Here is a 72089-nt window from a genome sequence, read left to right as displayed (position 1 = left end):
TCTTGCCATCTGAATGAGCAATGCATGTTCCATTCTACACACAGAAGGAAACAAATCATTTCAAACACATTTTACTTTTTTAATATTATAATTTAACAAAGCAGTCCTAAACAACAAAACGTGCCCACCTGATACCATGCATATTCACAGTCTCCGGCGTTTGGGATGTTCATAGGAATCGGGTAAGTGAATCCCTCAGTCGTGCGCAGGCTCTCACATGAGATTTCCTGCTTGGCAGGACATTCTGGTAAATAAAAGATAACATTTAATAACACTATATTTTGAGAGGTAGACAGAGCTGGGTTGATTACTTACAAACTGTAATCCGGTACTCATTTCAAATTACATGACAAAAAATTGTAGTTACGAATGTAATCCATTACATTACACATTTTAGCTAATATTATCAGACTACTTTTAAATTACTTTTGACCTAACTCGTTTATCACATTGATTAAAATACGATAATCTCGTGCCATGTTGACATTAAAATACAAAGAGTAAGAAGTTATATTCCATTTATTGTTATTAACAGTGTGAAGTGCATACAACATATTACATCAAGGCTTCCAAAACTGGTGCATGTGAAGGACCTGCAGGGGGTTTAGGCTATGAGTTTAATGAAAAGCTAATGATTAATTAAATCATCAAAAGTTAAATTAAAAGTAATATTTAAATCAATCAAAATATATATATAAAAAAACGTACTTAAAAATTGAAATATTTTATTTGTTTACCTGCATGGGCATCTGACCATTAGCCAATGTCAAAGAACCAATGACCATGCAAATATGATACTTAATTATTAAAATCAGGTTCTTAAAGCTGAAATATTTTTGTAAATCAGTGGTCAAATGTTATGTGACCGCTGGCTAATGGCTGATCTTTTTGTGAATGTCCACAAAACTGGAAGACTTTCTTAAAAAAAAAAGAATTGGGATGAATCAACAAATTATGAATAATTAATTGCTATTGTGTAAATAATATGTGATCATGTAATCCATAAAAAAGTAGTCTGATTAATCTAATTACAAGTACTTAATTTTTGGAATCTGATTACGTAATTCAGATTACATGTCATCAGTTACTACCCATATCTGGAGGTCACTGATGCCAAAATGCCATCTCACTCGCTGTCACGTTTTGCAACAATGTGTTTTTCATTCTAAAAATTATAACATTGTAATGGATAATGGATAGATACGTTAAGAGAATTCACCACGCTTACCGGTGAGTACAAACAACGTTTTTAAAATGCTACTGATTTTGTACGATAGCTCTCCGGCTTGGTAGAAGAAGAAAAAATAGTCTTACCTTCCTTTTTTTCAGAAGCCTGACTATATCCCGTAGATGCAATGATAGCAAACAAAACTGAAAATAGCGTTACTCTCATGGGTGTCTTGCTCCTAGCCATTCCTGCACAGCAACTGAACGAATGAGGAAATGAGCGGTCCAAGAGGAGGTGATTATACTGAATGAATGAAGGCGCGGCGTGATACGTGGGCGAAGTAAGGGTGTGTCACATGTACTGACATACTGACATACAGAGAACAGCGTATTGCAATGCAATTCTTACCTGGGTAGCTTCTGCATGATGATTCACTTGTGTATATATAATTTATATAATATGCATAGTGTGTAGAAGTCGTCAACGCTCTTCTGATTCTCATAGATGAAGAGTTTCAAACTTTTTGTGGTGATTAATAACAAAAACTGTGCTGGGAGACCAGCTAAAACCAGTTACTTCCAGCTTAAACCAGCTAAGACCAGCCAACCAGCCTAGGCTGGTTTTAGCTGTTTTTTTCAGCCGGGTGTGCCAACTTTTTTTGGACAATGCTATGCTACTGACTTTTTGAGGAACTTTTCTATTCCAACATGACTGTGCCCTGGGCCCATGCAGTGGATGAGACAGTTGGATGAGATTGGTTTGACAGAACTTCACCTTCACGCCTACACAGAGCCCTGACCTCATTGAACACATTTGAGATAAACTGAAATGGAGATTGTGAGGCTTCTTATCCAAGTGCCTGGTCTCACAATAACTCTACTGAATGAATGGGCAAAAATGTCCACATAAACACTCCGAAATCGTGTAAAACTTTCCCTGAGAAGTACTGAGAAACTCCATTTGAAAGTGAGGAATTTCCCTCATAAGCAGGCAGCAATATGCAAGCATAGAGTCCACACACACACACACACACACACACACACTGGATTTCTTTTTTTTATGGAAATAGAAGGGAGTTGACCTGTTTGGAAGAAATCACAGCCAGAACCATGGTCAAGAAAACTACTGGTATAGACAAGATAGTAGGGGTGTGACGAGACACTTATCCCACGAGACGAGACACGAGACTGGGTTCACGAGAACGAGTAGAGATTTTTAAACTTTTTAAATGAAATCCTCAATGATGAAATATATAGGGAAAAATAGTATTTTATTCAACTGAAAAACACAAAATGCATGTGCATTTTGATATGAACTTGTACTTTATGAAATTAAACATCTATTTTAATGAATTATATGCTGTAATAAACATGTAAACTAAAGCTCCATGATTCTGGATAAATTAAAAATCACAATTTTTTTAAAATTAATTAGAGATCACGATTCTCTCATAATTAATAAAAAAAGACTAAAAATCTTAACAAAATAACGTAATTTACTATTGGTTCTGACAAAATGTTTATTGCTTATGTCTTTTTAAAAAATTCAAAAAAAAAAAAAAAAGTCAAATGTCTCAATTAATAAACACTTGTAACACTATTGCAATTTCCTGAATAAATGATTCAATGATGAATACCTTTTTAAACAGTGCAGTTGTCGCCACCTCCTGCCGGAAGAGGGTAAGCGTTACAATACACGTATGTCTGTATTCAAGTGTTACTTTCGTTTTAATCGCTACTGTAGACAATAAATGTTTATACCCAAACTATAAACTTTTATCCTAGTACTTCTGTTATTAACACATAGTGTAAAATATAAAAAGGTCTTTACAACATATTCTCCTGGTTTCACAGTCAAGGCTTAAGCCTAGTCCCAAACTAAAATGTACGTCTGAGCTGTTTCAACTGAAAGAAACTTGCACTGATTGATCTTGAAATATAACAGTGTCCTTGTTCTGTCTCAAGATGCACACCAGCAATGTTTTTTTTTTCTAAAGCATGTTGATAAAAATTACTTTAATGTCCTAATTGAACTATGGTCTAATCCTGGCTTAGTCTAAGCCCTGTCTGTGAAACCAGCCCATTATGTTTTGTTCTATATTGTGTTGAACCAATCAACATAAAATTAGTGTTAAAAATGTAACACTTGCACAAGTAGGCTATAACACTAACACCGCATAGTGTGGATATACAGGTGCATCTCAATAAATTAGAATGTCACGGGAAAGTTCATTTATTTCAGTAATTTACCTCAAATTGTGAAACTTGTGTATTAAATAAATTCAATGCACACAGACTGAAGTAGTTTAAGTCTTTGGTTCTTTTAATTGTTGATCTGGCTCACATTTAACAAAACCCCGCAATCCACCATCTCAACAAATTAGAATATGGTGACAAGCCAATCAGCTAATCAACTCAAAACACCTGCAAAGGTTTCCTGAGCCTTCAAAATGGTCACTCAGTTTGGATCACAAGGCTACACAATCACTGTGAAGACTGCTGATCTGACAGTTGTCCAGAAGACAATCACTGACACCCTTAAAGGAGAGTAAGCCACAAACATTCATTGCCAAAGAAGCTGGCTGTGGAAGTGTTGAGTGGAAGGAAAAAGTGTGGAAGAAAAAGATGCACAGCCAACCGAGAGAACCACAGCCTTGAGAGGCTTGTCCAGCAAAAATCAATTCAAGAATTTGGGTGAACTTCACAAGGAATGGACTGAGGCTGTGGTCAAGGCATCACCACACACAGACATGTCAAGGAATTTGGCTAGAGTTGTCGTATTTCTCTACAAACAACATCAGAAGCATCTTACCTGATAAGGAGAGGAAGAAATGGACTGTTGCCCAGTGGTCCAAAGTCCTCTTTTCAGATGAGAGCAAATTTTGTATTTCATTTGGAAACCAAGGTCCTAGAGTCCGGAGGAAGGGTGAAGCTCATAGCCCAAGTTGCTTGAAGTGTTAAGTTTCCACAGTCTGTGATGATTTAGGGTGCAATGTCATCTGCTGGTGTTGGTCAACTGTCTTTTTTGAAAACCAAAATCACTGCACCCGTTTACCAAGAAATTTTAGAGCACTTCATGCTTCCTTCTGCTGACCAGCTTTTTAAAGATGCTGATTTCATTTTTCAGCAGGATTTGGCATCTGCCCACCTTGCAAAAAGCACCAAAAGTTGTTTAAATGACCATGGTGTTGGTATGCTTGACTGGCCAGCAAACTAACTAAATGTCAGCCAAATCCTCATAATTAAAAGAACCAAAGACTTAAACTACTTCAGTCTGTGTGCATTGAATTTATTTAATACACAAGTTTCACAATTTGAGTTGAATTACTGAAATAAACTGTTCCACGACATTCTAATTTATTGAGATGCGCCTGTATATAGACACTTTGTTGATGTTAGATTTGATTGTGTTAATTTAAGACTGGTTAATTTAACACAATTTCAGTAATTTCTGTGTAAGGTTGTAACTTAAGCAAATTGACAAATTTGATTGATGTTTGATGTAAAATTGATGTAAGCTGCTAATAATCATCAAACACTCATATTAACAGTTCATCAAAAAAATCAGTATGCACATTACTAGCATTTTGGCTGCTTATTATCAGTACATATAAACACATATTAATGCATTATTCTTAATATGTTCTTAGATTTTATAAAAAAATACATTAATTTGTGTTCTGAAGATGAACAAAGGTTTCATGGGTTTGTAACATAAGGGTGAGTAATTAATGACAGCATTTTTCTAATTTTTGACAAAACTGTCAGTGGTGCCACAAAATAATAATAATAATAATAATAATAAAAAAAAAATTAGAATTAGACACAATATCACACCCTCAGAACTCTTATGCTAGAGGGCCCCAGGGGCCCACAAACGACCTCAGTACACTGTCTCTGGTCAAAACATCCAACCTCATGTTACTAGTGTGGCTGAGTCAATGAGGTAAACGGTTGCTAAGTGCTCGACAAATGTGGTTTCAATGATGTCGCTATTGCTAGGGGGAGGGTCGGGGTGTACTGTAGATAGACACCCGGGGCTGTCCAAGAATACGCGTAAACACGGAAGGACGCGGTTAGTAGGCTAAGAACCAGGAAGCCGAAATGTCAGTATAGCTAATAGCCTTAGAGATGTCAAGAAGCGCAGCTTTTATCGGTAAGTTCTTTAATTACTACTAATTTGTTTTACATTTCTATGCATTAATTTCTATTTGCAGTTCTGCTTAAACCACAAAATAACAATTTGGCGGATTTGAACAGCGGTGGTTAGATCGTAGATAGTGAAATCAATCAATCGACGGTGTCTACAAATAGTTATTGTAATATAAACTTAAAGTCACACTGTGAAATACAAAGTCACAATTCACAACAGTGTCTTTATCAGTTTACTCTGAGGTGAAAACAGTCCGCTAGTTTCACTGATTTGGCCACTTAGCATTAACTGTTTATAACCTAACATCAGGATAAAATTTAACTCTTTTCCTGAAAGTTGCGTTTTGCGTTGTATTCAATATATTTTTCGGTCTTAAGATCTTTACCGTGAGTCGAATGACTTTCTTGGAAATTCCCCTCTAGAAAGAACCTGGCACAGGAAGACAGACCCTGGTGAAATATAGTAGCCTATCGTCAACATTGTAGCTTTGCAGACACTTTATTAGAAGACTAATGAACTTAAAGGAAAGAACTTTGATTTGATTAAGAGACCCCCTTTTCCTCCATAATTAAAAAAAAGTCTGAAGTATGGGTATATTTGTTCCAATAGCCAAAAATACACTGTTTCAAAATGATCGATTTTTCTTTTATGCCAAAAATCATTATGATACTATGTAAAGATCATGTTCCATGAAGATATTTTGTTAAGTTCCCGTGGTAAATATATCAAAGCTTAATTTTTGATGAGTGATATGCGTTTAGCTTCATTTTGACAACTTTAAAGGCGATTTTGACAGTATTTAGATTTTTTTGCACTCTCAGATTCCAGATTTTCAAATAGTTGTATCTCAGCTATGAATCAATGAAAATCACATTTATTCAGCTTTCAGATTATGTATAAATTCCAAAAAAAAATGTATAAAATGTCATGTCAATTGACCCTTATGACTGGTTTTGTGGTCTAGGGTCCAAGGTTGCACTTCTTTAGATTAATCTTTCAAATACAAAAGTCTGAAAGAATTTGTACTAGGGGGAAAAAAATAAGCAGTATATACAAAACTGACTGCACTTTTAAATTAACAACCGTATAAAGAAAAAGCTACTGTATTGCTATTTTAGAACATGTTAAAGTCCAACATGGATTCCAGCACATATTCTGTACATTGCACACATCAAGGGAAAACAGTTACTAATGCTTCCGGAAGTCATTTTTTTGTAAATCAGAGAAAGTGTTATGTTGTCATTCAGGAAAATTATGCTATTTATTTTTCTTTTGTTAGTAGTTACATTTGCAAACAGAATCATCCAGAGCTGTTTAAAGATGTCTCTGTCTTGTTGTATCACGTTTGAAGTCATGACAAAAAAAAAAAAAAAAAAAAAAAACAAGGTGATGTTTTCTTTCTCTCTCTAAAATGGCTGTAAAGATTCTAAAATGGATGTCGTCTACTGTGTGTTGCATCAGACCAGGGTAAATTCTTGTGGCTTGAAAGAGGTGGAAGAGTGACTTTTGTTAAGCTTCAGACAGTGAAGGAGAGATAAAAGTGTGCTGTGAGAAAAGTTATTAGTAAAGCATACAGTCTCCTCACACTTGATCTGAGATATCTTCTTCTAAATCTAAACTTTAGAAGGGATGTGTCCTGTCTACATGCCTGGGTAAACAAACATTAAAAGGCAAATGGGTTTTCCCATACCCCATCAACTTAATAACAGGAAAAGATAATACAAGCAGAGTCACACATTAAGTCAAACAGAACTCAATACTGCTGTTCAGATTAAAAGCCACTTAATATACTACTAAGTTTCCTGCTTTCACATCCTCAGGAAATCTATCAAATGTATTGTGTCAGTATACAAATCTTTTTATATCTACTTAATGAGTAATAATATCCCTGAGTAATAATGTGGCCTGCAGTCTGGGCTTGTGTATGTACACTATTGTACTCTTGACTTGTATATCAATCATCTGAATTTAACCCTAATTAACTGCAGTTTGCCTAACGATTATATCTAAAGCTCATTTGCGCAATCAGGAGGAAACAAAAATGTGTCTACTGTTTTTTAAGCACAAGTAAAATGAACCTCAGTGGTAGATTACAAAAGAAAAAGGAAAACAAGTGCGGTTTGAGCGTAAATTAAAGATTAGTCATGGCTGGATACGATTGCCTAAATCTTTCTTTATCTCATATTAAAGCATGTGTAAATATGACTAGCATGATAAGCTGCGGTTGACAAAGTGTTGCTCTTTATGAAAGATCTATGACTGTGGTCAACACTCAGGCTGTAATTTAACACTTATCCTTATAATACAGTGATAATACAGTGTGTCTGTGTGTTTGTCTTGTACGTCAAAGAACCGAGAGATCTGTCTCTTTAGACGAGGATGTTTCAAACAAAACTTCCAGAGAAACTGTTACAAAAAAAACTTTTGTTGTGAAAACTATAATATTTTTATATTTTATATTAAATAATATTTTCCAGATACTGCATAATTATTACATTTATTTCCTTTGGCTTTAATACAATGATAGCATAAATTGTATTTTTTTTATTATTATTACTTTTATTTATTTATTTTTTTCAATAGCACCGTTTTCTTACACAATGTATGAATCTTAAAACATATAGAAAAAGTAGGGTCTTTGCAGGATCCCCCATGACATTTGAGGGGTCTTTGACATCAAAACAAGTTTGAAATCCCAAGTTTTAGACTATGATCTGGAAGGCATTTCTCAGTTCATGCACTCTCATTTGACCTTTGCAAGGCATTAGCTTCTCTGTTTATACTAATGTTTTTGTGCTTGTCTCTTTCAGTTGTGGCCGTACTGTTATGCATCGTACTGTCAGCAGCAGCATCTGTCCTGCAGTGCACAGGCGAGAGACACCATGATGGGCAGTTCTACTTCAACATGTCGTATGACTTTCAAGAGGATGTCAATGACTGCGAGACCCAATGGGTCATCAATGTAAATATTTTACATATTAAAAAAATACAGTGGCAAGAATAAGGTTGTGAAATCTTCTGTATTCCTGCATTGATTACTCATAAAATGTGGTCTGGTCTTCATATAAGTTACAATGTAAATCAAACACAAATAGCTGTATTTTTTAACATTTAATTGAAGACACTGATCATTTGCAAGACTGACTGCATAAAAATCTTTTCCACAAGATAACTTGAGTTAGATTAGGTGATCACATTGGAAGTCTGAGTTGCTCAGGTGCCCCGGCCTTTAAATAATAAAAGGTTTATAAACTTATTCTTGCCATTGTAAATGTACAGACTGATGAGTTGCTCTAACTGTCGAGTCTTTACTGATTTACCTTTTAGTAAATACAGTCTATTAAAGGTGTAGTTCACCCAAAAATGAAAATTCCCCCATAATTTAGTCACCCTCAAGGCATCCTCGGTGTATACAACTTCCTTTTTTTTTTTTAGACAAATGTAATTGGAGTTTTATTATAAATTGTTCTGGCTTCTCCAAGCTTTATAATGGCAATGGGCAAGTGTTTCTCTTCAACTGTCCAAAACAAGTCCAATAAAGTGCATCCATCCATTATAAAAAGTGTCTCACATGACTGTTGTGGGGAGGGGTGGGAGCGTTAAAGGCCTGGTGTGAATTGATGCGTTTTTGTAATAAATGTATCCATATTTAAAATGTAATAATCACTTTTCTAACAGTTGTAGACGGAAGCTGCTCTGGGCAGATGGCGTAGGACGTTGACATGCACATGCGTCGTTTAGAGCAAAACAATAGTGAGGAATTAGAAGTACAAAGCAAGGATTTGTAAAGAAAAATGTTGGATTTCGATATACACTATATTGGCAAAAATACTGGGACACCCCCTTCTAATAAACAGGTTTGACTACTTAATTTTCATGAATACAGATCATAATGTTTAAGCATATTAAGGGGATTGTGTGCTTTTAATTTTATAGCAACGGTTTGAACAGGACTGTTTTCTATTCTAACATGACAATGCCTCTGTGTATAAGGCAAGGTTCAAAAAGAAATGTTTGATTCAGTCATTGTGTGGAAGAACTTGACTGGTCTACAGAAAGCAAGGTCCTAATCCCAGCTCAACACCTCTGGTGTGACTTTAAATGTAGAGCTTGAGCAAAAAACTCATCACCAAACACCAATGATTTGTACATATGGGTACATTCATTTTAGACACTTCCAAAACTGTTGCAACAGAGAAGGAAATACAATTTTAAATGCATGAGTTATGTATCCTTGTTGCCACAGTTTTTGCCTATTTCTATTCTAAAGAAGGAGGTGTCCCAGTACTTTTGTCCATGTAGTGTATGTACATATCATTGTGGTGATGAGTTTTTGCCCCAAGGCTTGCATTTAATTTCACACCAGAGTTGTTCAGATGGGATTAGGAATTTGCTATTTTGCAGACCAGTCAAGTTTTTCCACACTGACTGAATCAATCATTTTCAAAGCTGGTCCTGTCAAAGCTGTTGCTATAAAATAAGAAGCACATAATCCCCTAAAATATCATTATATTCTTAAACATTAAGATTTGTTCTCATGGAAATACTAAAGTAGTCAAACCTGTTCAGTAGAAGGGGGTTTTCCAATACTTCTGGCAATATAGTGTATGCCAAGTGGAGACTACAGGGGGACTTTATTCACCCCCTGGAGCCGTGTGAGGCACTTTTTATTATGGATGGATGCGCTTTATTGGGCTAGTTTTCTTGTTTTTTGTTGAAGAGAACACCTGCCTATTGCCATTTATCGAGCTTGGAGGAGCCAGAACAATATTGTATTTGACTGAAAGAAGGAAGTCATATACACCTAGAATGCATTGAGGGTAAGTAAATAAGGGGCTAATTTAAATTTTTGGGTGAACTAACCCTTTAATACATAAATCCAGCGATTAAATCTCAAACTGTTTGTCTGACTATAGGGTTGTTAGCCTAAACCTAAATATGACATGGTGTTATAAACAATACATGTATACATATGCTTATTCTTAACTCAGCCATCCCACCATTCTTTAATACTTTCTCTCTCTCTCTCTCTCTCTCTCTCTCTCTCTCTCTCTCTCCCTCTCCCCTGATCAGGGAAAAGTGGCAGGGATTTCTGATGCTGATGGAAAAACAAAGTTCATGGCCCCTCTTATAATGGCAACAGCAAAGTCTGCCGTTGTACATACCTGCCATGAAAAACTTGAATGCCTGCTTATCTGCCCCTCTGCCAGTGTAAGTGTAATACTGTTTTTGTGTTTTAGACTTATGGCCATCAATTAATTTAAAGGATTAGTTCACTACCAGAACAAAAATTGACAGATAATTTACTCACCCCCCTGTCATTCAAGACGTCTTTCTTTCTTCAGTAGTACAGAAATTAAGTTTTTAGAGAAACATTTCAGGAATTTTTTTGGACTTCTAAAATTCAGCTTCAAAGAGGCATTTGTGGTATTTATAAAGTGTATAAATATGAATTTAAATATGAATCGTTTCGCTAGATAAGACCCTTATTCCTTGGCTGGGATTGTGTAGAGTCCTTTGAAACTGCAATTTGGACTTTCAACCCATTAGGTCCCATTAAAGTCCACTATATAGAGAAAATCCCTGGAATGTTTTCCTCAAAAACCTTAATTTATTTTCGACTGAAGAAAGAAAGACATGAACATCTTGGATGACAAGGGTGAGTAAATTATCTGTAAATGTTTGTTCTGAAGTGAACTAATCCTTTAATGGAATAACATAACTAACATTGCTTTGTGCCCATAAGCTTTCATTATGGAGTTTTTATTTATTTTGCAGATCATCAAAAAGGAACAATGCTCTTGTAAGTAACTGACCTGCTTTTACTGACTGACACAACACAATTTTTCTAAACATACTTTTTTATCTTATAAAAAACTGTTTAATCTTCTGTACACCAAGTTTAGCACATAGTAATAACAAGTGACTAAAAATAGAAGACTTTTATTGCCTTAATAAAGTGAAATAACATTGTTTTGCAGGTGATATGACTTCTCCGACTACACTTCCTGAAGGTAAGGCAACAGCTTATACTGTAGCATGAACTTGTATCCAACTATTAACAAAACCTTTATTCAGCAGTTTCTTCTCTTTTGTGACAGTCTTCGTCACACATTCAGGAGAGTATACTAAGATGAACGAAAATCTTGCGGGTTTGGAACGACATGAGGGTAAATAATGAGATAATTGTCTTTTTTGAGTGAATTAACCCTTTAAAAACTTAAAGTCCATTTGAATTGATTGGTTTAATACAAGTCTTCTGAAAAGAATTGTTTGCTTTATATGATGAATATATTTAATTATTAACGATCTGAATAGTCTGTTATTCACATATAAACTGTGTTTACAGCATTAAATTTTGTTCACAGAAACTCAAACATGCTTGCTTAACATGCAAGAAACTATTAGGTCAATTCTTTCGTGTTGCATCAGCACATTTCAGCTCTGTAAGAACCAAGGGTTTTGTCCTCATTCGTCAAGCAAGTATGGTTGAGCTTTATGTTCACTGATGAAAGTTTATATCAGAAGACTTGGATTCAAATGGATATATGTTACAATCTTTTTGAAGCATCTGAGTTTTGGATGAATTGACATTTAGTTGAGGATACAGAAATCACATTTGTTAGAAAATATCTTCAGTTGTGTTCTGAAGATAAGTTAATTTCTTATGGGTTGGAAATTACATAAGGGTGAGTAAAATAGAATTTTCATTTGGAGGTAGACAAACTGTCATGATTACGTAGCTTACAGTGATTCATAGTGGATCAGCATTAACTGCTGAGCTCTTCTGACACATATTTTCCATGTTAAGAGCTTGTGTGTAGTGTAGTTGTTTTCCATAAATTCACTTCTATTAATTTCACTTTTAGTTTATACTGAAGCATGTATCATTAGTTATTCAGATATGTTTTAAGTTTTTTTACTTCTAGATCCTAACAACTATACTACAGGTTCTCTACAGAGATTTCAGAAGTTTTTTTTTTTTTTCAGAAAGTTTTTTTTTTGTAATATTTAATGTTGTTTTTTTAAATATCACCTTTTATGTTCCACTGAAGAAAGTCATACAGGTTTGGAATTACATGAGGATTTGTCTTGTTAAATGAGTGCTTTTATTTCCTCATACCTCTCAGTTGTGTTTTTTTTTTTTTTTTTCCAGTGGGTTTTCCTAGCTGGATTGTTGGTGCAGTGATTGGAGTGAGTGTATTACTGATTCTCTTGGTCTGTGTGATTGTCGCCATTGTGATTTACAAGAAAAAAAAATCAAGGTGAGGTCCTCTGAAAAAATCTGAAAATTTAGTCATATACACTGTTTCTAAGCAGTAGCATGATGAACAAGCTAAATGCACAGCTCTGTATAATATTTGTCTTTTAATATTGGTATAACTATATATGACTCTGTGCTTATAGGTCAGGATATGATCCAAGTCCTAATGAAGAGACTGTTTAATCCTGGTATGTATCATTGGTATTTCATAAAATACTGCTGTTATGATGTGTCATAGTTAAAATCATAATCTTTGATCTTATCTTTTGAAACATACTACATTAGATTAGACAGTCAATCACAATACAGACAGTGGTAACCACAGCTATAAAAAGCTTTCCCTTTTTATTTTACAGCATGAGAAACTGCATGATTGCACCTGGGCGTTCATTTTCAGTAATTTATTAGGAGCTTTACTCTTATCTTTTTTTAATTGCAAGGTCACAACCATGTCTTGAACATTAACGGGGATGGGAAAACTTAATTTTTGCATCTACATAAGCGTGTACATAAATCACAGAAATTATAACCTATATTTTCAATTCTGAACAGTCAAATTTGGTCATTTCTGAAGAGGCACTTGTCCCCCTCAATGTCTACGGTGGTTATGGCCCCGTTATATAGCATTAGCTGTATTATTCTGCTCTATTTAGTATGTCTAGGCTTTATAGCTTGTATTTTTGTTTGTTTAAATTAAAAAATGAAATGGAAAAAAACTAAATTAAGTTATATGAGGAAATAATGATATTATTGAGTTTTATATTCTAGAACTATATATTTAATATAAAATACTAAATATATTTATACATAAATACTATGTGTTCTCCTATGATGATCACTAATTAAAACTGTATTGAAAATATTGCATATACATACATAATGTGTCTGTTATGCAAACAGACACATTATGTATGTGTATATATAAATATTAAACTGAATTATATTAGAAATTGTTTAATTTACAATGTGCATTTAACTATACAACTGTATTATTGATATGTCTATCACTGGTCCAGTCAGTCTGTGGGAAAGAACTTGGTGGATTTCAAAGCACTATAGTGAGCATAAATGTGTGTGAACATAAAAGTAACTGTATGACTGGGGCAAGTATTTCCTATATATGTTCATGTATTTCCTTATGGTGTGCCTCAGGGCTCTGTCCTGGGACCCCTTCTTTTCATTATTTATCTTCTTCCTCTTGGCAATATCTTAAACATGGCATTCTGTTCCACTGCTATGCAGATGACTCCCAACTCTACCTCTCTAGCAAACCTAATTCCAATTTCCCTCCTTCTACCCTAACTGTTTTCCTCTAATTTCCTCAAATTAAACAGTGACAAAATGGAATTTCTTCTAATTGGCACTAAATCAACCTTATCCAAGACTAAAAGTTTTTCTCTTTCAATTGATGATTCTTCTGTTTGTCCTTCTCCTCAGGTTAAGAGTTTAGGTGTCATCCTGGACAGTGCACTGTTTTTCCAATCACATATTAACAATATCACCCGGTCCGCTTATTTTCATTTACGTAATATTATCCGTCTTCGCCCTTCTCTACTACTGCTATTCTTGTTCACAGTGTTTCTCTTTGGTCTTCCCCACAAATCCCTCTATAAGCTTCAATTGCTTCAAAACTCAGCAGCCCGCATTATTGCCAGAATCCCCTCTTTTCACCACATCACCCCTGTTTTGCAGCAGCTTCATTGGCTTCTGGTTAAGTTTCGGATTGATTTCAAGATTCTCTTGTTCACCTTTTAAGGCTTTTCATAATCTGGCTCCTTTGTACCTATCTGATCTTCTCCACATCCATACTCCTCTACGTTCTCTTCGATCTGCTTCCTCTCTTCATCTTACTGTCCTTTGTGCTCGCCTCTCCACTACGGGGAGCAGGGCATTTTGTTGTTCTGCTCCCAGGCTCTGGAGTTCACTGCCACCTGACTTCAGAAATATTAATTCTTTCTCTCTCTTCAAATCCAGACTCAAGTCCTATTTGTTTACAATTGCATTTCCCACCTAAACTGTCATTGTTTACTTTAACTTTTCTTTCTGTTGTTCATTGTATATGTTTTTTTTTCTCTTTCTCTCTCCCTCTATTGTATTGTTTGTAACTTATTGAGCGGTGTCCTTGAGTGTTGAGAAAGGCGCCTATAAATAAAATGTATTATTATTATTATTATTATTATTATTATTATTATTATAAAGGGCTGCGGAAGCCAAATAAAATGAAATGCTGTGCCAGTCCGTGCACACATCTGATATATTACTAGTAAAATCCACTCAGGACCTGCCAATGTTTTATATCTGGTAAATCCATGAAAGGGGTGTGAGCCTGAATCAAAATGCTCCCTATGTGCTATGGCATTTCCTAAAAAGTTCTTTCCTCCCTGTACTGTAGCCAGTCATTTATATTGATACAGTATCCTTTGTGGGAAAGGAAAATGGCTGTATAAAGCATTATGTGTGACATAAATGATGTTTGCTTAGCTATTGTATTGCACAGTATCACTATTCTCTTTGTAAGGACTTTGCCCCCTTTGCCTAGGTGCAAAACCTTTGGGGGAATGCTGTTAATAAAATGCTGTCCAAGTCCATTTGAGGGTGTATCTGATTTATTTTTCACACCTCAGACACTTTATCAGTCACAGAAGACGAGAGCTGCACTGTGAAAGTGTTTGCCCATAACTCGCTAACCCTTAATATTTCAAGTGTGTAACTCATTATGCTATCAACACTGTGCTCACACACATGGTGAGGTCTGTCTGGCATTGAAGTGGTCTTTGAGGTCTCAAACTCATTCATCACCCTGTCAACACAGAACTCAGTGCCAATCAGGTAACCATATCTTAACATTCCGTTTGTTACATTTTCTTCATAAAAAATAGCACTCAGCATGTTGATGCATTAAGTTTAGAGAAATTAAATTTTTGCAACATTTATTAAAATAGTTAAATCAGACTGTTTATGGCCTGATATTTAGTAAACTCTTAAATGTATTAGAGCTGGCTTAAAGAACCAGTTCCAATTTCATTGGCTAGTTGTTTTTTTTTAGAAATGTGCACAGGTGTTTTTGCTGGGAAACTGTTGATCAGCTGATCAACCTCCTGGAAAACAGTTGTGTTTACATGTTGCCAGCAGCAACAAAAGATCAACTCATTGTAAAAGTTGTTTAGGGATGTAGTAATACTCATGACCCCACATGTATGCTTTATGTATTGTTTATGCAAGGAATCTCAGCGATATTTACACCATTACATTTTTACATAAATACCTTCAGTACTGAAACCAGGTATTCTCTTAACACACCTCATATTTGTTCAAACAAGTAATACAGATAAACATCACTACCGGTCCTGGGAATTTCCAAAGTACATGTGATTTCAGCTCAACTCAGTTCAGTTCACAGCTGTAGGTTCTCTACCTAAGAATTAAACATCAATCATTTGCTGGTGCAGCCAATCATGTGGCAGTAAGATCACCTCACTTCAGAACAGGAAATGAATCATTTGGCCCTGTGATGCAGGGATAAACTGTAATAACCTTGCTGCAGAACAGCTAGTATTCAAGCATCCAATGTTTAAAAAAAAAAAAGTAGAAAAATTGGCATTACATAGAAATAAAAATTGACCAACAGCTGCTTAGCATGCTCAGTTAATATTATCATAAATAATCATTGTTATAGATAGAGTTAGGGGAATGTATTATGTTCAATGAAAGCAACTTAAATTAGGCTGATGCTTATATTTGCCATAATTTGAGTTTATTCAAAAAAGTCTTAAAGCTGGTTGCCTTTGAGTTTTCTCAACTTGTATTAGCAACCTAATGATAATTATTAAAAAAAAAAACATGTTATGCATTTAGATAGTACTTCTTAATTGAGCGTTCAATTGAGTAGATATATTGTGTGCAATGACCTTCTAAGAACACAGAGACATGGCAGGATGTTGAATACTTGAATACACTATAAGTCAAGTAATGTTCAATAAAACTGACTTACCAATCTGGTGTCCATTTTTTTTATCAAGTACAGTCCACATTTTTCTTTATCCAAACAGCATAGTAATCCACAGCTGGGAAAAAAAATATATATATATAGATGTTTTTCTTCATTTTTTGCAGCTCCACGTATAGTTGCATAACCTTAACTGTTGACGGTTCCAAATCCCACTCTCCAGTAAATCACCAGGTGCATTCCTGGAAATAAAGTGTCAATGAATAGCATTAGAATTACTATAGCCTAATATTCGCTGACCTTAGTTTAGTTTTTAACAACACACAAGTATTATCACTCTTGATCACTTGTTTGGACATTACTCTTGTAAATAAAGGTACCAGGAAGAAGCGACAATTGAAAGAGTCAGTGAAAGATGTTTAAAGAACCATTTTCTTTTATTCCAAAGACTGTTGTACACAGGGTGTGGCACCATCTGTAAGTGTAATTATTCACACAGCTATTTGGCCTTGATTTTTCTCAAGTCACAAGAACTGCACATACAAACTCAATACCTCAGCATACAAAAACAGAAAGGTGATTCTGTGCTAGGCCACATTAGTTGTGTGTTTATTGTATCCAAAACCAATTAACAGTTTATTTCAGAGGTTTTTACATTATGCCTGAGCTCCCCTCAGCATCCCAGAGAATGACAAAATAAGTATGAATGTTTGGTTAAGACATTTTGTTGGTCAGGATGTCCATAAAAGTGCAAATCCTTCTCTGTGTTCTTCTTCTGGTACCTTCCCCCACTAGTGAAAGGTACTTTCTAAGATTATAGTGACAGCCGTAAAAAAAAAATCCCTGTTTATGAATTGCGAAATTATGAATATTTTGGATATCTGTAAAGATTAATATCTTGGATATGAATAGATATCTTTGGATATCTTTAGATTACATGCGGCTTTCACGCAGTGGGTGTTACTTGACCATATTCTCCAGAGAAACAAGCGCATCACCAAACTTTCGTTTGTGCGGTAGCTCTGTATATTTCCATGGCATCACATCTGGTAAAGTAACATCTGGTAAAAAGTGGATCATGCAGACCGCTCTGGTGTTTGCTGTTTTGTTCCCGTGTCTTTCTTTTTACGAAGGAAGGTCGCTTGAAGGTAAAACATTTTAATTCGAATGGCTACGATAATGCATTTTATGTGTGATAAGTGCCGATAAAGGCATTTTTGATGAGCCACTTTTGGCCGGAGTTATTAAAGTTCTCATATTACGTTCTCATAATTGTGTGGGTTATGTGCTTTATCTTAGCATGTGGGTTGTATTGTGACCAATAGGCAACCTGTCTATTCATTCAAGCCTAACCGAAGCCAGTTTTAATGCTGGTTGATTCGAATAATCTGAGGAATATCTCCGCACTAGGCGAACCGTGTGTTGGGTTTCGGAGGGAAGATTCATCCTTTGACTTTGATCTGCCCACCGGTGTGGCCTTGAACCTGCAAGACCCTGAATGTGACGCAGAATGTACCATAGATGTAAGTAGCCTATTAACGCGTATTCTGCTCTGACAGTCCATTTTGCAATCTACTTTTTACTTATATTTTTTTTCTTAAATGTAATAAATAATAGATACGCGAAATGCCATGTGGCCACTTATTGTAGGCTACAATGGAGCCATGCAACGCTAAGATATTTGTGGCCTTTTTAATGTTATTTTTACCCAAAATGATATAGCAAAAAAACACACAGTGCTAAACAAACGTTTGTCGATAGACACTTCACAAGTTCTCATCAGTATTAAGTGCAATGATGAAAGATCGATTTGGAGTTAATTTTTTCAAATATAGCCTACTCGTAAAAAAAAAAAAAAAAAAGTTAAGCGCTTATTCTACTTAAAATAATATGGTGATGTTGCGCGAAATATTTTTGTGTAGATTTTAAGTATTGCTTTGCCTACCTGAATAAATCATGCAAAATCTTCTACAACTGTGAATTTGAGTTTGTATTTGACTTTGAGTCTACGGCGCATTATTGTGCCATCCCAAAGAGGCACAAATCACTTTCACGGACTTTCACATTATGTTCCCTCGGTGGAATTATCTATTTTAGGCCTCTAACACTAGCTTGCTGTTTTTTTATTTGTATTTTCTTTTTATTTATTATTTAATTAAAAACGTTTAGCCTTTTTTGTTGTTTTTGATTGCTTTTATTGCCTTTTTATAAATCGCTTTGGATAAAAGCGTCTGCTAAATGTCTAAATGTAGGCTAAATGTCTAAATTTAAATGTATATAGCTAAACCAAGCACTTCTTGTTAAGAAGCTTAGGTCAGTGGTTGCCACGGCACGGCCACCCCTTGCTCCGCCACTGCTATAGGCCCATACTAATACAAAATTACTTAATTTAAAGTTAACTAATATTAGCAGCTTTTAATTTAAAAAGGCGACACAAACCGTCTTGGATAATATATAAACACGGCAAGTTAAGTAGGCCTAATGCCATTCAGCAATGAATCGCAAAGGAGAGTAGCCTATAGAGGAAACTAAAGGTTTTCTTTAAATACCTCTGTATAATATTTCAGGAATCTTGTGGAATCTTGTCTCACAATTATGAGAAATATTTTTTTTCACGCAATTGCGAGATTGTATCTTACAATTCTTTTTTTTTTCGCAATTGTAAATTTATATGACTCAATACTAACTTTATAACTCGCAATTGCAAGTTTATATCTAACATTTATGACTTTATAACTTGCAATTTAATTTTTGTCTCATAATTCTGAAAAAAAGTCCGAATTGCGAGTTTGTTTCACGCAACAGTGTTTCCGAACAGTGAGATATAAAGTCGCAGTTTGCTTCTTTTTTTTTTTTTATTCAGTGGTGGAAAAGGGCTTTCATATATAATGCATTAAGTAGCACTAGAACAAATCTTTCACTCTAAAATCTTGTTTCATTACAGTGTATACGTTTTTCGTTATTTACCTCAAAAGAAAGGAAGTGAAATCTCACAGCATGCCCCGTAGGTGGGGTACATTGTAACATCTTGACATTTTGACAACCATATGACAGCTTTAATTGTAATTTGGTCGAATGAAAAAATATACACGACAAACTGATTTTGTCAATAAAATAAATGTATAAACCCTTTCAAATAAAACAGGCCTATAGTGGTGTTTTTCAAAAAATAAAAAATAATCGAATTTCGAAATTTGACAATGAACATATCGTAACCATGCTTGGGGCGGCCCTGATCGCAGTATAGTGTGCACAAATAGATGAAACACATTTAGACATTCAGAAAAACACTCCATCTCCCCCCACACAGCTGCTCCCATAGAACACGAGACAAATAAACGAGACAAAATGCTTTACATTTCTTGAAATAATAATTTCTGAACATTAAACATCGACTGTCAGTTATTTACCCGTTTCTTGTGGTTTCTCATCATACTATATTCCCAATCTGCGCGATTTGAATTTAAACAGATCTCTTCTGCTGGTTTGCAAAGCATTACTAAACTAAACTGATAAATAACAGATTGGAGATTAAAATAATAGCATTTTTCAATGAATACTAAACACTGAGATTAAAAATTTACTTTAGCCAGAAATGTACTTTTCGAATTTTGGCCACTTTTTCTCTGTCTAGTGTTGCTATGTCAACTAAATACCATAAATCTGGTTATATGCTGTGTGAAAATATTTAAAGCAAGCGTGTTAACGCCTCGACAGTTTGTGCCCCGCGCTAACCTAACCACAAGATCACAGTGGTAACGACAGAAACTTCAACATAACAGAAACTCTCCCAAATGTCAAACATAACTGATTAAACATTAACAGATGATTCCCTTCACACAAAAACAGATATAATGGATCTTAATTTCAATATTTACTCTCTTTATCCAGCCATATGCAAAGCATGTTGAGAACTAACAATCACCGCCAAAACAAAACTGCGTAATATATGTAATTCTATACATTTATATAGCGATAGATTGTTTTTAAGATTAAGGGCCCTAGTGATAAAAACTCATTGTGGTTAAAATGGACACAATGGCGTAAGGTTTCACAACTGCCAGATTATGTCAATATAGTACCATCTAGTGGCAATAGGCTACTGCCTAAAAACTTTGAGTAAAAAGGCCCTCTATCTGTAAAATTAAATATCTTTTAGGACTATGGATATTAGCCTTGTTGTAGATAAGCTAAGGAGAAGAAAGGTTCCAAAAGAGTTTTTTGCAGTGATGCCATAGAAGAACCATTTTTGGAACCTTAGAACCTTTTAGTGAAAAGCTCTTATAAGAACCATTTTGAAGAACATTTAAAAAAAAAAAAATCTAAAGAATAAAAAACTTTTTTGACTATTAAGAACCTTAAACGATTCCATGGATGTTCAAAGTTCTTCACAGAACCATTGAGGCCAATAAAGAGCCTTTATTTTTAGAAGTGTGTAGTCTAATTTTCTGTGTTTTGTCCAAATAGGATTTGTCATTGATTGGTGTTCAACTTTGGAAATTTCCCTAATTGTCTCACAATCCTCCTCTAGCAAAGGTACACAGCAATCCTGGATGGAAATTTAAGTTACTTTTCGCATCCCTTCAAAAACTTAACTCGTCATGGAATGAGTGCGTTTTACTGTCCAGCTTCAGTCAGATTCCACATCTCTTGTCCTGTAAGTTAAGAAACAATTATTCATCTGCTTCTACTACTCCTCACTATAAAGATTGTATTTTATTTTTAAAAAATGAATGCTTTTTGATTCCCTTGTAGAAATACACCAAGGAACTCAGTTGTTCTTGTGAGTAGTTTTCACCTGGCATTTCTATCGTTTCTCCACATTGATAGAAACTACACAACAATGTTTAAAAATAAAATAACATTTGCATACACAACACACATAACCTAGGTTTTTGTTTAGAAAGTGCAGCAAATGTACCTTTGTTTTGGTAGGAAATTTATATGATAGAACAGGGAGACTCCATGTTTTCACTTTTAATGTGTAATATAATTGCAGACACATCCTCCTCTGCCATGAAAACTGGTTCAACAAAGAGACAACACTGTAAGTAAAATCTTAATTTATAAACAAATTTCCTGCAGTGATCAAGCAATAACTCTTCACTAGTTTTCCAGCTCTTCAGTAGGAAACGTAAAGCAAACTAGAAGCATTACCAACTTCAAAGTATGCATAACAAGTTTAATGCAAATCACATGCACATTTCTTACCAGATTTCACTGTCTTTGTATGGCTGCAGTTCAGAAATTCCACAAAAAAATCCATGTCTTGTTAAGTTACGAAGTTACAAAGCCACAAAATAAAACAATCAAGATCATATGAGTTGCTGCAGCTTATGTGTCACTACTCCTCGTTCCTGTTTTGCAAATTCAAAAATAGCCACTCCCAAATCCAACTGTCATATTGAATCACACACACACACACACACACACACACACACACACACACACACACACACACACACACACACACACACACACACACAACTGCACTGGAAAAGGTTCAGTTGTTGAGGAGGCTAGACTTTTTTTAGTCTTTTTTTAGACTTTTTATCTAGTTTTGAATATAGGGAGGGAATCGAGTGCTGCAAGTGTTGTTGTAATTAGTACTTCATTCATTAGTGTTATTAATACTTTACTGTCATATAATGTATGAATTATTACAATTAATTATTATTGTTTTGTCATGTGACCATTAGATCTCTTTTGAACCTTTTCTCTTAAAGCAAGTGACACCTGTGTTGTTTGTATGAATTGATATTATGGTGAAATGTTTTTTTCTATAGACTGCACCCTTGCTGTTGCTGCCACTTTTGTCCCGGTGCTATGGATCAACTGGGGATCATATTAACTGGGGATCCTCGTGTGCTCGCACATAGTTTTACCTGACTTTCCAGCAGATGTTGAACGGTGACAGATTCATCACAGGATATTTCCTACAGAGCAGATTTAAACGTTTTCTAAATTACAGTGGCATGCGAAAGTTTGGGAACCCCTTGCAGAATCTGTGAAAATGTGAATAATTTTAGCAAAATAAGAGAGATCGTACAAAATGCATGTTATTTTTAATTTAGCCCTGTCCTGAGTAAGATATTTCACATAAAAGATGTTTACATATAGTCAACAAGAAATTTTTTTTTTTTTTGTTTTGTTTTGTGATAGTTGTTCATGAGTCCCTTGTTTGTTCTGTTTGTTTCAATGCATCATGTTTTTCTTCTGGAGCATCGTGAATGTTTGAACCTTTCTTAATAGTTGTGTTTAAGTCCCTCGGTTGTCCTCAGTGTGAAAAGATGGACCACAAAATCATACAGTGACTTCTGGAAAGGGTTCAAATATGCAAAAGATGCTGGAAAACTGAAGAATCCGCAAGACCTGGAGGATTTTTCTGAAGGACAGTTCAGAACAAACAAGGAACTCATGAACAACTATCACAAAACAAAAAAAAAAAACAGTAGATCATCCAGCTAACCATACATAGTATTAAGAACCAAGGGTTCACAAACTTTTGAAGGGGTATATTTTTAATCATTTCAGCATTTTATGTTTTTTTTTTTTTTTTGTCTTGTAGACTTTTGTCTTTTATGTGAAATGGTTTAGTCAGGACAGTACTAAATGAAAAATTACATGCATTTTATAAGATCTCTCTTATTTTGTTAAAATTTTTCACATGTTAAGGGGTTCTCAAACTTTCGTATGCCACTGTATATGAAAATGTTTGCAGAGTTGTAAAAAGTATTCCAAACTTTTACTTAATTAAAAGCACAAGTATCTGGCTAAAAACATACTTGAGTAAAAATAAAAAAGTACAACTTTAAACTTTAAAAGTTTACGCCTTTTTGTACAGAAGTTTGGTAAAAGGAAGAAAATGACACAAATGCAGTGGCACAGGTCAAACACATATCTAGTGCAACTACAACAAATTCAATGCTGCACAGCTGAGCACACACACAAAATAATACTATATATATATATATATATATATATATATATATATATATATATATATATATATATACATACAGGGAAAAGGATTAAAAGGAAACTCCATCCTTTCCACTATCATGCTATCCCATGTATATATATATGACTGTCATTTATCAGAAATCATCTCTGTTCATATAATGCAAGTGTATGGAAAGTCCAAACATTAGAAAAATACAAATACTAAAAATTTTAACTTGACTGTCGTGTTCACTGTGTGTTGTTTCTGAAGTGGTCCTGGTCCTTTCCCCTTGCATTATACGGACAAAAAAAGTCATAAACATGAATTTTAATTTTGGGTTGAACTACTCCTTCGAAGAGCAAGATGTGAGGCAGAGGCCAGAAACATATTCCAGACAGAATACAAGAATGTGTTGAATTTATGAGGAGAGTCATTAATGCCTTGAAAGATCCTTTTTTTTTTTTTTTATCTAAAAAGACAATTAATCTTTTGATTGTTTATTTGGGGGTATTTAGAGTTGTTGTTGTTGTTTTTTTCTCAGCAAATATTTATCATTTTTTTGCAACTAATTAGATTAATTAATGAGCAAATCATGGAATTTTTAAGAATCAAAAATATTCATTGACAGTCCTAATTCAGTGTGTCATATAATGACATATAAACACAACAATGTTCATTTAAGCACTTTTGGAGATCTGTAACATTTAATAATTGTATTTAAATTCTCATCACTGATTTTATTTCACTTGTTCAATTCAGACAATATATTAACACAGTTAACGGCTCTATCAAAACAGAAAGAATAATGAATAAACTTTTCTGGGTGAAATGCAACTTTGCTACATCAGTGTGCTTCCTCAGATGTGATAGTGAACTTTAGAAGCCATACATTTACCTGATGAAATTCATAACTAATATGATTAAAAGTGGTTGAAACTTTTTCAAATGTAATTAAACTGGACTAGTAAATACATTTTTGATAAAACAAAATTATTAGAAATAATAATTACCTCAACATCAGTATTGTTTTGAGTAAATATTATCTTGACAGACTGTATAACATTATGAAAAGCAAATTACTGTAAAAAAATACATTAGGTGAACAGCAGATGGCGACAGTCATTACCTGTACCATTTCTACACAAAACATGTTAATTCTCTACCAGATTCGGTTATTGACTGCAAACGTGCAATTACATGTTTAACAATAACTGTAATTTTAAAGCAATATAGTGTTTATTGTAATCACAGTGAATTCATTCAAAATAGCACCATAAAATGGTACCATACATACATTCAGGAACATTATAAAGTAGCTCATAGACAATAATACTAAACAAAAGAGTATACCAGTATAATAAAATGTATTACGACAGCCCATGACACTGGCTGGAACAAAATATTGTGTCGTGGGCTTTAGATTATTATTTAGAAAAACAACATTGGGTATACACTGCCGCCCAAAAATTTATAATCGGTAAGATTTTTTTTTTAAGATGGTTTTTAAAGACGTTTCGTATGCTCATAAAGGCTGCATTTATTTGACCAAAAATACAGAAAAAAACTGTAATATTGTAAAATATTATTTCAATTTAAAATAATTGTTTTCTATGTGAATATATTTTCCAATGTAATTTATTCCTGTGATACAAAGCTACATTTTCAGCATCATTACTCCAGTCTTTCTAATATGCTAAAATGTATTCAACAAATGTTGAAAACAGTTGTGCTGCTTAATATTTTTAATACTTTTTCCCCTCAGGATTCTTTGATCAATAAAAGTAAAAAAAAAACAAAAACATTTATTTAAAATAGAAAGGTTTTCTAACAATATACACTATAAGTTTTGGGTCAGTAAATTTTCATTTTCTTTTTTTGAAAGAAATTAAAACTTTTATTTACTAAGGATGTGTTCAATTAAAAACAAGCAATAGCATAGATTTACATTGTTAAAAAAGATTTATATTTTAAATAAATGCTGTTCTTTTAAACCTGTTATTCATCAAAGTATCCTGAAACATTGATCATTCTAATAATAAATCAGCATATTAGAATGATTTCTGAAAGATCATGTGACATTTGAGTAAGGAGACTGGAGTAACAGCTGATGAAAATTCAGCTTTGCATCACAGGAATAAATTATATTTTAAAGTATATTAAAATGAAAACCATTATTTTACTTTGTAATACCATTTTGCGATATTATGAGGGTTTTTTCTGTATTTTAATCAAATAAATGCAGCCTTGATGAGCATAAGAGACTTCTATAAAAACATTACTAGTCTTATTGATCCCAAACTTTTTAGCTGCAGTACATATACATGCAAAAAGAGGTTTTCTAAATTAATTTAGTGCCATTGCATTCAGACACCAAAGAGTCATGTAATAATATTGATTACCCTGTAAAAAGTTTTCACCAGTTTCAACTTAAAAACAAAAGTTTAGCAGCTGCCTTAAAATGTTAAGTTAAATCAACTTAAGTCATTTAAACTCACAAGTTAAATCAACTCATTTTGATTGTATTAAGTTAAAATGACTTGCAGTTTTAAGCTGATTTAACTTAAAAACCTAAGGCATCTGCTGAACTTAGGTTTTTAAGTTGAATCTGGTGAAAACTTTTTACAGTGTAGCTTAGAATCATAAAAAAGTCTTAGAGTTTAGTCCTTAAAAGCATTGTAAATAAACTCATTTAAAAACCTTTTTTATAAAGATATGGTTGCATAACAAATGACTGTGCATGTGCATGTTTTTAAAACAATCAGGAACGGGTAAAGTGTTTCCTGTAGTGAGGCACCCAGTGAATTTCCTGTTACATTCCTTCAGGATTAAGAAGATTGATTGAGAAAAACAAAGATGGAGCATTGGCGAGTCTGACATATTCAGTCAAATCAGAACTCGCATATCTTTCATTCCACTCTTCTTTTACACTGTAACTCTTTTTAAAACAACTTCTGCATACTCATTAACCAGCACTAGATTCGCTTCTGCCCTCTCTCTCCTGGCCGTCATTCTTCTCTTTTTCATTGTGAAACGGACGACGAAGATCACGACTACCATACCCAAACTGCTAAGCAGCAGTACCAATCCAAGAGCTAGAAGGTGTGACGGTCCACTGTTTATGTACTTCAAATGATCCCACAAACCCACCAACACAACACTCAAACCAACCAAAGTGCCCCAAACCCCAAAGGCCAACATACAGGAGCCACAGGACAGCTCTGCTCCTCCCGTCACCACCGTGACACCGGCCACAGAAACCAACCCATTTGGTAACGTCACGGTTTCAGACTTTGGATCATATTTCACAGTTTGGGTCAGGCTCGAATCGGCTGAAGGATCCACGGGTGTTGCCATCATTAATGAGCTTCACAAAAGTGAGCTTCCTGTCTCTCCCGTTGATGTACGATTTTTTTAAACTGCTTGAATATTGATGATTGGAACAAAATAAAGATTTTAGAAAGCAGTTGTTCTTCCAGGTTGTGCTTCAGCTTCTTTTGTAGTTGTCCTTCTCATTTCTTCTCATAGGGATGTGTAAGTCATTTCTTTACTCCTATCAATTATGAAAAAGCACAGAATATACATCAGCATATTATGCACAGAAAATGGCACTTTGATGACAAAAATGTGTTAGAAATGATAAAAAGACTACTGTTAAGTCAACCAATATGCATATACACTCTTAAAAATAAAGGTGCTTCAAAAGGTTCTTCACAGCGATGCCATAGGAGAACCATTTTTGGTTCCACAAAGAGCCATTTAGTCAAAGGTTCTTTAAAGAACCATCTCTGTCTTACCTTTTTATAATCTGAAGAACTTTCTTTCGCCACATTTTTTGTTTTGTGAAACATAAAGGTTCATCAGATGTTAAAAGTTCTTTATGGAACCATTTAGACAAAAACGGTTCTTCTATGGCATTGAGAAGCACATTTATTTTTAAGAGTGTTTGTGGCCCAGGTCCACAAAACCAGTTATAAGGGTCTTTTTTTTTTTTAATTGAGATCATCTGAAAGTTGAATAAATAAGCTTTCCATTGATATTGCTAGGATAGGACAATAAAGAGCTATTAGAAAATCTGGAATATGAGGGTGCAAAATCTAAATATTGAGAAAATTGCCTTTAAAGTTGTCCAAATAAAGTTCTTAGCAATGCATATTATTAATCAAACATTAATTTTTGATCTATTTACGGTAGGAAATTTACAAACTATCTTAATGGAACATGATCTTTACTTAATATCCTAATGATTTTTGGCATAAAAAAACGATAATTTTGCCCCATACAATGTATTTTTGTCTATTGCAACAAATATACCTATGCGACTTATGCCTGGTTTTGTGGTCCAGAGTCACATATGAGAATAGGTCACATCAATTTATAAAAACATAAGTATAGAGTTCACATTGTAACAATAAAACTGATGATGATGATGATGTTTTTTCTTAATGTTGTTAATTGTCAAAATTAATATTATCTATCATCTTGAATAGTTTAATTTTGTGGTCATTAATATGGAATAGTTCACTCAGAAATAAAATTTTGTCCTTATTTACTCACCCTCATGTCGTTCCAAACCTGTGAGACTTTTATTCTTTTGTGGAACATAAGAATAGATATTTTGACAGACATTTACATTCAATGGTAACCAAAACTGGTTAGCAACATTCATCAAAATATCGTCTTTTGTGTTTCGCAAAAGAAAGTCATACAGGTTTGGAGTGACATGAGGGTGAGTAAATGATGACAGAATTTTCATTTTTGGGTGAACTATTCCTTTAAGTGACCCTGGACCACAAAACCAGTCATAAGTAGCACATGTATATGTATAGCAATAGCCAAAAATACATTGTATGGGTCAAAATTATTGATTTTTCTTTTATACCAAGTAAAGATCATGTTCCATGGAAATATTTTGTAAATTTCCTACCGCAAATATATCAAAACTTAAATTTTTTGATCAGTAATATAAATGGCTAATAACTTAATTTTGACAACGATTTCCTTGACATTTAGATTTTCTTACACTCTCAGATTCCAAATTTTCAAATTGTTGTATCTCAGCCAGATATTGTCTTATCCTAACCAACTCTGACCCGAAAATTGACCCTTATGACTGTTTTTGTTGTCTACGATCACATATGTGGACGTATAAAACATGTAAAACTTGTAAATGTAATATTAGTTAAATGTATTGTTTTCTCACCTTTTTTCCTGCTTGTCAGACCAATATGTTTTCATTCCAAAACATGAAGAAAAAACACTTCTTTTGTGAATAAAAACATACTGTTAATCCAGTCTTTTCTAAAATTCACGAGCATAAATGTTCTCCAAAGACATGTTTTCTCTAAGGCAAGAGCATGATGAATGCCAGTGCAGTGCTCTACAACTATTTACATAGTGATGCACTACTTGTAGACCAGCCTGTACCCACCACAGAGCCAGTGGACTGTTGTTTTTATTTTCCTTATCATTTGTTTGTTTCCATCGCCCTTTGTGTCCCAAAGGAAAGCGATGTCTGTCATTAGACTTCATTATGACCCATTAACTTGTATTTATCTAAGAGTCACTCCCTTCCTCTGCTCCCACCCTCACTGCGGCCTTTGCTTAAGAATCAGAGGTATTGTTTTCTAAGCAGAATGTTTGGTTTTTCTTTTGAAAGAAATTTCCTCCCCTGTGTCTCCCTTGCCCTTTTGACATATCAATCGCTCTCCTGACTACGTGCCTGGTTGATTTTGTTGAATCACTACTTGGTCATTTCTCATAATCATTTCCAAGCTCAAGAATCATCAGATGATAATTGGCTTAAAGTCTTTTGAGCGATGAAACACATAAACATAACATAACTCACAAAAATCTGACTTTTTCTGTGTTTAGGTGTTATAATCAGGTCCCCAGTACATCTACCAACCCAGAAAATGTGAAAAGGACAACCCAGTACTTTGTTTTGGTAAAACAAAGTGAAAAAACGAGCCACTCAGATTTAATATTATAATATTACCGTCCTTTAATCTGCACGTTTCCACCCACGGCGCCATGTTTTGTTTTTCACAAGCAACAACGGTATACCAGTTCTAATGCCATGGCAAAAGTTAGAGCAAAGCATGCTAACTGTTCTGTCTTTGACTGCACAAATGAGCACAGAACACTATTTAAAGTCCCGGCCTCAGAGGAGACAAGAGAGCAGTGGATTTATTGATTTATTTACTGTATAGTACGCTGCTGCCACATAGATCTAATTTAAACATGTAATTTCTCTCCTAGCTGTTTACCTTCACAGACATAACCAACTGCTTTTGTAACTCCTGTGTGTTTTTAACATAAACTTGTTTGTATTTGACAGTTTAAGCGCAATAAGACATGAAAGAGAACTTTTTTGAGATTAGTACTCACATGTCATGTGACAGCCGCGTTCTGTGTGTGTGCTTTGGATGTGTGCTCTTAGAAAACCCTATATCTGAAGTTCAAACTAATATGGTTTAAAACGAATGATTTCAGCGCTATAGATACAGTGGTGTGAAAAAGTGCTGGCCTCCTTCCTGATTGTTAATTTTTTTTTGCATGTTTGTCATACTTTAATGTTTCAGATCATCAAACAAATTTAAATATTATTAAAATAATTAAAGACAACACAAGTAAACACAACATGCAGAAGGGAAAACAAAATTCAAACCGACATGGCCCTGTGTGGAAAAAGTGTTTGCCCCCTAAACTTAATAACTGGTTGGGCCACCCTTAGCAGCAACAACTGCAATCAAGCGTTTGCGATAACTTTTGGCCCAATCATCTTGGCAGAATTGTTGTAATTCAGCCACATTGGAGGGTTTTCGAGCATGAACCTCCTTTTTAAAGTCATGCCACAGCATCTCAATAAGATTCAGGTCAGGACTTTGACTAGGCTCCAAAGTCTTCATTTTCTTTTTCTTCAGCCATTCAGAGGTGGATTTGCTGGTGTGTTTTGGATCATTGTCCTGCTGCAGAACCCACGAACAGATGGCCGGACATTGTCCTTCAGGATTTTTTGGTTGACAGCAGAATTCATGGCTCCATTTATCACAGGAAGTCTTCCAGGTCCAGAAGGAGCAAAACAGCTCCAGACCATCACACGACCACCACCATATTTTACTGTTAGTTACTGTTTTTCTGAAATGCTGTGTTACTTTTACACCAGATGTAATGGGACACACACCTTCCAAAAAGTTCAACTTTTGTCTCGTCAGTCCACAGAGTATTTTCCCGAAAGTCTTGGGGATCATCAAGATGTTTTCTGGCAAAACTGAGATGAGCCTTTATGTTCTTTTTACTCAGCAGTGGGTTTCGTCTTGGAACTCTGCCATGCAGGCCATTTTTGCCCAGTCTCTTTGTTATGGTGGAGTCATGAACACTGACCTTAACTGAGGCAAGAGAGGCCTGCAGTTGTTTATATGTTGTTGTGGGGTCTTTTGTGACATCTTGGATGAGTCGTCGCTGCGCTCTTGGGGTAATTTTGGTCGGCTGGCCACTCCTGGGAAGGTTCACCACTGTTTCATGTTTTCGCCATTTGTGGATAATGGCTCTTATTGTGGTTCGCTGGAGTCCCAAAGCTTTAGAAATGGCTTTATAACCTTTTCCAGACTGATAGATCTCAATTACTTTCTTTCTCATTTGTTCCTGAATTTCTTTGGATCTCAAAATGATGTGTAGCTTTTGAGGATCTTTTGGTCTACTTCACTTTGTCAGGCAGGTCCTATTTAAGTAGGGCGGGGCAACACTTTTTATCACACAGCGCCATGTGGGTTTGGATTTTTTTTCCCTTTTTAAAAAAAAATGTTCTTTTAAAAACTGCATGTTGTGTTTACTTGTGTTATCTTTGATTAATATTTAAATTTGTTTGATGATCTGAAACATTAAAGTGTGACAAACATGCAAAAAAATGGGGGCCAACACTTTTTCACACCACTGTTTGATAATCAAAACCCAACAGATGTTTTTAGTAGAGTATCTGGGGTAGGAGTTGTAAAGGCACAGCCCTATGTAAAAGGGGGTGGGAAGCAGCAGCTCATTTCTATTTAAAAAGACATGCATAAAACAGCATGTTTCTGTTTCCAGAAAAAATAGACATTTTCAAAATGATATAATAAATGATCTGTGGGGTATTTTGAGCTGAAACTTCACAGACACATTCTGGGGACACCTGAGACTTATATTGCATCTTGTAAAAAGGGGCATAACAGGACTTCTTTAATTGCTTTATAACTGGAATCTGTTTTTGTTTTGGTATTCCAAAAGACCTACTCATTCAAAGCACAAGTTGATCCGTTCAACCCTGAAAGGCATAAGATGTCCATTACACTTTTGAAAAACAGTATGACGTCAGTAAACACTTGCATAAGAGGGTGTTTCCTTTCAAATCTTGTGACACGATTGTTGTGTCAAATGGCTGATGAGTCAAAACAGGGAGCTAAGTATTTTTTGACAGACTGTGTTTTAAATTGTCATTTGCAGTTTGTCTAGATTGACTCGACTGACATAAACCCACACTCACACAACCGCAACAACTAGGCTAAATCTCTACGCTAGTCCCAACAATCCTTGTACACAGCATGTCACAATTTGCTGTCAAGGTGGGTGCATTGTAATTAGCTCTGACAGTTAATCCAATAAATGTGCTCTTGGAATTCCTGGAATAGCACAGAGAAAATCCCTGTGCTAAAAGAGGTAGAAGTGAGGTATGTCTGGTGTTTCCAAGGGAATTAAATAAATGCAGGGTGATTAAAGGTAGGGCAGACCTGTATCAAGTGAATGTTTTGGAAAGTTTCAAATGCAGCTTAAGGTATAAATGTGTGACCAAATGAGAGGAAATTTATAGGGACATGGAAAAATGCCAGATTAAAGTTTACCTCAGGATGAGTCTGGGTAACATTGTAGTTTAAAAGTTTGTATGTTGTAAATGTCACACACTAATAAATATTCAACTTGAAATTTGACAGTTGTGTTTCATGTTATGTTCTAACTTATGTTTTATTATTTTATTAACATAATTTTAAACAGTAGGCTAAATGATTTGACACTTTGACAAGGATATTGCCTCAAAGTTGCTTGCAACTTCCATTTCATGTTATGTCTCTTACAGTGGATTCCACTATAAGGACAAAGTTGGTCATTTTTCTGCTTTTTAAGTGTTGCATCGCATCTTAACAGTTTTTTGTTGACACATTTTAAATTCTAGTAGCATCTTTAAAATACGTAGAGGTGTGAAAGATGACGAAAAAGAGGAGGCTTGTGCGCCAAACTAAAGGTCCATTTACACAGGCACAGACTGAACAGAGCAGAATGTGTATGGGAGCTAAGATGCTTGTGCAATGGATTGTGGGATTAACAATGATTTAGAAAAAAAATGTTGAGGGCAGTTTCTCAAAAATTTGAGAATTGCTAAACTTTATGCAAATGTCAATCAAGCAATGGCAGACAATGCAAGTATAACATTTGTTTACAAAAGTTTATTTTCATGATGATGATTCATGTATGACTATTATAACTGCACTGGCAGTGCACAGAAAAAAAGAGTAACAATTTTTGATAATCCACAATAGGGATTCTACTAGTCTCGCATAGCCAGACCTTCAGACTGACGGCTGAAGGTCTGGAATTCATGGCAGCTTTAATTGGCCAAGGCCCGTCCATAAGGCCGTTTGACCGACATGTCAAACAACCAATCACATCGTTTCGTTCAGCGTCCCCACAACAACAGACGGGCGTGCAACAAGTCAGTCATTGAAATAACCAGCAATGAAAGTTAACGAAGAAGAGGGAGAACAAGCAGTAAGTCAGTAATTTGTTCGCGAATGTCGCAAATGTGTTTAACAACAATGGCGTCTGCATAAGCACCTTTTAGCAAAACGCCGAGTAAATCAGTCTGCGCTTTGTTTCCCGGCGGACCGAAAATAAACGCGACACTCGCGTCTCCCGGAAATCCGATCAAATTCAACTAATCAGAGGACAACTTCGACATTCCTGAAGTGTTTCCAGTTAAGTGTACCATATGCATCAGACGTTTAGCCAACGTTCCGTGGGCGTGACGTCTGAGCTGAGACTAGGATTCTACTAACTGTAAGTAACTTTGCAACTCAATGTCAACTAGCAGTAATTAGAGTATTAATAGACTGTTAAATATCTGCTAACACTTTATTTTGAGGGTCCACAAACAGACTTTCTGTTGAACACGGGAGCCCTGCCTGACTGGAATGATGCTTTACATTTCCAGGCCCTGTGTTTCTTATCAAATTAATCTATTTTCCGAGCTAATAATATATCGTTAAACCTTATGGAAATGGTTTTAAAATGCAGTCTTTTTGTAGTAACTAGCTGCACTGAAAACACTTAAGGGCATATACAGCTCCTAATGGGGGTGAAGTTTCACGGATTTTGCATGTAAATGATAAGAGCACGCATTATTTCTTTTGTCATCATATATGCAAGGCATACAGCACCAAAAAACAAACAAATTGCCAACAAATTTGTTTGTACGCAGAACAAACACTTTATTGGAATTCCCTAAGATAATGCTGTTACTGTTACAGTGCAGCTTAACCATCACATTACAGCCCTGACATCATTGAATTGAGTTGTGCGACACTCATTGGCCATTTACAGATACATAGGAATGAATGGGAAGTGCTGAATCTGAATCCCACCTGAAAGTGGTTTAGTGTAAAACATGTTGAAGATAAGCAGAAAGGCTGTCGATTCATTAAATGATGAGCTGTTTCTTCTAAAAAGCTATTTATTCCTAGTAGTGAAGCCTCTCCTCCACTGACATCCATTAAAAAAAACAGACTCTGGTCTTCTTTCCCCAACCGGAAGCATCAGCTTTAGCCGTTTAGCAAAGTATTTTTTGACAGACTGTTTTGCAAATTTGCAATTTATCCAGATTATGTTACGCTTCTTTGGCTAAAGGTTGCAGGCTTGCTTTTTTTCAGTTACACTGAAAAAGTTTCAAATTAATTAAAGCCACAATATGTACGTTTTCACCACTAGAAGGCCCATATTCAAAACAAACAAAGAACCAAAGCTACAGTTTGATGACGCCGTGATTGAGTGTGGAACTTAATAGGTAACTTTGCAAGAACACACCAACTGATTTTACTAACCCTAACCCAACAGCCTACTAATACTCTAATGAGAGTTAGTTGACATGTAGTTGCAAATAGTAGAATGATTAAGTTGACTAATGAAATAAAGTTTAATGTTAGGCAACAAAGATTAAACAGACTTACTATCAACACATTCCAAAGTGGAGACGTTGTAGTTTGCTGCTGCAGTGATAATTATTTGCTTCTGAATGCCCAACTGAAAGCGTCCAAACTGCAATATTCAAAATAGTTACAAAAACTGCAAAGTTAGGTGTAAAAATAGGATTTACTCTCTAAATCCAACAGGACAAACGTCATTACCATAACAAATGGCTGTCAGCTACTGTTTTTCACTTGAGTAAGTAAGTAAGTTTTTATGATCTTTTCAGTGCTTTTAGACTAGTAACTGCCTTTAGCCACTGAACCAAACCTGATCTATTTCTGGAGTTTCCAAGTGTCAAAACCCAGACACAAAACCATTATGGGCAATATCCACTCAGTCATGTTGCTTAAGTTTGACACCAAACTAAAAAAGCAATGCATAATACAGTAAATTAGAAAGCATGCACCAGAGAGAGAGGGCCAGTAGACCTAATAAACGACAGGTGGCATGAAAAGTTGTAGAGAGGTGAGAAGTACAGAAATAAGATTAAAAGAGGGAAGCTTCCTGGAAAAGAGGGTACGGCAGATGTCAGGTCCAGGCTTAACCATCCCCTGATTACCGAAGGCAATTGAAATAAAATCAAACAAAGCCAAGAGGTGTCTCGAATTAACCTCAATAAACTTGATACAGACATCAGACTCACCCACAGTGAAAGTGTTGACAGTTTGTGAGATGAATTCAACAGAAGATTATGAACCTTATTTTATTTTATAACCCATCCATACAACTGACAACTGATGTTGCCATTTATATACTTTAGTAAGAAACAACATGTCAAGCTGAGGAAAAATAAGTACATCTCTACAACATGGCCTTATTTTAAATGTCACAAAAGGTCAGTTTAGTTGTCTGAATGCTGCTCTCTATGCCAAAATGCTCTGATGTCTCATTAGGAGGACTAAGACTGTCAGTTGAGGACATGACTGTATGTTCAGGGCTTATTGTTATTGACTTTACATTTATGCATGTCTGTAATCGCTTATAATAATTAGTGATATCAGTCAGCTGTGTGATTCAAACTAAATATGAGGGCCACCAAGAATTTTACACACTTAAAGAGAGGATCTCTGGATTTATGCTAAAAGATGAGTTAACTAACTGGGAAAAAACATCACTATCACACATTAATATGATAAATAAATGTAGCATTTTAAAAATATGCTATTTATAACAATAGCTGGACATTACACTTCTATGTAAGTCCATGCAATATATAAATTCACAAACACACCTTTTGCTAGAAAAAACAATAGTATGCAGTGAAAAATCTTACTGATCTGTGCAGTATTTTTTTGATCAATTTTGCAATTTCAACAAAACCTAAAATATTGAATAAAAGATGTTAGTTAGCTATACAGTAATGTTACAATTATAACATATTTGATCCAGGACCACAAAACTAGTAGGACTACAAGCTGCATGGGTATATTTGTAGCAATATTCAAAAATACATTACATGGGTCAAAATTATTGATTGTTTTTTTTTTATGCCAAAAATCATTAGGATATTAAGTAAAGATCATGTTCCATGAAGATATTTTGTGAATTTCTTATCATAAATATATCAAAAATTAATTTTTGATTAGTAATATGCATTGCTAAGAACTTTATTTCTACTATTTTGAAGGCAATTTTCTCAATATTTAGATTTTTTTCGCACCTTCAGATTCCAGATTTTTATTTGTAAAATATTTGTATTTCGGTTCAGTATTGTCATACAATAACAAACCATACATTAATAAAAAGCTTTCAGATATTGTATAATTCTCAATTTCAGAAAAAAATGACCTTTATTACTGGTTTTGTGGTCCAGAGTCACATATTTAAGTCAAAACAATGCTTGATATGTCACATAACCTATGTCATATGATCGACAAGCTTAAGATGTCCTGACAGCTGGGTATTTGCCTAGTGAAGCTAGATTGTGCGATTCATTTGTAAGATGTTCTGTTCTGTGTTCTGTGTTATTATTGTGATCATTTATGGAAGGGGACAGTCCCAAGCTGTTGATTTGGGGCTCAGAGGCTCAGCCATGTCAAATCCCTCTTTAACGACTTAAACCTGTATTCAAAGGTAACAGCCTAAGTTCACCTGCCCCTCCCCCTCTCATTCACCCACCCATCAGCAGCCAACATCACCAAACAGCACTCATTCTTCTCTTTACATTTGAGAGCTTCATTACAACGCTGCTCTTTCTCTGTTAACATCTATCAATCCATCTGTCTATCATTTCCCACAAGGAGCACCAAGATTTTCTGAGACGCTAATTACAGGCACCCAACAAAACCAAGATTCCCCGGGAGCATCCCAGCAAGAGAAGCTACATATCATAGTGTGTCTCTGATTGGGAAAGGAACAACACTTCCTGAATCCCTGCCTGTGCTCTCAACAAGCAGCCAAAAATGGGGAATGCCAAAAGCAGTGCTATGTCCAAGGAGATCCTGGAGGATCTCAAGCTCAATACCAGATTCTCAGAGAATGAACTGTCACAGTGGTACGAGAACTTCCAGAAGCAGTGTCCGTCTGGCCGTATTTCACCAGAAGAGTTTAAAAAGATCTACGAACGCTTTTTCCCAGAAAGCGATGCCACGTCGTACGCCCAGCACGTCTTTCGCTCCTTTGACCAGAACGATGATGGAACGTTGGATTTCAAGGAATACATTATTGCTCTGCATATGACATCCACTGGAAAGACGGAGCGGAAGCTGGAGTGGGCCTTTTCCCTCTTCGATGTCGACAAGAACGGCTATATCACCAAGTCAGAAGTGGCAGAAATCTGTCAGGTAGGTCAAAAGTTGGTGAACACCTTCACAAATATTAAGCATTTGTGGCACTGTCATGTGGCTTCCCTTCAAAACCAAAGCGTGAATGAGTGAGTCTGATATTTATGTAGAGAGTCAGGGCTAGTTGTCACATAAAATTATTGAACATTTTCACCGTTAATCATCACACTCTAAGAAAAAAGGTACAAAGCTGTCACTGTGGTGATACCTTGAGGTACAAAACCTAAAAGCTAGATTTTTGTACCTTATTCATTCCTGAATTGTACATATGTGACCCTGGACCACAAAACCAGTCTTAAGTCGCTGGGGAATGTTTGTAACAATAGCCAAAAATACATAGTATGGGTCAAAATTATTGATTTTTCTTTTATGTCAAAAATCATTAGGAAATTAAGTGAAGATCATGTTCCATGAAGATTTTTTGTAAAATTCCTACTGTAAATGTATCAAAATGTAATTTTTGATTAGTAATATGCATTGTTAAGATCCTAATTTGGACAACTTTAAAGGTGATTTTCTCAGGATTTTGATTTTTTTTGCACCCTCAGATTCCAGATTTTCAAATAGATGTATCTCGGTCAAATATTGTCCTATCCTAACAAACCATACATCAATAGAAAGCTTATTTATTGAGCTTTCACATTATATATACATCTCAGTTTTGTAAAATTTAACCTTATGACTGGTTTTGTGGTCCAGGGTCACATATTAGTACTTTAAAATTACATATAGCACAATCAGTTTGTAGGAATTTTTCGTATTAATTTTCACAGGTGTTTTAATCATGTTTTAAATTACATAAGCCTACTACATTGTGTAGTGTTTTAGGGTTGAAGAAAATGTCTGGAGATTTAACAAAAAATTTAAATTTTCTGCCAAGACATTATCTGTTTTCTACAGATGTTTTACTCATAGTGTACTTTAAAAGTACATACCATTACCTATTAAAGAGTACTTCCTCAGTGACCGTTTTGTACCTTTTTTCTAATATAGTAAAAAGATTATTGAATGCACATTGAACTTTTGTGACAACATGTCCCTATATGTGAGGTATGCTTTCACACCGTGTCCTAACTACACGCGACGCTACGCGACAAGCAATTTGGCTGTCCACACCAGACGCGACGCGACAGAATCACAGCCATTCAGAAGCGAAGTGCACTGCACTTCCAATGAAATGGACACGTTTATTATCTAATTCATAAATATTAAACCTTTTTTACAGTATTAAAACTACATACTGAGTGACTGTTACCATCTTTGTCATGGAAAACACTTGTTGGTTCGTATTGAGCTTGCAGTTTTAACGTAAATGCTTGCTTAAATGTATTTTCAATATCTGAAGTAAACTATCTGTTGTTGCTTTTTTAGTATGGCTATAAATATCACACAATATGATATTCAGACTCACATTAGACACTTTTAACATTAAATAAAGCACATAATCAGTACCTGAGATTATAATGGCCATAGTTTGTATGTTGTTGTTTCAGCCACGACGTCGTAGAAAGAGAAACCATATCTAACTAGCTAGTAAGCACAAAAACTCCCATTAACATGGAAAAGTTACTTTTTTCGCCTGTCTCGGCATCGCGTTGCGAGTGGGACGCACAGGGGTAACCATCACAAAAGAACATGCCATTAACCATCATATAACACTGAAATTTCAGTAAAACAACATGAAATGACAAAAAATATCATCAATTAAAAACATATTTGTCCTACACCAGATATTTACGATAAGTATACTTGTCCTTTAATCATAGTTTGGTTAATTTTAACATTTTTGTTTAAAATAGTCTTCATTATATAGTTCAAAAGTATCCCAGTGTGGTTTTACTGGCTTCTCTTGTTTAAGCTTATTACAAATTTAAGTTTTAGAAGACAAAATTGACCAAATCTTTCTGATTTAAGAGATTTGAAGATGTTAAAGATGATCTGTGTAAATGGACATTTGATGCAAAAGCCCTTGTGACAACTTGCCCCTATATGGTGCTTAAGCTAATGGGCTGGAAAAGATCACCCAAAAATGACAAATGTGTCATCATTTACTCACCCTCATGTCATTCAAACCTGTATGAGTTTCTTTTTTATGTTGAACATAAAAGAAGATAATTTGAAAAACACTGGTAATCAAACAGTTGATGGTCCCAATTAACTTCCATTGTATTTCTTTCCCTATGGAAGTCAGTGAAGACCAATTACTGTTTGGTTCTTCACAATATCTTCTTTTGTATTCAACATTAGAAATAAACTTAAACAGGTTTGGAATGACATGAGGGTGAGTAAATTATGACAAAATTTCACACATCACATTCTGTGTTCAGTCAATTAATCCAGTTTTCTCACTGAGTTTTGTTCAGTCAGCAATACTGAACAGACACACAACCCAAGGCCTCAGTAAAAAGAAAGAAGCCAAATGTCTTATGAGCTTTGACCTAACAAGCCGTTGCCTTGGAGCATGGCTAATGCAATCGGCCGATCCCAGAATAATTCATCCGATAAATGGTTTAGCTTGAACAATAAACGTACACAGAGGCTTTTTCAAACGCAGACAGCCATTAGCACAGAGACAGGTGGGTGGGGGGATTACAGTGTAGGGTGCTTATTTTAGGTTGCAGAAGTCAGAGGCAAACATGCAACTTAAATGTTTTTTATTAAGCAGGAAAAAAGTCATCAGGATGAAAAGTTAAGTTACAATATAGAATCAGAGGATATCATTCTCTTTTTGATGCATTGTTTGCTAGGCATTTGTGGATGTACTTTTAAATTGGTTATCCTAGCTACACACCATTAGGTCAAATCAGCATTTGACCTTATACTTATACTGCTTTGTAATCACTAGTTTGGTGTTTAGAAGTATAAATGTCACTGCAATCATGCCAGTGACTGAAAGCAAAAGAGCATTAAAGACTGAGCTGTGCTGAGGCCATGCAGTGTGTAGTTTTGGCAGGTGCTTTGGCACGGCTTCTAATCTGCATTATTCTTACGTGTCTTACGTGTGAGAGATAAACATCTCTTTAGCTCACTGGACCTCTCAGATCTAGGTCAGCTGTGGTCAGGCAAAACTAAAGTATAATGACCCTTGACCCTTGGCATTAGTGGTCCTAATCTATGATGATTACCTCAGAAGTGCAGATAGCCATTGACACTCCAATTGACTAATGGATGTGGCTTTTCACTGTCTGAAAATTAATAATGTTTTAAGGTGAGGTGTTTAATGGGGGAATGTTGGAGGAAAATGCTGGTTAGACTATATTATTATATATTATTAGAATAAAATAATTACACAAACAGACACAGAGGCTCTGAACCTACCCCTCACACAAAACTTTCTGCTAGTTTAGATTTTCAGAAAGATCATTCTGTATGATTTAGAAGGCGTGTTCCTCATGGGGACCATAAATGTCCCCAAAAGTTAAAAATTAGTGGTGTTACTGTTCTTATGGGGACATTTGGTCCCTGTCATTACGATATGCTTCAATGCCCAGAATGTAAATGAAAGAGAGAGGTTTTAGAAATTATTACACAGACTTAGAATTAGTCTGTTATTTCTTTCTTTTCTCCTCACCTCCACTTTTCTTCCATCTTGTTGATCCTCAGGCTATCTTTAAACTGATCCCCAAAGAAGAACAGGAAACTCTTCCAGCAGACGAGAATACTCCTGAGAAGAGAGCAGACAAACTGTGGTCGTACTTCAATAAAAAAGACAATGGTAATATTATGTTTTTAATTTTTTTTTTCTATATCCTTTTAGTGTTCATATTTTTTGTGTATTATTTAATATCTGTCATCCATGGACACATGATAAAACATTCTAGTGTGTTGTTTGAATATATGTTTGCATTTCCTACCTTTATTACAAAGCAAAGTATGCACCATAGAGAGTTTGTGAGACCATGTGAGTTTGCCCAGTTGTTACTCTTTCTGTTTTTCTTTCAGAGCGACTGGCCGAGGGTGAATTTATTCAGGGCGTTCTTGACAATGAAGATGCGATCCACCTTATTCAATATGAGCGCAAAAAGTAATAATAAAACGAGAACAATAGCACTATATTTTGCAGTCACATCATTTCCTTTAGCTATGTGCTTTTTACCTTTTTCTTTTTTCCCATTTTGTTTGTTTTTAACTTTCACCTTTTTAATCTGGGCACATCAGTCCTGTTTCTTGTATTAGTGCAACATGAATCATTCTGTAAATATTTAAAAGCCCAATAACTTGAATATGTTTTGAGTGAGTTGTGATAGACAGAATGAGGATATAGAGTGATAGAAAAGTGTCACATCTGGGAACATAATAATGTGTTGAAAATGTATGTGAAATACTGTATGTAGACTGAAGAAGAGTTTGTGGCAGATGAAATTCTGATAATCTTGAGCGGTAAGCAAACTTTTTTTCTTTATAAATCAAAGTGAGAACAAAATAGCTCATATTTTTCTGGCTAAATCAAATAAAACTTCACATAAAGGCCAATAAAGTTAGTAGGCTGTGTGGAAAAACAAAAAAAGATCATTTCATTTAGATGTATCAACCTGGAAGATAGTACAACAACGTTTGTTATTTCTATTATGCAAATCTGTTTTTTCATGTCAACTCCTGTGGAATAAAACTAAAACTGTAAAAGCTACTAAGAGTTTCACTGCTTTGTGTGTGTATGTGTAAATTTGTGTGCAATTGATTAGGTGAGGTGAAGAGTTCAAGTGAACCGCTGGAATGGGCAGCACATTAATCTCTAATGGTCCGCTAGCGGCCGAGGTTTAACATGCCCGTAATCCGGGATTATTTTTGTGTGTGTCGATGCATGGCAAAGTTAGGCCAGATATAATTGTACACAGGTAAATGTGAGTCTGTATATGAGCAGGTTTGCAATATTTTGTTGGAGAGAGTCTGTTTGGATCTCTAAAAGATCTTCATAACACTGTTTACTAACCGTTAGTTCCCTTGCTGTTTTAGTCCAAGTTAGGATTACTGACATAATCGCCTGTCCAACATCGCAAAGAAGACCAAAATCTCCAACTTCCTAGTGCAGACTCTCTCTCTCTCTCTCGCTCTCTCTCTCTCATTTTGGATCTCTTTAATATATCATCTTTTCTTTTGTTTTGCCATATTGAATATTAGTCATAATTAATTTAAAAATACAAGACACAATATTAGTGTAAGGACATCGATAAAATAGTCTATAGGTGCGTTCCGATCGACAGGGTCACTACGCAGTGTTCACTGCTCCCTACTCCCTAGCACGGTATATCCGTTGAAGTGGACTTCGCTGACAATAATCACTCATTTGGAATGCCCTGGAACGTCATCAAAGCAAATCAACGGCAGGGTCACGCATTTTGTGATATAACATAAATAAATATTGTAATTTATTTTACTTTCAAATTTAAATACATATAAAATACATATAAACTTATGTAGGCTATATAATAAATATAGTCAAAATGTTTAGACCGTTAACAGATTGTAGTGGTCTTATCTCGCGCACTTTCTTTCCAACACGCAGCCTATATTTAAGTATCTTGTCGGTAATGTTAAATTAAACAAAGCAAAACATGATAGAGCCTAACCTTGCCGGTTTTACTTTCATTCATACAATAGGCCTACAATATGCAAATGTAACATGAATCGCCATAACCATTCATAAACACTCTAATTTGTATAATAATAACAACATTTATTGCAACCGCTCCATTGCAGAGCCTTTAAAAAAACTTAAACGGATCTGCTCCATTGTTAGTTCTAATTGGTGACGTGGTGCGCAATGACAGTTGGGTAATTTTCCCCGTCCACTTCCTGTGAAGTGATGTACCGATGTTCCCTTATTCCCAATGCCGTTCGCAGTGCCCTTCGAACTGAACATGTTCGCTCCCTTCGGTTTGGAATCTCACTTAAGATGGCGGAATACCCTGTGAAGTCCACTTCGCAGTCCACTTACGGTCAAATGGAACGCACCTTATGTGAACATGTGCTAAAGACTGACACAGAAGAGACGAAATTGTTGAATAAAGTTGTTATTTTTGTTTTCTTTGTGCACATATAGTATACTCGCACCTTCATAAAATTACAGTCGAACCATTAATGTCACATGGACTATTTTAAAGATGTCCCAACGATGTCCTACTTTTTTGGGGCTTGAATGTGGTAGTTGCATTGCTGTCTTTGCAAGGTCAGAAAGCTCTGGGATTTCATCAAAAATATCTTAATTTGTGTTCTGAAGATGAATGAAGGTTCTTGCGGGTTTCGAACGGCATGAGGGTGAGTAATGAACTATCCTTTTAACCATAACCATATCTCACCTCAGTAGCAGCAAAACTGTTTTGCAATTCAATATAAACACAAAATGTACACTGTACCTCACTTTTTGACGTACATAGTAGGTAAAGACAAAAGCTAATATACAGTGCCTTGCAAAAGTATTCATACTCCTTAATTCTTTCACTTTTGTTATGTTGCTGCCTTATGTTAAACTGTTTTAAAATATATATTTTTTCCACATCAATCTACACTCCATGCACCATAATGACAATGCAAAACCAGAATTGTCACAACTTCATAAATGTATTTAAAAATGGAAAAAACTTAAGTACATTGCGTAAGTATTCATATGCTTGACTCAGTACTTAGTTGAAGCACATTTATAGCCTCAAGTCTTTTTGGTCATGATGCAACAAGACTTGCAAATCAACATTTAGCAATTATCTGCCATTATTCTCCTAAACTTTTCACTTCTCAAGCTTTGTCAGATTGGATGGGGGCTGGCAGACATCTTTAGGTTTCTCCAGAAATGTTTGATTGGTTTCAAGCCCAGGCTCTGGCTGGGCCACTCAAGGACATTCACAGAGTTGTCTATAAGCCACTCTTGCTGTGTGTTTAGGGTCATTGTCCTGTTGGAATGTGAACCTTCTGCCCAGTCTGAGGTTCTGAATGCTCTGGACTAGGCTTTCATTAAGGCTATCTCAATATTTTGTGCATTAAGCTTTTCTTTTACTCTGGCGAGTCCCTCAGTCCCTGCCACTGAAAAACAGGCCCATAGCATGAGGCTGCTAACAGCACACTTCACTTTTAGGATGGTACTCTGCAGGTGATGAGCAGTGCCTGGTTTCCTTCAAACATGATGCTTGGAATTGAAATTCATCAGACCAAAGAATCTTGTTTTTCACAGTCTGTGGGTCCTTTAGGTGCTTTTTCTTTGCAAATTCCAAGTGTGTTTTCATGTGTCCTCACTGGAGGTCCAAATCGGTGGAGTGTTGCAGTGATGTTTGTCCTTCTGTAAGCTTCTCTCATCTGCATATATCATCATGGAGCTCAACTAGAGTGACCATCAGGTTTTTGGTCACCACTTTAGCTAAAGCCTTTCTCCATTAAATAGCTCATTTTGACCAGGAGGCCAGCTCTAGGAAGAGTCCTAGTTGTTTCAAACTTCTTCCATTAGGGGTAATGGAGACTACATGCTTCTGTGAACCTTCAATATGGCAGAAGTTTTTTTTCTGAACTCTTCCCCAGATTTGTGGCTTGGTGTAATCATGTCTCTAAGCTTTTTTTTTTAACCTCAGGGCTTGGTTATTATTGCTCTGATATACATTTTTAGCGGTTAGACCTTTTATTACCTTTCCAAATCATACCTATTCAATTGAATTTGCCACAGGTTAACTTTACTCAAAGTGTAGAAATATCTGCAAGCAAAATAAATGCTCCTGAGCTTAATTTCAACTGTCCCGGTTACTTATGCAATATAATCATTTACGCTGTTTATTTTTTAGAAAGATGTTAAAAAAAAGTTGTTTTTTTTTTTTTTTTGCGGAGTGTAGATTGATGTGCGAAAAAAGTGATTTAAAGCAGTATAACATAAGGCAGCAACATAACAAAATGTGAAGGGGTATGAATACTTTCACAAGGCACTGTAAAGTGACACCAATGTAAGTTATCCAGCAATCTCAGAGATGAGTGAAAGCCCCATTACACAAATAATCATATCATTTGATAGTTGCAACCATTCCACATTTAGCAGATATTTCATGCATTTGTGTCTTTGTTAGTATTACAGATAATAAAGTCTATTACCTAACGTGAACATATTGCAAGAACAGAAGATAAAAATTATGTTTTTTAACAAGTCTGTACACCAGATAAGGTACCAGATTTTTATTTTCACATTAGATAAATATTAAGATTAAATCGCAAATAGCATGTAAATAGTTTACAGCTTTTTAATAAAATACTTTTTTACAGTTTTACATTCTTGTTTATTAATTTGTTTAGTATTTATTAATACGATACAGCAGAAAATCTGAGATAAAACAGAAAACCTTCCTGGTTAGGAATTACAATATAACATGAAAATAATACAGGCTTTGTGATCTGACAAAATATCAGTGTAATCCACTCAAAAGTCTCATACCTATCAGTATATAAATAAAATTTCCCAGAATCCTCACACTTGGTAATCCACTCACACACAGCAGGTGACACTTTCCTCAAACGTACTGTGTGTCTACATAACAGTATCTCATACTGACTGAATTTCAGCCACAGACATATCAGAAAAAAATCATCTGTAGAGACAGTTTTTGCTAGTCTGTTAATCAGGCAAACAAAACATACAAGGCCTTTGTTGTAAAAACTAATTAAAGGGATATTCCACCCAAAAATTAAAAAACTGTCATCATTTACCCCACTCTCAGGTCATTCCAAATCTGTATGACTTTCTTTCTTTTGTGGAACATTAAAGATATTATAAGGTTTGTTTTCTTTTCCATCTACTGGGTGGTAACCAAATGTGTTTGATTAGCAACATTCTTAAAGTTGTTTTCTTTTAAGATCCACAGATGAAAGAAAGTCATACAGGTTTGAAATAACATGATGGGAACTAAACAATGACAAAATTTCATTTATGAGTCAACTATCCCTTCAACTCACATCATCCTCGATTAACAAGGAGAATCTATTCCGTTCATGGCCTCCTTCATCTCATCCATCTCTCTCTCGCAGTCCTCACACGAATCCTGTCCGCATCCTCCAACCAGTACCAGGGTGGGCACATCCCTGTCTTGGACCAGTCCCATGCTCCCTTCGGATGCCCACATAGAGTCTATCATCCCATTCGGGCACTGTAATAGGCCACTAACAGAGTACAGACCACCTCCTGGGACCACCTCGTCGTAGGACGGAGCGTGGCTTGTAGCCCGGGCCTCCTCTAAGCGAAGCCTCTGGCGGTGACGTAACTCAATGACTGTTTTTGTGTAAGAATTAAGGGTCATAACTGCAGCACCCATGCAGCAGCTAAAAGACACCCATGCCAGCCTTGGAGTCGGGAAATGAGTGAAACAACCATGTACAGGAAAGGAAAATTAGTGTTTATTAACATTTCTATAATTATCTATAAAGTTCTTTAATCCAATTACAATCAAGCCGAACTTTACTATACATAAACATGGAAGATATATTGAAACATGTAAACATGTACTTACGCAAATGACCAGCCGTAGTCCCACGTCTGAGGTCTCCAGTCTTTGGGTCCCACAATCACAGTTAGCTGAAATACAGTTGTGTACATCATATGAGCCACCATCCCTAACAGTCCTGAAAGAAAAAAAGTAGGGGGAAACCAAAATATAATAGGTTACCAATAATTAACAAAGACCGCAATACCAAAATGTACCACAAGAGAGAACTAAGGACCACTGTCTTACCTGAGAGCACTGTACATATGGCTGCGAACGCATTGATTTTGAGTGCATGCATTTCTTTATGAGCACACAGCACTTCCACCCACATGAGTAGAAAGCCCATGCCCAACAAACTGATGTACATGAACTCAGCAATCATTGACAACCACAGGACACCTGCAGCAGGCAGAGAGGAGCACATGCACGCAGTTCACTTATATAAGCACATACTGTACAAATACAGAAAGACTTTAAGGTAGAGATACACCTACAAACATTGGTTATATCATTCTGCAGAGCTCATTTTAATGCACGCACACACACACACACACACACACACACACAGGACTCTCACCATGAGTCTCTCCAGGAGTAAGATCCACGAACCGGCGACATCGTTCTCCTGTAATATAGCAAAATGAACAAGAACACCATTGGAATCCAATGTCTGATACACTTAAAATATGACTATTTGATAGATCAATCGTATATAAAGCTAAATTAAATGAAATGTTTGTTTGTCTGTGTTTTTTTTTTTTTTTTTAGATTTATTTTTGGGCATTTTTGCGTAGAGCTGACAGGAAGCGAAGTTGGAGAGAGAGACAGTGGTGGGATCAGGAAAGGTCCTCTAGCCAAGATTTGAGCTTGGGGCATCCGTAGTGCAACGGCACTATATGTCGACTGTAATACAATTACTGTTTTTACAATCACTTTGGCACTAATATCAGAACTTCGATGTAATTTTCAAGATTCTAGCCACAACTAATCAAAATGCATATTTTTCAAAACTCTTAACACCTTCTTCAATTGAGTAGATTCAATACACAAAGCAAAGGTGGATGTGAGACAAGATGACCTGACAAGAGATCAGAGGCCATTCCTTCAAACAGAATCTCTCTAGATTCTCCAGAATCTCTCTCTTCCCAGCTTCATGTTGGTGCTACTTCTCTTCAGTTTCTATACAGGGTTCAGGTCAGGGAACTGGGACGGCCATGGTAGAAGCTTCATTCTGTGCTCAGTGACACAATTTTGTGTTGATTTTGATGTTTGTTTTGGATCATCGTCCTACTGGAAAATGCATCCATGGCCCATTATAAGATTTCTAACAGAGGCAGTCAGGTTTTGATTTTTATCTGCTGGTATTTGATAGAATCCATGATGCCATGTATCTAAACAGGATGTCCAGGACCTCCGGCAGAAAAATATTTCAATTTTATACTCCTAGCCACCCTGGTGTGCTAAAAAATTGTAATATTAATGGGAATATACTTTAGAGATATTTTACTTAGACAAATTTCTAGGGGTGCCAATAATTGTGGCCAACTTCAACTAGAGAAAAACATTTATTTTATAATTAGATCCCCCCCCCATTTTCCATCATTTTACTTCAATGAAAGGTTTGAATTTTGTGAATTTTCAAATGAAAGATCTAAAGGATAAACAATGCAGATTTATTTTCACAGTCACCTTTGCTTATATTTACTAAGGGTGCCAATATTAGTGGAGGGCACTGTAAACCTAAGTTCAGTTCAAAATCAGTCTTAAGTAGCACAGGTATATTTGTCGCATTAGCCACAAATGCAATGCATAGGTCAAAATTAGACAATTTTCCTTTATGCCAAAAATCATTAGGATATTAAAGAAGTTCACTTTCAGAATGTACAGATAATGTACTCACCCCCTTGTCATCCAAGATGTTTATGTCTTTCTTTCTTCAGTCATAAAAAAATTGTGTTTTTTGAGGAAAACATGTCAGGATTTTTCTCCACATAGTGGACTTCTATGGTGCCCCCGAGTTTGAACTTCCAAAACTTCCAATAGATGTTCATGTCTTTCGTTCTTCAGTCGTAAAGAAGTTATGTTTTTTGAGAAAAATATTTCAGCTGCATGCATAATGGACTTCTATGGTGCCTCGAGTTTGAACTTCCAAAATGCAGTTTAAATGCGGCTTTAAACAATCCAAAATGCAGTTATAAACAATCCCAGTCGAGGAAGAATGGTCTTGTCTAGCAAAATGATTGGTTATTTATTTATTTTTTAAATTACAATTTATATACTTTTTAACCACAAACACTCGTCTTGTCTTGCTCTGCCTGAACTCTGTTTATTCTGGTTCAAGACAGTAAGGGTATGTCGGAAAACTCCTATTTTATTTTCTCCCTCAACTTCAAAAATCATTTCAAAATCATCCTACATCTCTGCAGAAGTACAGATCCCAGTGTTTGCAAAGTGAACATGCAAAGAAGATCAAACACTCTTAACAAAAAAGGTAAAACAGCGATGTAGGACGATTTTGAAGTTGAGGGTGAAAATGAGATGGGAGTTTTTTGACATACCCTAACTGTCTTGAACCGGAAAAAAAAAAAGTTCAGGCAGAGCAAGACAAGATGAGCGTTTGAGGTTAAAAAGTATATCAATTGTAATAAAAAATAAATAAATAACCGATCGTTTCGCTAGATAAGACCTCGGCTCAGCTGGGATCATTTACAACTGCATTCCGGATCATTTGAAGCCGCATTTAAACTGCATTTTGGAAGTTCAAACTCAGGGCACCATAAATCTTGAAATATTTTCCGCAAAAAACACAATTTCTTTATGACTGAAGAAAGTTTTGTTCTGGAAGTGAACAACTTCTTTAAGTAAAGATCATATTCCATGAAGATATTTTATAAATTTCCTACCATAAATATATCAAAACTTTGCTTTGCTAAGAACTTCATTTGGACAACTTTAAAAGTGATTTTCTTAGTATTTAGGTTTTTTTTAACCCTCATATTTCAGATTTTCAAATTGTTGTATCTCAGGCAAATACTGTCCTATCCTAACAAATACATCAATGGAAAGCTTATTTATTCAGCTTTCAGATGATGTATAAAACATCAATTTAAAAAATTTGATTTGTTTTATGGTCCAGGGTCATAAATGTCAATTTACAAAAACTGCTCAAAGTGAAAAATAACTTGTGTTACTCTTAAAGGGATAGTTTAACAAACAAAGATATTTTGACAGCTGACAGTGGCCATTGACTTCCATAGTATGTAAAAAACCATACGATGGACGTTGATGGCTACATCAACTGTTTGGTTACCAACTTTCTTCAAAATATCTTCTTGTGTGTTCAACAGAAGAAAGAAACTCACAGAGGTTTGGAATAAGTGGAGTGTGAGTAAATGATGACAGAATTTTCAAACTGACAAACAATATTTCATGTTCTGATCAGAAACCTTTCAAGATAATACGATCCAGTGACACTAATTACCAACTGGACTACATTTTCTATGAATGTAATACTTCATCATTCTTCACATCATCCTCGATTAACAAGGAGAATCTATTCTGTTCATGGCCTCCTTCATCTCATCCATCTCTCTCTCGCAGTCCTCACACGAATCCTGTCCGCATCCTCCAACCAGTACCAGGGTGGGCACATCCCTGTCTTGGACCAGTGCCATGCTCCCTTCGGATGCCCACATAGAGTCTATCATCCCATTCGGGCACTGTAATAGGCCACTAACAGAGTACAGACCACCTCCTGGGACCACCTCGTCGTAGCACGGAGCGTGGCTTGTAGCCCGGGCCCCATGCACAGTGACCTAAAGTTATTTCAACCAATGATTCTGCAAGTGGAAGGCTTCTTTAAAGATATGAATGTACAATGATTTGTTTTGAACACTGGACAGTGTGTTACAAGTAATGATGTTTTTGTCTACCTTTAGAAAAATGACACCAAGGTTCTAAAATCAGAGCCAAAATGATTGTAAAAACTAGGGATGCACGATATTGGATTTTTGTCGATATCCAATATGCCGATTTTCTTTGAAAAAATGCAGTGGTAACCTTAACATTTTTTTTTAAGAATTAACATTTGTAGATGGTCTAAAGCAAATCTTTTAGAACTCATAATTTGTTTAAAAAAATATCATGTAACACATTAATGAATAAATCAGAATATATAAAATTATTTAATGTACAAGTGTCATGTTTGTGATTTAGCTATAGCTATAGCTTCTGACCTTTAAACCAAAACATACTCATGATTGTATTTCATAAATTACTGCTTTATTTAATCAGAGAAGCAGTCTAAATGTTATTTGTGTATTTTACTTTAACTTTATTAGAAGTAGGCCAACAGCGCCTCCTCCTACGGACAAGACATATCGGCATCTTTTTTTATATTGTGCCGATATTTACATTTAAAGCCATTATTGGCCAAATAGCATCCCTAGTAAAAACTAGTTAATGAAAATGGCAGGAACAGTTCATTGAAATGTTAAATTTGTGTAGTTTACCATCATATTGGCTTAAACTTGTATGACTTTCTTTCTTCCAAGAAATACAAAAGGAGAAATTTGACAGAATGTTCATGCAGCTTTTTTCCATGAAATTGTGAAGGTGAGCAGGGACTGTCAATTACAATGACAAAAGCTCCATACAAGTGATACATAAAACTTGTGCACTATATACCAAGTCCTCTAAAGATTTTTGATAGATCTGTGAAAGGAAAAGACCAAATATTAAATAGTTTTTTAATCATCTGCATTTCTGAAACCTTGTGCTCATTTGCATATTCAAATACAGTGTATCAATATACAGTTCTGACATCATAAATAATCAGTGTAATTGTTTAATGCAACGGTTCTCAACTCTGGCCTTGAAGGTCCATGTTCCTGCAGAGTTTAGCTCCATTTCCAATCAAACACGATTAAACAAGCTAATTAAGATCTTCAGGATTACTAGAAAGTTACATGCTGGTGAGTTTGATTAAGAGTAGAGCTAAACTCTGCAGGAAAGTAGACCTTGACTTGTTTTAGTGTGAGTAGTTTGATTTAATTTGAAAATTAATTTGGTGATCTTGGTGGAATGAAAATGGACAACTTTCAGTTTCAATATATGGGAAAGAGCATCATGGAAGTCCAGCCTAACATCTCCTTTTGTGGTTCTTGGATATAAAGAACATGATAGGTTGGAAAGGACAGGAAGGTGAGTAGATTATTCAAGGTGACAGATTTTAAATTTTGTGTGAGCTATCCCTTTGATGTCTCTTGATGAGAGGTTTTCTTACCATCAGCATGTTTTTCACAGGACTCCCAAAATCCTGTGTGGAAATATCTGAAGGTATACTTGTCTTCTCCCGTCTCCCAAATGTAGTGCACTGCGTTGGCCAATTGTCTTTGTCGAATTCTGGCAAGTTCCTCTCTTCGCTTTGGTGATAATGTAGGTAACGGGTTCCGTGGATCTGGGGTGGGGTTTTCTGAAGAGAAAAGAGGACAACTAATTAGTCTGACAGTAACCTGTTTGTATTATTAGTAGCATTAGTAGTGCTGCTCCAAAAGTGCAAAGATTAAGTGTGCTTTCATTTAGTTGGCAGGTTGTTAGCCTGACAATATTGTCTCTAAAATATAAGTTACTCAATCCATAAACAAATAGTTCACAATTTCTTAACATTAACAAGGGCTTGTGGCAAAAAAATGCCTCATAAATTCAAGACAAAGAGGCAAAAAAAGTCCCTGCACAGTTAAACAATGTATCACGGCTATCGCGTTTAAAATTAAATGTGAAAATGAATGAAAAGTCAATTCACGGAATTACACTCACTCACACTGCATCAAATTGCTTTTACGCACTGTTTTGTGTAGCGCTGAGCCTCATAACCAATCAAAGGCGTTTCTGTTGAACTTCGGAATGCATTGGCCAATCAGAGGAGTCAGCGCTGTAAACGGAGCTGTTGATGAGTGCGCATGCTCGCGAATTCCCTCATCGTAAACAACACAGTGCAGATATGAGGTAAATAAAATAATAATAATATCGTAGCTTCATTATAACGGAAGTTTTGGCATTACTTGTGCTAGACCTGGCTAACATCGTGGACCTTCTGTGAAGCCAGAATGTGATGTGCTTAAAACGAAACAAACACGTTTTTCTATATCGATATTAATAATCATTATTACAATATAAAGAGCAATGCAATAATCTATAATAATGATTTTTGTCATAATATTGTAGCCCTGTGAGCTCCTGTTTTTTACATGTATACTTGAGATACAATTTTAAACAGTTTAAAATATTGTTTAAAGTAATTGGGTACATTTATGTAGGCCTATTTGACATTAAAGACAGCATAGTATGGTTTTTATAATAATATGTCTTCATGAAGGTAAAAAAAATGTCCCTGGAAATCAATTTGGGGGCAAAGATGTGGGAGAGTACAATCTCAGCAAATTTTAATTATTGGGTGAATTAACGTTACTCCTTTAATGTCATACTTGTCACGGCATCTGTCTTAATATCAGCATGACTGTGATTTATCACACGGGTAATATCAAACCTACAGACTACATCGTACCTGTAGTGTAAGGTTCACTGTTGTTCTGGCCGCAGTTCTTCATCTTGACAGGTGACAGGCAGAGAGGTTTGACCACCTTGTGTGTTCCTTCACACCAGTAAGACGTACAGAAAGCCAGCACAGATAAAGCAAGGGCAAGGGAGGTCAGGAGAAGAGAAAGCAGGGAGCGAGAACGCCTGGACATGTGGTCCAACATGCTACCCAAAGGGAAGGCAGAGCTGGTTTTATAAAGGGCAAACAGGGATCACTAACCAAGCACAAGAAGTCTTTAGGGATGAGAATGAAAATGAGAAAATTATATAAAGCAGAAATGAGTAAGAGATCCCTGTGACAGATGGTAGGATAAATGAAGATGTGGATTTATTAAAGGAGAGGGTCAGATCAGGGAAGAACCTTAGTAAGAGAGGAAAGAACAACATATGTCACTGGCTTATACATTACACTTTGTTCTGGGAAGATGTTTATTATTTATAGAAACTTATAGAAAATAAAAATATCCTTGAAGAGTTCTAAAAGACATATCACATTAACCACAAAGACACATCCTAGCACTGTACTTTTATGTCAATGCTTCCTGGCACTAGTATATCATGTTATGGATTATTATTTTAATAGTCTATATGATTTTTTGTTTTATATATTTTTATATGATATCACTTACTTAAGCTGTAATAGAAATCAACACTTAATCTTAATAGATTACTTCATATTTGGCAAATCAGAGGTTAATAAATTCCCAAAACTTCCTTTACTTAAATCAGATTAAACTAAGGAGCGTTACTTTGCCATTGCTTCTTCTCATATCAATCATATTCGGTTCCACTCACAAGTTTACATACCCTTTGCTAAAATTTTTCTGAATCTTAATAATGTGTGTTATTACATGGATCAAGTTTGTATGTTATGAGATAGATGTTCATGAGTCCCTTGTTTGTCCAGAGCAGTTAAACTGCCTGCAGTTTTACAGAAAAAATCCTTCAGGTCCTGAACATTCTTTGGTCTTCTAGCATCTTCTGCATATTTTAATGCTTTCCAACAGTGACTGCATGATTTTGAGATCCGTTTTTTTCACAGTGAAGACAGTTAAGGAAATTACAGTCAAACCAAAAATTATTCAGACACCAGATATCATTTTTAATATTGTTTTACTAGTGGCCACAGAACACTATAGTTCATTTATGTAAGTGAGGATAGCAAAATAAGGTAAACTGTGACCCCATTATACCCCCCAAAAAATCTTCATACCAGTAAAATTGTAAAAAAAAAAAAAAAAAAAAAAAAAAAAAAAAAAAAAAAAAAATTGGGACCAAAAATTTTATTTGGCCCTTTGACCTGACCATGTTTTGTTACATACCTTTCTATCAAAGTTGTCTGACATTTATAAAGTTTTGTTCTGACACAGATAAACTTTTGAGTTCTTGTCACATTTTCTAAACTATAGTGAATAAACTGTAACAATGTGAGAAAATTTGAAGGTGTCTGAATACATTTTAGTTTGCTTGTAATTCATTTGTGATTATCAAGATGAATTTGTTCTGACACAGTTTAACTCTTGAGTTCTTGTCATATTTTATTACAGTTTTCTAAACTATAGTGAATAAACTATGACAATGTGAGCAATTTTGAAGGTGTCTTAATAAATTTTGGTTCGACTGTAATTCATTTGTGATTATTAAGATTAATTTGTTCTGACAGTTTAACTTTACCATTTTCTAAACCACAGCAAATAAACTGTGATAATGTGAGAAATGTCTAAGGTTTCTGAATAAATTTGGGTTTGACTGTAAATATAACTACTACAAAAGGTGAAAACATTGATGAAAACACTGCATTAAATGCTGGGGATGTAAACTTTTGAATAGGATGATTTTCTTTTTCTTGTTTTGTTTAAAGACCTTTTTTTAATTATATTTAGTATTTAGTACATATTTGTTACTGCCCTTCAAAAGCTATATAACTTACATGTTTCCAAGAACACAAAATACGTTTAGCCCCAATCAACCAATTCAATAAGCTTACAACCACATTTATATATCAAAAAAATGATCATACAGTCACTGTTGGAACAGGTTTAAATTTGCAGAAGATGCTAGAAAACCAAAGAGTGCAGGATTTTAAAAAACAGCTCAGGACAAACGTCTGTTATGTTAAACTGCTTATTCCGGCCAATACTAAAATAAAAAACAACATGCAATTTTTATGATCCCTTATTTTGCTAAAATGATTAATATCTTGCATATTCTGCAAGGGGTGTGTAAACTTCTGAGCAAAACGGTATAATCTAGAGCTAAAAAAACATGTTTACATAACGCTAAATAAATGATATGAAACTATTATTTATTTGCCCTAGTGCATCATCCAGTACAGCCCTGAATGGGATTAAAAATGAGAAAAGGAAAAAGAGGGAATTCGAAGGATTACGTTTGAAGTTACGTGATGAAATTATTAGTTAAGCTCTCGCTTTAAGTCTAACTTTACTTGTAATCCTCTAATAATCTGTTTTAATCTGTTTGGGCTTTGTAGGTGTGCATGTTGTTTTTTCTTAACTCTTTTAAGGATACCTATAGATTTACCCTTTACATAAAATATGGAGTTTTATTAACATGTAATAAAAAAATATATAGGAATATATCAGAATAAACCTGACTATGTTACTGTAGGTTACATCAACAAAATTCATTCTGAAAGGGTTAGATCAATTGGAAATAGCTTTTTAAGACAACATCAGCACATTTCCAATCCAGTCTATTTCAAATAAATGTGTTTGTAAGCAATATGAAAGACAAAATGTCTGCTAATGAGAACAAATCTTCTTCATTTAAGAGTAGTGCCAAATGTTTTTCCTTTGAATTGCATCATGATCTGAAAGCAATACCTTTTACGTCTTACATTATTAAATATGCAGACTTGAGAATGAAATTTAGTGATGATTTACAAGAAAACCAACAATTATTCTGCATTAAAAAAAGCTCATTTTTACCTGTGCACATTAATCTTCTTACATCATGTCCATCGTAATAATTTCTCCCTATTTCGATCCATTAATTTTGATCTTTTTCCACCTTCTGTGCAGTTGTTAAACACAGAAGGTCTTCGTCTCTTTGATTCAGCATGCAGTTTCCCTCCTTATCCTTTTGCGATTATTTCTGCTTTTCCCCCTTTTTTGGTACAAGCCTGCCCAAATCTCCTCCTTTTCCTGCCTTTCCTTGGAAATTGGTGTCACACTCTACCAAGAGCATCCATAATCCTTCTTCAGTCCATCTGTTAGCGCCATCCCCATCTTCTATCCTGTCTTCTTTTACATTGCTCCACCGTGTCCTTTTAAACAACCCTCTGTCCCACCTATTCTTCACACCCATGTACGTCTCGACCACCCCTTACATGTGACTGTCCTGGGACATTACCCACCCCTCCTGTGAAAAGTAATCTCTGTACTCCTGAGAATCACATATTGTCCTTGTTCCTGTAAATCACTTCAACATGAGCTTAAATATGAAAAACATCCCTCTGAATTTGTTGCTAAAGCTATTTGGTATTTGGTGATTACTTCCATCTTTACTCCACTTACAATAAAAAGTCCCATGAGATATTACATTGTTTTCCAATATTATTTACATTTTATTATTTACAAAAACAACACATGAAAAGCCAATAAGTTATAAAAACAATCATGATGTGTGAGTTATGTTTTTGATACTGTATGTGTACAGGTGTATAAATGAAAGGGAGAAAGGGGGAGAAAAAGAAGTTGCATGATCATCCCCAGGCCTGGGACTTGCAGTAATGGAGAACTAGTTTACCATCACTTCCAAAACACTGTAGAGCAGAGCAGAAAAACAAGGTTTACTGAGTTAATAATCAAAACTATAGAAGCCCATTTCCGCCATGTAAGAAAAAATGTATGCCTTAAAAAGTCGAAATTATGACTTTAAAAGTTATAATTATGAGATTACAAAAAAAATCTAAATTTTAACTTTAGAAGTCATAATTTTTAGATAAAAAGTCGAAATTGACTTTAAAAGTCATAATTTTTAGATAAAAAGTCGAAACTGACTTTAAAAGTCATAATAACGAGATAAAAAGTTTAAATCATGACATACGTAAAATCGTAATTACTAGATAAAAAGAAATTATGACTTTAAGGCCTGGTTTCACAGACAGGGCTTGGACTAAGCCAGGATTAGGCCATAGTTCAATTAGGACATTTAAGTAATTTTTATAAACATGCTTAGAAAAAAACATTACTGGTGTAAATCTTGAGACAAAACAAAGGCACTGATATATTTTAAGATCAATCAGTGCAATTTTGTTTCAGTTGAAACAGCTCAGACTTACATTTTAGTCTAGGACTAGGCTTAAACCATGTCTGTGAAACTGGGGGTAAAAGTTATAATCATGAGATATAGTCGAAATTATGACACACTTAAGTCATAATCACAATATTAAAAATTCGAAATTATGACGTTAAAAGTCATAATTATGAGATAGAAAGTCGAAATTGACTTTAAAAGTCATAATTACAATATAAATTTAAATTATGACATACCTAAATCGTAATTACGAGATAAACAGTTGAAATTATGAGTTACTTAAGTCATAATTACAAGATAAGTAAAAATTCTGACTTAAATCGAAATTATGACTTTGAAAGTCAATTATGAGATAAAAAGATCAAAATTATAACTTTAAAAGTCGTGATTATGAGATAAAAAGTCAAAATTATGATTTTTAAAGTCAAATTTCGATTTACCTAAATCGTAATTACGAGAAAAAAAATAAATAAATTATGACATACCCAAGTCATAACTACAAGATTTAAAAATCTAAATGATAACTTTAAAAGTTGTAATTACAAGATATAGTCGAAATTATGACACACCTAAGTCATAAAAAAGTAGAAATTATGGGATAGAAAGTCGAAATTGACTTTAGAAGTCATAATTACGAGATAAATTTAAATTATGAGTTACTTAAGTCATAACTACAAGATAAAAAGTCAAAATTATGACTTAAATTGAAATTATAACTTTAAAAGTTGTGATTATGAGATAAAACTCGAAATTGTGACATACCTAAATTGTAATTATGAGATAAAAAGACGAAATGATGACTTTAAAAGTCGAAATTATGAGTTACTAAAGTCATAATTATGAGATAAGATAAGTCTATATTATGAATTAAGTCGAAATAAATAAGTATGAGATAAATTATGACTTAAATGGAAATTACAACTTTAAAAGTCAATTATGAAATAAAAAGTCAAAATTATGACGTTAAAAGTCATAATTATGAGATAGAAAGTCAAAATCGACTTTAAAAGTCATAATTACAAGATAAATTGAAATTACATACCTAAGTCATAATTACGAGATAAACAGTCAAAATTATGAGTTACTTAAGTAATAATTACGAGATGAAGTCGAAATTGACATAAATCGAAATTATGACTTTAAAAGTCATAAATACCCAAGTCATAATTACGAGATAAAATTCTTAAAATTTTAAGTTAATTAAGTCATAATTACGAGATATAAAATTATTATGACTTTACAAAGTTGCAAGTTAAGCATTTTCTTGGGGTAGTGAAAGGAGACAGTGATATAAAAAAATCACATCTAGTATTCAGATTATTAAAAATATAAACTATGTGTATAGGCAAGTGGGTGAACCCGAACTATGAACGCAATGTGCTGAATTTAAGCGCTTTTCTTTCATAGAAAACTGTTATAAAGAATAAACGCTTCACGTGAGACTTTACGTGTGTTGCATTCATATTTTGGCCACATCTGCTTGCATGTACATATATATTAATAAACTATATCCCAGATTTGGTCTTTTTTAATTTCATAATAAACTTCCATTAAGCCATGTTCTACTCCAAGAAATCGCTTATTGTGCAACTCAGCGAGTTCTGGGGTATATTCTGCTTGTTTGTAAATGGTATAGGCTTGGTATAGAACTTGGTCCTCCAACAGGGTTTCCGCGGGGTCTTAAAAAGTCTTAAAAAGTCTAAAATTTAAAAATCAAAATTTTAGGCCTTAAAAAGTCTTAAATTCGCTGTTCTAGGTCTTAAATAATTTTACACAGGTCTTATTTTTCCGATGTCCATGTAACGCTACCTCTAATGCTCATTTAAATTCTCTTTTTGTTGTTTCCGTGGTGTTGTAGTTCTTTATTTCACAATTCCAAATATAATTTGCTGTATTTAAACTACAAATGAGACCAGCATGCAATAGCCAATCAGCTTTCTGTTATTGTCGCGAGTCTCTCTTGGATTTTACCGCAGAAGTAAAATGGATTTAACTTTTTAGCTATGGGGAAGTGCAAGTTTAGCGATACTTAGCTTGAAAAAACTGAATATAGGGCTTGGCTAAGGCCAGTTGCTAACAACTAGATTTTTTTCTCCCTCTGTGGAAGTTACTGCGTCTTCAGAATCGCAGTAGCAGAATACAGGTCAAACGACCTTTTTCTGTATATAATGTTATCAATAATAATAAGAAATATAGGTCGAGCTAGCTGACCGCGAGCCTTCGAAATACTTTTAAAATGTTTTTTTTTTTTTTTTTTACTTGCCCGACCGAACAAACCGCCTGATTAAAACTGAAGTGACAAAAACAACTAGCGAAGCATCGAAAGGCAAGAAAGATTCCTATTTTAATACATTCAACGTAAACAGAAATTGATAATGGATAGTGTATTTCTGGTCTATTTGTGACATACTTTAAAACAAATTAATGTAACAGCACTCTAAAGAAACACACTGAGGTAAAAATGTCAAATGTATAGTTTATTTATAACATGATATAGTTCAGTAATATACCAAGTGAGCTTTTTGCTGAAAATTCTCACAATTACAAATGTTACAATAATTTTAGCTCAATAAAAAATTAGTTAGTCAAGTAGTTACTTACATATTAGACAATATGCAACATTAGCAGAAGCATTCTCCTAGCAACGTTTTGCTATAATTCAGCGTTTTGATCGAATCAGTTGAAATAACTCGCTCATGAAGTTACTTACCGCCACCTGCTGGTAGTTTAGTGTGTTTAAAAGTATGCCTCCACACCCAACATTTCTAATGTATATATTTATAAATCAATAAATGTATTTAAAACATTAATCTCACTTTTAATTTTGCAGTGTAAATTATGTAATCTCACTGCTAACAGCCATTTAGAATTTATTGATAAATTCATAAAATAAATTTCAAAGGTAATGCATACATTTCAAAAGTAAAAAAAAAGGCCTTTATAAAGGTAAATCAAATATGCAGATTTAAGATGTAAAAGCTAATAGAGCACTGATGAAAATATGGCTTCAGATTTTTTTTTTTCATCAGATATTTCTAGTGGTACTTTTATGGGGATATTTTGTGTGGAATAGTATCTGCTGATATGAAAAGTTCACTGTATATCATATAGTAATAAATTTAATTTATGACAGCCATGAAATTGTGTTTACTTTTTACATTAAACACATTAAATATTACATGTATGCATGTAATATAATATCTATTTCCATTACAGGTTTCGGTCTTAAATTTCATATAAGGTGGTATTAAAAAGGTCTTAAAAAGTCTTAAATTTCACTTGTTCATATCTGCAGAAACCCTGTCCAAACTTAAGTCATAATTTTCGCCTTTTTATTTCATAATTACGACTTAGGTATGTCATAATTTCGGCTTTTTATCTTGTAATTATACTTGAGCTATGTCATAATTTCAACTTTAAGGCATGAATTTTTTTCTTATTTGGCGAAAATGGGCTTTCATACAAAACACACCATTACTTCATAGAAAACTAAAATGGCATTATTATGGAATAACCTATTATACCCATTCTAAATTACACTGGTAAAGTCAGAACAAAAATTATCACATATAGGTAGATGACTGTAAGATAGTCATCACTGTAAGATGACTATTTGCTAAGCAGCATTTGTTAGTGGCTGCACTACTGTAAAAATGCCAATTTGAAATGATTTCATTCTACTTTCAGTTTATATTGTCTTACAAAGCCAGATGGCACAGAGACACATTTGGCAAAAACAAACAAAAAAACAAACCAAAACAAAAAAACTCATACCTCGAAAAGCACACCCACTTCTTGGTCTGGCGATGGAGCAAATGACTGATTGACATAAATGAACTGATGGAAGAGCAGAAAGATAATGATAAAGCATTTAGTACAGAAGAGCAATAATAATTATATATATATATGATGAACAATAGTTCATCTCTCATAAAGTATTTTTCCCCCTGTTTGACTACATGAGTAATATTACTTTGAGTTCATTAATACAATTTTTTTTATAAAAACATTACATGCATTATATTTATGTATATAATTATATCGTATTTACGTTATAATTACTGCAAAATGAAATGCTTATAATTATAAATATGTTTTACGTAATAATTATTTAAAATATACAGGTCAAAGATGAAAAGGTCATTAAAATTGGTCCTGTTTAATTTTATTTTTCTGACCAAAAAATGACTATCATACATTTTTTACCCTGATTTATAGAAGAGACCAACTAAAATGTCATTCAGTGTAACAATAACATTTTATATACCAAAAAATCTTGTCAGGCATATTTAGATCAAGAATCATTAGATGACATTAAAAGAATATTGAAGGATTACAGTGCAGCTTTTAAAAAACAATCTTTGTTTTACCCATTTGTCAGCATATAATAAAATCTAGTTTGATCACTGTCTCTTTTATATATTTTAACAAGTACAGTTTGCCGTTTCATTTTTACGTAAAATCTAAAAAATGCTGGGTTAAAAACAATCCAGCGCTAGGTGAAATGTGGACTAAACCAGCGACTGGGTTGTTTTAACTCAACTATTGCTTAAAAATTACTATATTTCTTGCTTAACAATAAAAGAATAGTTAAGTTAAATAAAACTACTCAGAGTTGGGTTAAACATTTAATTTGTCCATACTTCACCCAGCAGTGGACTGTATTTAACCCAGCATTGTTTAGAGTGTAAATATATGTTACTCTGAATGACAGTGGTATACTATTTCACCCATATTTTGACATTTATATATTGACATTTTCACAAAAGTAATTTGAAACATCAAAGTAGAAACTTGCACTTGCATTTAATATGCTTTCTATGTATCAAATCACTTTTGCACATTTAATTTGATGCAGACACTAAAATGGATGTCTCATCTTTGACCCATATACATTATATTTATGTATTTAATATTATAATTTAAAATGAAAAACGATTTATTAAAAAGCACAGCAGATATATAACTTGACAAAATGCCTTCGTTTTTGGAGCATTTGAAATTCAGAAGTAAATTGTTATTTTCACATTATAAATATAATGCTGCTAAAATGACTAGTTGTATTCTAGTGTTGTTGTCACAGTGATCTGGCAAAAGTGCCATGATGGAGGTGAATAACATACCAGTTGTTCACTAGAATCCAGTTTGAGAAAGCGTGAGATGAACTGAGAGAGTGACTGTACTGTCCTTCCTTTTTCCACGGACCATTTTTTGGTCTTCATGATGGGCGTATCCCCGACCGCCTTTAACAGCACATCGACTGAAATATATGATGAGAATAGAATCATGTACAACATATTTGGACAATTTGTTGACTACAAGTACTTGGGTATGCCAGTCAACACATCAAAACACTGGCCTAATATTTAATTAATATCATGTTATCTGTAAGTACATTTTTTAAATATACTTTTAAAACAGGTGTGTTAAAAAATTACAAGTATATCAATCATAATGATAAAGGCTTTGCAATAAAAGCATTAGATACAATAATATGGTACAATACTTCCATGGGGTCCACGAAGGGGTTCACACTGAAGCAATTTAATGTAAAATAATACAAGCGCTACTATATTATCACATATGGTTTAATAGGCGATAAAATATAACCGTAAGTCCCACTATAAGAATGATTTAGGCCATTGAGTTCAATTCCATTGGCGTTCACACCCAACTTTCTTTAAAATCATGACAAAACTACAACTCTCACAATCCCTGTCATGGCCAAAAATCAAGTGGCTGCTTATAAACAGACGGCAACTTGATTGGTTGGCACAGCTGTCAATCTTCGCAAAATCGCGGAAGTAGCTCGCTAATAAACTCCGCGAAATAAACACTGCTGCAGCGTTTTGAAAGTAAAGTATAACCGTTTCTCTGGTCATGTATATAATAACAAAACCATACTCTTTTTCTTGTCATCCGACAATCCAGATTGTTCAGTGGCAGTCTGTTGTATCGAAGGTTCATCTTTTTGATTTTCTGTGGGAGATTCTGCGTTGTCAGACATCCTCCGACACACAACAGGCAGCAACACTAGGCACAACATGCGTACTGCGACTGATATGATTTTCAAGTTAAAAGTCGCGTATTGTGTTCTATTTTAACGATTTTAACAAGCTACAATAAAAAAGAAACAAAATGTTTTTATTTTAAACATTATTAATTTATCATTTTGTTTGTTTTATAGTTATATAGCATATATTAATTACAACATTAACTCAATTTAGTACGTTAAATTAGCTTTATTTTTCAAATCAAAAGTCTCCAATTAAGTTCTATTTTGTTAACAGGCTGCCATAAAAAGGCGAGAAAATATAGGTTTTTTTATAAAACGTATACAGTTTTAACTCAGTTTAGTTAATTAAATTCGTTTTTAAATTTAGTACCAAATATTTTAAGGATACGCCACTGGGTGGCAACATTTTTATCAGAATGGTTACATAAGATAAAAACTTGTTCTCTTGTTGTGTGTTGGTCTGACAGGTGTTGAATAGATATTTATGTGTCTGGTATTAAAGAAATTTACTATGTTGCATTTATTACACTTCAAATATAAGTACTTTGATATACTTCTTGACTCCACAGTGTTTTTTTTTTTAACTCCCCACAACATTAAAACTAAGCATTTCTTTTTAAATCTAGGGAATTTACAGGGGAGCAAATCTAAATCTCTGTTTCAAAACTGTTCAGACTTATATTGCCATTGCAAAGATAAAAATGGATTGATTTAGTGTTTCATTTATGTAAACGGATTCTCTAGTCCAGTAAAAAACACTGGGTTGAAACGCATTGAGTAATGCTGGGTATTAGGTGTGATCTCATATACTGGCAGCACTTCCAGCCATTCATCATTGTATTAGTAACCCTAGTGATAGTGTGTTTTAGTGTGACGTGAGCTGCGCTAAAAGGAAGTGATGTGATGTGATTCATGGCTCAGCTGCAGCATCCTTGAATTCTCTTCCCCGGCAGGAAATCTTGGCCACCAAAGGAGAACGACTGTCAGTCGTATGCTTTAGTCTAAAATTAATTTTAACTCTTTAAAGACTGTATTGGATTTGATACATTAGTTTCTAAGGCGTCTAAAGTTAAAAAATACATAATAATAGCTTTGCTGAAAAAATCTGTCTGTACACATGCTTTCTGCCCTTTGATTGATAGTTCATATTTTAGAGAATACCAGGCCTTTAGTATAATTCTAAAAACATCCTCCTTCAGGATGCTTTTTTGCTGTGAAATCTTTGATTTTTATAAAGCTAGTGTAAGAATTAATGTTATACTATTAATATTTTAAGATTAGCATTTACCAAGCAACTTTGCCATTTTGCCAACTTTTGCTGAAATTTCAGCAGCCATTACTTCAGTTTTCAGTGTCACATGATCCTTCAGAAATTATTTTGATATATTGATTTGTCTTCATCAGCAGATTTTTCATCATCTTCTTCTTATTATTATTTTGAAAACAGGCATGGTTAATATTTTTGTGGAAACTATGATCTGTGATTTTTTTTTCGATGAATAGAAAGAAAAAAACAGCATTTAAATAGAAACCTTTTGTAACATTATAAATGTCTTTACTGTCACTTTTGATCAAATTAATACATCCGTGAGGCATAAAAATATTGATTTCTTTAAAAATATATATCTTACCAAAATTTTGAAACGTAGTGTATATGCATATTCTAACACATTCAAATCTTTAAAAAAGCCAAATATCTTATTGATATATTTAATACATGCCATTTCAATAATTTTGTCCTATTTTAATTAATTTGTGATTTAAAAAAAAATCTTCTTGAAAAGTCATGTTTAATTGTATTTATTAGATTTGAATGTAAAATAAACTAGAGCTTTGATCAATACGCATTTAAACATCTTACTAAGACATCATTTTGAGAAACAGAGTGACAACTGATATCTATATCTGCATATATTTACATAGATATATATAGTCTCGAGCTTTTGCTTTTCTATAGTAATACTGATGGTGAAAGTGATATACGTGGAGATACAAAAACAAAGCACAAAACAGAGCTTTAGAACAGGTTCTGCTTCAACAAGCTGTGCTTGAAATGTTGACAGACGGGATTCCAAAACGTGTTTCATTGTGCTTCATCCATGGCAATAAACTAAACACACAATGTACAAATAGTCCCATATAAAGCACTATATGCTTTGTTTATCTTTAACCCTGATTAGGCCTACTGCTGAATTACTCCTGATTCTACACTTGAGTGAGGCTGGACTATCTCCAAACATTCATAAGACGAAAAATCGTGTGAAATGATTTTGTTCTGATGGGAAAACACACATAGGTTACAGGCAGCGCTGCGTCAGTCATTACTTTCATTCAGTATTACAGATGTAGCCCGAGCGCTCCCATACAAAACTCACGTCACTTCCTTGCCCATCCCAAAAGGAAAAAAAGAAATATCGGAGAGAGAAGAGCGACGCCAGAAAAGTCAGTTAAAAGAAGGAAAGCGAAAGATATTTAAAGAAACATTTGCTTACAAGAGGAGCACATAGGCACAATCTCACTGATAAGCACACGCTGATCAAAGTAAGTTGAATCGCCTTGTTTTGAAGGAAACCGATTCGATACTCAGTTAGGCGCGTAACTTTTGCAGTTACTCCCACTTTAGGATACATTGCATTAAGCTGGACTATTTGATAACAATTGGGTTTTTTCTCTATTACAGCTTCATTGGACAGGAAGACGCGTTCCTGGACAAAAGGCAGGTCTTCTGCTTAAAATTAACAGAGCATTGGTAAGAGTCACTTGGCTGCAACTAAACTATTTCATGTCTATTAAATGTACATAAAAGTTGTTTTATAGCATTTATCAGTGGAACCAGCCTCGGAGTATTTGATTTTATGCATGTAGTCAGTAGATCTGCTAAAGAAGGCGGCTAGGACTGATTCCATTTCCAGCTGTTGCAGTTGTTTATGAATAGTTCAGCTCACGTAACGTTAAATGGCAATATCACTGACTTCTAAGTGTAAATAAGATTTTCAAATGATCCTTCAATGCATTTTAACAACAACAAAGTGAAACGCGGTCATTACAAAATGTTTTGTAAAAGTAATTAAATATATTAAAGTATGGAAAACTTCAAAAGAGCTTCAAAATAATTCCTCGGGCTTCAGAATCAGAAAAATGTTAAATTTCTGTCTCTTCTTAAATCTAAATAGTAATTTCTTAATCAAACCACTTTTAAAAAGAGTGGGCACATTCGTAATGTTTCTCTGAGACTTTGTGTCTCAACCTCGCGAGAATGCTCGAGGCAAGAATGCATTTAAGCACGCGTTTCACGTACAAGTCCGAGCTTGGCTTTGGCGTCTGTCAACTTGTCTTTACGCAATCATACCTCTTTTTTTTGTGCAATGTAATAATTTAATACCTGGATCAAATATGATAAACTACTGAGTATTATAGTCACTTGTCTTATATCCCATATCACCCTTAAAACTGAGTGCCACTGAATAAAATCTTGGGTAAGGACAGATTAATAATTTCAATATAATAAATATTAAACATAATAAAATGTAAAGATTGTATGATATTATTACTTTAGAATATACACTACCAGTCAAAAGTTTTTGAACTGTAAGATTTTTTTTTAAAGAAGCCTCTTCTGTTCACCAAGCCTGCATTTATTTGGTTCAAAGTAGAGCAAAACAGTCACATTTTGAAATATTTTTGCTATTTAAAATAACTGTTTTCTATTTGAATATATATTCCCATGATTTCAAATCTCTAGCATAATTACTCCAGTCACATAATCCTTCAAAAAATCATTTTAATATTCAGATTGTTGGCTCAAAAAACATTTATTATTATCATTGTGTTGAAAACAGCTGAGTAGATTTTTTTTTCAGGTTTCTTTGAAATCTGAAATGGAAATCTTTTGTAACATTATAAATGTCTTTATCATCACTTTTGATCAATTTAAAGCATCCTTGCTAAATAAAACTTTTAATTTCTTAACCAAAAATAAAAAAATACTGAGTGCAAGCTTTTGAATGGAATAGCGTGTAATGTTACAAAAGTTGTTTTTTTATTTCTATTCATCGAAGAATCTTGAAAAAAAAAATCACTCAGCTGTTTTAAATATTGACAATAATAATAAAATGTTTCTTGAACAGCAAATCAGTATGTTAGAATGATTTCTGAAGGATCATGTGACACTGAAGACTGGAGTAACAATGCTGAAAATGTGTGATCACAGGAATAATATTTCACATTATTACTGCTTTTGCTGTATTTTGGATCAATGAAATGCAGGCTTGTTGAGCAGAAGAGACTTCTTTAAAAAATTAAATGTATTAAAAAAAATGGGATGGGACATTTGTATGAAACAAACAATATTAGACAATAATTAACAAGTTATAATATAATGGTTAATTATAAACCATTTTATTGCACTTTAAATGTTTATTCCACCTTTTCCTTCATCTGACTTCACAGTTTCGTTCCTCACTTGCCACCATGCCTCTGCACAAATCATCTTCTCGAGCTCCTCGTCTGGATCCCACCATGATCTCCGCTCCTCTGGGTGATTTCCGTCACACCATGCACATTGGTCGTGGTGGAGACGCTTTCGGGGACACCTCTTTCCTGTCCAGCCACGGCCCCTCTAGTCCCAGTCCCAAGCCTGTGCAACCAGTCATGGGAGCCAGTGTAGAGACCACAGACAATAAAATGAACCATAACAGTGAAATTGAATACGAAGAAGACACTGGTCCAAATGAGCTCAGGCACTCTGAGTCAGTTTCTTCCTTTGACCTGGACTTGGATTTAGGGCCTTCGATTTTAGGAGACGTCCTGGGAGTAATGGATGGACTGACGATGGCTTCTTCTCACAAAGATGGCGAAGAGGTGTTTAGTCCCAGCAAGAGCACGAGGGATGTGATGATGTCACCAAGGAGTGCTGCCAATGAGTTGAGCGAAAGGATGAGGATGGAAAGTATGACTAAAGAGGTGAGCCAAAGAGATGAGCAACTCAATGAGGTGAATGGCGTCAAATCTAAAGGGCTCAGGCCTAAAGTGCGTTTCAGCGACAAGCGTGATGAGATCATCGGCCGACAGGAAGTAATCGAAGGGCTAGACGTGGAAGTTGAAGAAGAAATAGGCTTGAGACCAAATAAGGGGATGCAAGAGATTAGCGGGAGAACGGCTTACGACAAAGACCCGAGACAAGCAGAGGTGGTTAACCGGAGGGAGGATAACTCTCCAAGCCTCTCTTCCTCAGTGAGCTCAGAATATGAGGGAGTGTCACCGTTGGACCGAAGGAGAGAAGACCAGCATCTTTCAGAAACAGATTCAGAGGAGGAAGGTGCCAACGGACAACAAGGATACACTTTTGAAGACGAATTTGATGATGAGATTGGCCTATAAGAGGACATACTGAGCAATTTGAGGAGTCATTGGCATATGGACATATGAACAGAATTATTAACAGAAAAAACATCCATACAGGGAGAGCTAAAGAAAACTTGAGGTAATAACTGGACAATTTGGAACTTTCTTTTCCAAGTTTACAGTGGCATTTCTGGAACTGTTTTATGAAAGTAAGACAATGTTACGGTTTTGTTTTTTAGTCTCCCATGGACATTGTGATGTCTTACAAAAATAGCCTATGAACAAACCTATTCATACATTTCCCATGGTCTCAACTATATGTGACTCTGGACCACAAAACCAGTCTTAAGTAGCATGGATATATTTGTATCAATAACCAAAAATACATTGTATGAGTCAACTATTTTTCTTTTATGCCAAAAATCATTAGGATATTAAGTAAAGATAGTGTTTCATGAAGATATTTAGTACATTTCTTACCGTAAATCCTACCGGCTGTTTAGGATCACTCCGCTGTGGCGACCCCTGAAAAAAAGGGAGCAAGCCGAAAGAGAGAGAGAGAGAGAGAGAGAGAGAGAGATTAGTAATATGCATTGTTTAGAACTTCATTTGGACAATTTTAAAGGTGATTTTCTCAATTTTTAGATTGCAGATTTTCAAATAGTTGTATCTCAGCCAAATATTGTCCGATCCTAATGAACCATAGGCCTACATCAATGTAAAGTTTCAGCTTTCAGATTGAGCTTTCAAATTTCAATTGAAAAAAATGGACCCTTATGACTAGTTTTGTGGTCCATGGTCCCATATAATCTTGAGCATTAAATGTTCCGTTTTTCCAATTCCAGCTCATTATAGGGCACTTTACTTTTTCTCAGTTAACTGGAAACAGCTTTAATCCAAATAGAGAGCGAATACCTGCAGTTCATATAGAATCATGGCCGTAGCCAGCTATGAGGTCATCGTAGGACCTCGTACATTTTTCATGTTCAAAAACAAAATTTGTTGTCTGAATGACTCATTTGCGCTTTAAAACTCCTCATATGAGGGACTAACATTACATATAACGAAATTTAGCCAGTTTCCAAGGCTGTATCCAAAATCGACCTCATAAATAGGGCACTATTTGAGAAGACAATCCCACAATCCACCGCAAAAACGAGTGTACAACCAATGTACACTCAGCGGCTAGAGAATAGTAATACTCATAATTCACCGTGAGAGTCGCGCACCGAATTAATTCCATTCACTCCTTCAAGTGAACTGTATGAGTCGACTAATGTAGGGAATAGTGAATGGGGGTATAGGGGGTGATTTCGGATACAGCCGAATGAACGAGGCTTGAGAGCAGGGTTGCCAGGTTTTCACAACAAAACCTGCCCAATTGCTACTCAAAACTAGCCCAATGGCATTTTGAGGGGGGGTTCCTGGGTGTAAAATATGCTTTTATTTTTGAGGGTTTCCCCTGGTACATTTTGCATTCCAGGGGATAAATATAACATTATTGGGGTTGTTTCAACCCGCGGACATGAAAAACCACCCGCGGCAACAGTGTTAAAGTAGCCCAATTCCGCGGGAAAACCGCAGACTTGGCAACACTGCTTGAACAAGTTGGATGTGAGTAAGGGTGCGGGTGCAGCCGTGTTGCCAGATCCAGTTATTGTTTGCGTCTTTGGATTTGTCTTTTCCACTTATTTTGACAGTTTAGAAAGTTAATAAAGTAGGACGTTGCAGTTATGGGATAGCGATATCTTTATCTTATATTATTTGCAAAATATTTGAACTAATTTCGCTTTATTTTTTATTTATTTGTCCTTTTTATTTGTTGTCATAGACTATCTGGCAACGCTGCATCGCCGGTACTTAAAGTGCCAGTAATCAAAAAGCCCATGGACAGGTTATTGCTTACAGGATATACCACATTCGTTAAGGCAAACGCAAAAACATAATGATGTTATCTGTCAGAAACGTTATGAATGCTATCAAAAACCCCTACATATATTTGTAGGGGTTAATATAGTACAATTCCTAACCTCAGACCTCACTCATTTTCAAACCCTGGTTACGGCCATGAAAAGAATGGAAAAGTGATGCTTAGAGTGACAGCTGACTTTCTAAAGCCAATTTCCACAAAGTAATAGATTATTGTTTATATTATGGTTATCCATAGTGCCTTACATGAAGATGTTCCAATGTTTTCCATCTTTGTCTTGCTGTTTCGCTGAAAAGCCAATGATAAAGCTTTTCTTATTGTGGGAAGATGCAAGGTTGCTGAATGCATTCACAAATGCTGGAATTTTCTCCTGGGAGTTTTCATTATATTACATATACAGTCATATCTTAAAATGCAATAAGCAATCAGATTGTGTATTGTTGTTGCAGATGTACTCGTTTAAAAAAAGTGTAAAAATGAAATGCACACGTAATAGTTACACTACAAAATAGTCTTAAAGCTAAACAGCCGCAAACCGCATAGGTTAAACTGTGAATGAAGATATTCTGGTTGATCATTCGACTGTAGCTCTCAACTAGATTAATAAAGCGAAGCATGGAAAGCTTTTATAGGTTGGGTTCGTTTTTTAAAAGCAGCTGCTTTTATTTTGTTTTCACAGTTTTTATTTTGAATAGGCCTACTAAAGAATACGTATATAACAGACAATCAGTGATTATTTTACACACAAAACCACTCTTTCAATTGAAATATTGTAGACTGGGCTAGACCAAAATGTGTAATTAAAGTTTTATTGAACTATTTGTGGCATTTTGCATTCTTTTGAATGTGCTGAAGGGAGGCAAATGCATTTCTGTAAGCATGCTATTTTTATTGATATATTTTTTTATTTTGAAATCAAGTAAATAAATGAATACTATCTTTAACTCCCTCTTATTTT

The 72089-nt window shown here is 34.8% G+C and overlaps 5 protein-coding genes across 5 annotated transcripts; 2 read left to right on the top strand and 3 right to left on the bottom strand.

Annotated features, from left to right (window-relative positions):
• Window positions 1-26163: 26163 nt before the first annotated feature.
• On the bottom strand, window positions 26164-26887 carry LOC141342198 (transmembrane protein 100). The gene has a single exon (XM_073846597.1). The coding sequence runs from the start codon at window positions 26828-26830 to the stop codon at window positions 26396-26398; it is 435 nt and encodes a 144-aa protein (XP_073702698.1). The 5' UTR covers window positions 26831-26887; the 3' UTR covers window positions 26164-26395.
• A 10003-nt stretch (window positions 26888-36890) lies between these two features.
• On the top strand, window positions 36891-42151 carry rcvrn2 (recoverin 2). Its single transcript, XM_073847034.1, has 3 exons — window positions 36891-37524; window positions 41128-41239; window positions 41467-42151. The coding sequence occupies exons 1-3, from the start codon at window positions 37144-37146 to the stop codon at window positions 41550-41552; spliced, it is 579 nt and encodes a 192-aa protein (XP_073703135.1). The 5' UTR covers window positions 36891-37143; the 3' UTR covers window positions 41553-42151.
• A 3566-nt stretch (window positions 42152-45717) lies between these two features.
• Window positions 45718-56868, bottom strand: LOC141342560 (germ cell-specific gene 1-like protein). Its single transcript, XM_073847032.1, has 7 exons — window positions 56513-56868; window positions 53533-53925; window positions 52252-52440; window positions 47545-47592; window positions 47214-47366; window positions 46992-47103; window positions 45718-46824 (listed from the first exon to the last, which is right to left on the bottom strand). Exons 2-7 carry the CDS (start codon window positions 53726-53728, stop codon window positions 46452-46454), a joined length of 1071 nt encoding a protein of 356 aa, XP_073703133.1. The 5' UTR covers window positions 53729-53925; window positions 56513-56868; the 3' UTR covers window positions 45718-46451.
• A 258-nt stretch (window positions 56869-57126) lies between these two features.
• On the bottom strand, window positions 57127-63875 carry atg12 (ATG12 autophagy related 12 homolog (S. cerevisiae)). Its single transcript, XM_073847952.1, has 4 exons — window positions 63747-63875; window positions 62966-63102; window positions 61617-61679; window positions 57127-57348 (listed from the first exon to the last, which is right to left on the bottom strand). Exons 1-4 carry the CDS (start codon window positions 63847-63849, stop codon window positions 57289-57291), a joined length of 363 nt encoding a protein of 120 aa, XP_073704053.1. The 5' UTR covers window positions 63850-63875; the 3' UTR covers window positions 57127-57288.
• A 2384-nt stretch (window positions 63876-66259) lies between these two features.
• On the top strand, window positions 66260-72085 carry cdc42ep5 (CDC42 effector protein (Rho GTPase binding) 5). The gene is made up of 3 exons (XM_073847098.1): window positions 66260-66399; window positions 66539-66607; window positions 68308-72085. The coding sequence occupies exon 3, from the start codon at window positions 68329-68331 to the stop codon at window positions 69235-69237; it is 909 nt and encodes a 302-aa protein (XP_073703199.1). The 5' UTR covers window positions 66260-66399; window positions 66539-66607; window positions 68308-68328; the 3' UTR covers window positions 69238-72085.
• The last annotated feature ends 4 nt before the right edge of the window (window positions 72086-72089 follow it).

This window comes from Garra rufa, chromosome 9 (assembly GCF_049309525.1).
Source record: "Garra rufa chromosome 9, GarRuf1.0, whole genome shotgun sequence".
In the NCBI taxonomy this organism is placed as follows: domain Eukaryota; kingdom Metazoa; phylum Chordata; class Actinopteri; order Cypriniformes; family Cyprinidae; genus Garra; species Garra rufa.
The sequence above is the reverse complement of the archived record's forward strand: the minus strand, read 5'-3'. Positions and strand labels throughout refer to the sequence as shown.

Bases quoted from the DNA above. Each gene is read 5' to 3' on its own strand.
- LOC141342198 (XM_073846597.1), bottom strand. From the start codon at position 26,830: ATGATGGCAACACCCGTGGATCCTTCAGCCGATTCGAGCCTGACCCAA.
- rcvrn2 (XM_073847034.1), top strand. From the start codon at position 37,144: ATGGGGAATGCCAAAAGCAGTGCTATGTCCAAGGAGATCCTGGAGGAT. The intron at 37,525-41,127 runs GTAGGTCAAAAG...GTTGATCCTCAG, and splicing joins AAGTGGCAGAAATCTGTCAG to GCTATCTTTAAACTGATCCC. The intron at 41,240-41,466 runs GTAATATTATGT...TTTTTCTTTCAG, and splicing joins CTTCAATAAAAAAGACAATG to AGCGACTGGCCGAGGGTGAA.
- LOC141342560 (XM_073847032.1), bottom strand. From the start codon at position 53,728: ATGTTGGACCACATGTCCAGGCGTTCTCGCTCCCTGCTTTCTCTTCTC. The intron at 52,441-53,532 runs GTACGATGTAGT...TTTTCTCTTCAG, and splicing joins CAGTGAACCTTACACTACAG to AAAACCCCACCCCAGATCCA. The intron at 47,593-52,251 runs GTAAGAAAACCT...GCTATATTACAG, and splicing joins CTGTGAAAAACATGCTGATG to GAGAACGATGTCGCCGGTTC.
- atg12 (XM_073847952.1), bottom strand. From the start codon at position 63,849: ATGTCTGACAACGCAGAATCTCCCACAGAAAATCAAAAAGATGAACCT. The intron at 61,680-62,965 runs GTATGTTATTCA...CTCTTCCATCAG, and splicing joins TGGATTCTAGTGAACAACTG to TTCATTTATGTCAATCAGTC. The intron at 57,349-61,616 runs GTATGAGTTTTT...TCTGCTCTACAG, and splicing joins AAGTGGGTGTGCTTTTCGAG to TGTTTTGGAAGTGATGGTAA.
- cdc42ep5 (XM_073847098.1), top strand. From the start codon at position 68,329: ATGCCTCTGCACAAATCATCTTCTCGAGCTCCTCGTCTGGATCCCACC.